The 72,089-nt window shown below is 38.2% G+C and overlaps 1 protein-coding gene across 2 annotated transcripts; it reads right to left on the bottom strand.

The window, feature by feature from the left end:
* Positions 1 to 41,009: 41,009 nt before the first annotated feature.
* On the bottom strand, positions 41,010 to 44,148 carry STRIT1 (small transmembrane regulator of ion transport 1). 2 transcript variants are annotated; one of them, XM_082655119.1, is made up of 3 exons: positions 43,738 to 43,896; positions 41,194 to 41,292; positions 41,010 to 41,094 (listed from the first exon to the last, which is right to left on the bottom strand). In XM_082655119.1, exons 1-2 carry the CDS (start codon positions 43,748 to 43,750, stop codon positions 41,198 to 41,200), a joined length of 108 nt encoding a protein of 35 aa, XP_082511245.1. In that variant the 5' UTR covers positions 43,751 to 43,896; the 3' UTR covers positions 41,010 to 41,094; positions 41,194 to 41,197. The 2 variants fall into 2 exon arrangements, with proteins under 2 accessions (XP_082511245.1, XP_082511246.1); XM_082655120.1 differs by lacking the exon at positions 41,010 to 41,094 and adding an exon at positions 44,025 to 44,148 and having other exon boundaries at positions 41,189 to 41,292; positions 43,738 to 43,937.
* Between the last annotated feature and the right edge of the window lie 27,941 nt (positions 44,149 to 72,089).

Here is a 72,089-nt window from a genome sequence, read left to right as displayed (position 1 = left end):
CAATCATCTTTATAATCATTACTCTGAACTCTTTCTCAGGTAGATTGCCTATCTTCACTGCACTTAGTTCTTCTTTTGGGGTTTTATCTTGTTCCTTCGTCTGGAACATATTTCTCTACTGCCTAGTTTTGTCTAAATTGCTATTTGTATTTTTATGTTTGTGGTAGGTTAATTATGTTTCTCCACCTTGGAGATGTGGTCTTCTATAGGAGACGTCTTATGCAGCCCAGCAGTGCACTTCCCTCTCATCACCCAACTTATATGCTCTAGGGGTTCCCCCTAAGAGGGCTGTGTGGGCCCTTCTGACTATGTGGGCAGTCAGGTAGGCTTTGTTGTCCCCTAGTCTGGTTGGTTATCAAGCCCTGCCTTGTCTGGTTGCTGCTGGCTGCTGTTTAGTGGGACCTGGTCATGAGGTGGCTAGTGCTGGCTCACTGGTGGGCAGAGTCAGGATCCTGAAGATTCTGGGGCTGTTGCCCACCCACTGGCAGGTGAAATCAGATCCTGGGGTTAGTGCTGGACTACTGGCAGGGAGAGCTGGTTCCTGGAGTCTGGCTACAGGGCCCAGGGATTCCAGAACTCATTTCAGATCATTGATTGGGGGGGGAGCCAGTTCCTTACCCAGGTGGGTATGGGGTCCAGGGTGTCCCAAAAGTTGCATTGGCCTGCTAATAGGCAGGGCCAGGGCCCAGCTGGTCCCAAGGTAGGGTCTGGCTTCTTGTTGGCAGACTCGTTGTGCAGGCTGAGGGACCATAGTTTTCTTGCTTCTGTTATCTGTCCCCTGGTGGGTGAGGCTGGTCTAGAAGCTTGCACAGGCTTCCTGGCATGAGGAGCTGATGCCTGCCCACTGGTGGGTGGGTGGATCTGGGTCCTGGCCCTCTGGTGGGCAGGGCTGTATCTAGGGGCATGTCTAAATGTGGCTGTGGGCTCAGGAAGACTTTAGGCAGTCTGTCTGTTGATGGGTGGGGCTGTGTCCCTGCCCAGTTTGTTGTTTGTCCTGAGGCATCCCAGCACTGGTGCCTATGGGCTGTTGGGTGGGGCCAGGTATTGGCACTAATGAGCCAAGATGGCATCCACCAGCAGCTGTGTTCACAGGGCTGAATATTTCCAAATATGTCTGCCACCAGTGTCTATGTCCCCAGGTGAGCTGCAGCCAGCCACCCTTCCACCCCCCCAACACCCCTGTCTCTCCAGGAGACTCTCCAAAACCAGCAGCTAGGACTGTCCACGCTCCTATCAAATTACAACTTTTGCCCTGGGTCTCAGTGCACGTGAGATTTTGTGCCCTTTAAGAATCAAATCTCTATTTTCCCCAGTCCTGTGGTGCTCTTGCAATTAAGCCCCACTGGCCTTAAAAGGCAAGTGCTTTGCAGGTTCATCTTCCCAATGCCAGACCCCCAGACTGGGGATCCTAATGTGGGGCTCAGAACTCTCCTGTAGGAGAACTTCTGCAATATAGTTCTCCAGTTTATGGGCCACCCACCTGGGTGGTATGGGATTTCATTATATTGTGAGTCCATCCCTCCTACCCGTCTTGTTGTGGTTCTTCTTTAGACTTTAATTTAGAAAATCTCTTCTGGTAGGTTCCAGTCTTTTTCATCGATGGTTGTTGTGAAGATAGTTGTGATTTTGATGTGCTTGTGAGAGGAGGTGGGCTCAAAGTCTTTCTACTCCACCATCTTGGCCACTCTCCCCTAAGTTGTAGTAGTTTTAAAACATGTCTGCAAATTCGTTGACAGTCCTCTCTTCAAGAGGTGGATTCAGTGTCCTCTTCCCTTAAAACAGGGCAGGCCTTGTGACTGCCTTGACTAAGAGAATGCAGCAGAAGTGAAACTTCTGGGATTTCCGAGTCTAAGTTAGAAAAGGCAATACAGCTTCCACTTTCCCTCCTGGAATTTAGAGCTTAATGCCCAGCTGCCATAGTGTGAGGAAGCCCAAGCCAAATGGAGAGGTGGCATGTAAGTGTTCTAGCCAACAGCCTCCACTAAGGTTCCTGCCATAGCCTCGATCAATTGTCAGACATGTAAGTGAGGAAGGCATTGAGCTGACTCCAGTCACAGTCATTGTTAAGGAAGCCTTTGAGATAACTCTAGATTCACTTACTGTCTGACTGCAACAGCAGAAAGACCTTGAACAAAAACAGCCTGACTTAGTCCCCTCATCCCAAAGAACCAAGGTAAATAATAATAAGTTATCATTGTTGTTTTATATTACTAAGTTTATACAGCAATAGATAATCAAATCAAGGGTAGAGTCTGTAGGACTGAATCCCTGGAAAGGGAAGAGGATGGAATATGTAGCTCAGAGAGCATAACCTTCATATGTCCTGGGTCCCAGATTCTACTACTTCACCTCTATTTGTACTTTCCATTATGGATTATAAAGTGTCTATTTACTTCTTCATCTCCCTTTCTGGAAGATAGTTGGGTACTTCATAAATGAATGGGGAAAAGGGAGTTGAGGGGATGGGGGAAGCTGAGAACTGAACCCAGATGATGCAAGCAACAATCTCAGGACCCCACTGAAATCTCTCAGAGGCTGAATTTGGTGAACAGCTCCAAGTAGTACAATGCTGCCTGAAGTTGCTGGTGATACCACCAACTCCATCACCTACCGAGTGACCATGGTACTTCATAGCCTAGGGTATGTTTCTCACACTGGAGGACATAATACAACAGAATCAATAGGGCATATCTTCCAGAAGTACCAATTGTACTCCAGTCATTCATTTCACAAATACTTATTGGAGACCTGTTATATGCTAGGCACAAAGGTAAGAAACTCAAAACAAAATTTTAATTAAAGTAAATACAAGTATATTATGGAGAAGAATGTTAAATTAGCATGGATTTTTAAAGAAAAAAGAAAAAACCCTCAAAGAACATTTATCCTTACAGTGCCATTATTCTTTATGCCCAGAACCTTGGAGGTAGGAGTGCAGAGTTTTAGAAACTCCCATGTAAGACATTAATGAAAATGTTTATATTGCAGCATTTCCCTGTACCATAGGTCAAAAATTGGTAGCTCATAACCTAATCTATAGACATATCTTATTTGAATCACAGAGTGATTTTTTTTTTTGGTTTGTTTTACAATTTGAATTAGTGGCTGATATTTTAAAACCAGAGTGTCATTTACTAAGTTGTATTTCTAGCTTCTCCTGAAAAAAATTGGAAGAGCTAGAAATCTTGGGCCCACCTCCTCATGTGGCCACAGTTGGCTGATGCCAAGCTTTCTTCTTTTGTTTCAACAAGACCTGGTCCCAGTACTCGCCATGGTCCTCATTACTTTCTGTCTACACAACCCACCAGGTTCGTGGCCTTCCTCTCGTGTCCATGGTACTTGTCTGGACCTGGGAAGTATTTGAATCTACATCCCCAGTTCTAGGTTGAATCGTTTGGGTCATTTTTCAATATTTAACACTGACTGTTCCAAATTTCTAAAATTTTCAGTATACTACTCTTTTTTTATAATTATATACTCATATTGTTTTTTTTCTTCCAGTTTTATTGAGATATAATTGACATACAGGACTTTGTAAGTTTAATGTGTACAGCACGATTTCACTTACATACATCATGAAATGAGTACCACAATAAGTTTAGTGAACATCCATCATCTCATAAAATACAAAATAAAAGAAATAGAAAAAAAAATTTTTCAGGTTACTAGATTTAACAGTCAGATCCAGAAATTTAACCTTATCTGCCCAAGTCCCAAATCAGAAAATTATAGAGCTGGTGTAGACCCACTTTTCTGATCATGGGCATAGGATTCTGAAGGCTGCCACATAACCACAGGGCTCAGAAACAGCCCCCAAGATTATCTGACTTACTCTCAAGGAAAGAATCAGTCTCAAAGCATGCATCTCCCCCAAACCCAGAGTCCCAGGAAAATCAGGCAAAGAGGGAATAAAAGAAGGTCAAACTAGGTTATTGTAGAGCATGCACTCTCCTTATGGGACACAAATGCCTTCCTGCAGTGTTGGGAAACAGGGAAAGGGGCTCCCCAAATGTCTTTGGATTCTGTCAAGAACAAGTTGGGGTGGGCTCCTCACCAGCACATGGATAACTAGGTAACTAAGTCCAAGTTCCTGTGGTAGTGTGTGTGTATGTATGTGTGTGTGTGTGTGTGTGTGTGTGCGCACGCGTGTGCATGTGTGACCGTATCCACCTTGGGGGCAGTGAGTGTTCACCATGAGTCATGGTTTTGTTTTCTGCACTCAGTGGCCTGTGGGCTGGCAAGGATTGAGGTCTGGAATTTTACAACAGCTGTTCCTGTCACCTGGGAAGGCAACTGAACATGCACTGGGATCTTTTTTTTTTTTTCCACTGGGATCATTTTTATCAGCTCATGAGCATAGGCTTTGCCTGCCAAAAGGCCATAATTCTCAGCTAGAAGAATAACATTCCTATCTGAAACCAATGTAGAGTCTTAAATGTCAGAGTCTAAATTCTTATCTTATGTCACCGAGTCTTAAATTGCTCACATGCTAATTCCAATTTAAGGTGACTAACTACTAAAAGGAACAGCTACAACCTCTTTTCAGATGCTACCATAATGTGGAGAGAATCCATCAGTAAACAGAGTAGAGATGAAGTCTCGTTCTACTTTAACTTATCTTAAAATGACTTTCATGTGGTTTCAGGAAATAGCCACCCTGTCCTCCATCCATGAATTTACTATACAAACTTCTCTGCCTGGCAACTGTTCCAGGCTCGTTTATATCACCTTGCAGCCCTGGTCTTTCCAGACCTAATTTTTAGCCCATCATCTATGAAAGTTACCTTAATCCCTTGATCTTACATTCACCTCTCCCTGGACCCTTTCCAGCCTGTCCGTGGAGAGAGGCACAATGTCCTTTGGACTGTAGCCATGGGAGAAATGCTGATTATGTGATAACCACAGGCACTGCCTGTTCCCTGCAAATGGCACACAGCAGTGACAGAGGGATGCCACGGGGGAATGCTGACTCCCCTCTTGCTGGGGAAACCTGTATTAACATGTTTGGGATAATGAAACCAATTAGTCTGGTCAGCAGATGTAACATAAAAACACCAAACACCAAACATATTTAGCTAGCAAGCCAAAGATCTGAGCCATGATTAAGTCTTGGAAGACAGTTAAAAGTCTAAAATTCATAACAGTTCTATCAATACCACTAATTGGGAACTCTTCAAAGCTCTCTCATCTAAATGCCTGCAAAAAAAAAAAAAGTTGCTTATTTTGAAGGCTGCCTGGTATAACAAAGAGGAGTTTCAAGGCAACAAGCATTTACATGTATGTAATATTGGAGGAGAGGAGAGTGGAAATTTTTGTTTAGGTCAGTATTTAATAAAATTACCTGCCTGCTGTTTCCAGATCCAACAATAGTATTAACAGAAAATTCTAGGTAAGATTATTGCTGCAAATATGTGCAACTGTCACTTCGACGTGCAATGGTTTACTTTTAATAGTAATTCTTGGTCTCATCAAATCTGGGCCTCTTATTACGAAGCAGTGACTCCTGCACTAATAATTCTTCTACTGTAACATTTTTTCCTCTGCTTCTGGAGTTGTTAAGGGTTTTGGTCTTCAGTCCTATCAGATGCAAATAATACTGAGAGAGAGCATATCTTTTGTTATTGTCAGTGGGTGTCACGGAGGAAAACAATAAAAACTTAGAAAGGATTGATTGTCAGAGTATAAAAAGGAGATTCAGGAGACACCTCATAGGCAAAGAGAGAGGGCAAGGAATGAAGTGTGTGTGTGTGTGTGTGTGTGTGTGTGTGTGTGTGTGTGTGTGTCCAAATTTAGAGGAAATGGCAGGAGGCAATTCTAGAAAGGAAATGAAAAACCTCTCCTCCTCCTCCTCTTTCCTCATTCAACTACTTCACAATTTTGCTACAAGTTAGCCCTGCCTCTAAGGTCTCTAGCGACTTGCTCACCTTCCATCTTATTCAACTTAAAAATGCAGAAGAAAGCCCAGGATAGCTGCTCTGTGCACAAATCAGGGAAAAGGTATTGAGAAGAGTAAACAAGGAAACTAACTCTAAGTGGCTCAACATTACATAGGGACAAAGAATAATGGACTGATTCCCACAAATGCCACACCATTCAGATGAGGCCACAGGTTGCCTGTTTCCAGGACACTCATTACTCCCTGGAAGGGACTTGTGGCATGCAAGCCTATGAGAAGCCAAGCATGCCTGCCTGATGAAACAGCAGGCCAGCATGACGGCAGATTAGGATATTGTTCTGGGACAAAGGGGAACACACATAGGCTATTCTGAGAAGGTTAGAAAGTTCTGATTACCCCACGGATTGGCCCAGACAATTAGTGTGTGGGCATTGCAGAAGAAAAGTATTTTTATTAACATAATTTTCCTTTTTATTTAATACAAGTGGTAATTCTTTTCTAATTATCATGAGTTGAACCAACAAAGAGCAGAGAAGAAATATTTGCTTTTGATTATATGCATTGTTGTTTTCCTTGGGAAAGGGGATGAGTGGGGGTGAATATTGAAATGAGGGAACCAGAAAGCATAAACGAGACCATATTCTTGGCTCCCACTTAGAAGGAAGCAGAATGTTTGGAGCAGTATCACAGACATCTGCTAAACATCCATGTTCCTTGGTCTACCACAAACTGGTTCTTTTCAAATCATAAATATATAAATGTTTTTCCAAAAGAGAAGAATCAATACTATTGTTTATTCACACTAGTTTTCTTAAAAATGTTAAGTTTCACCAGACATACAAAATTTTGCAGAATCTTTGCCAACTCTTGCCTATTTTTCCTTCTTAAAAACAGTTACGGTTCTTGGTGTGAGACTTGTGAACCTTATTTTTGAGGCAATTTCTGTAAATAAACTAAAACATTATGTTTCATGGATAATTTTCCTCTCAACTAAAACAGTTCATCCATTTCAGTTGACATTGGCAAGAAAATATCCACCTATTTCATCTTGATTGGTTATTTCCATCAACTGTAAAAAATAAATAAATAAAGGGAAGAATGCCTCAAAGATACTTATGTCCCAGAAGATGGTTAAGCAAACGGGTAAAATGTACAAAAAGAATGCCATCTTGTGAGCTGCACCACCAGAATGACAACGAAACATCACCCTAGGAAGTAATGCCATGGTTTCCAAACGTGCCCTCATGTTATAATATGAACCATTGAGATACTGGCCCACACTGAGAGGACCACATCCTTTGCCTACAGGGATCCAGATGCTATCTTGTCCTTGGGCCCCAAAGGGAATGACCTTGTTCAGTCTGTGACCTAGAACCAGATACCCTGGAAAAGCAAACGATTTGGAGAGACTTACCAAGGATTCTGATCTATTTTGGGCAATGCCACTGGGTGTGATATTGAGTGGATTAGGGAGCCAAAGAGGACTGATTACAAGATGACTAAGGAAAGGCCCAAGGGGCTTCGGGTGAATTCTGAAGAGCTGCTCTTTTTTTTCTTTTTAACAAACTGGACTTCTTGACACAAACTTACCCCAAATCCTGGAAACAACAACTAGGGAATACCAGTTAAAATGCATGAATTGTTTTGAGCCAAGTCGTGGAAGACGTAAACTCAGTAAGCATTTGTTATTTTAAAATGTTGATTCACAATTTAAAGGAAGGGTTTAGATAAATTCATGGTTTGTAGGTCCATAATGTATCATTAAGAAAAGCTGATGATGTTTAGGATACATTTTGTGGTTGATGTCTACAAGGTTAATGATATACTTTCACAAAACAAAGACTTAGTTCTTTGAGCTCAAAAGGCCTGAAAGGTCATGTAGTTCAGTCTCTTAATTTTACTAGAGAAAGAAAATAAGGTCAAGAGAGGCTAAGTGATGACAGCCAACTAATGGCTTAACTAGATGCCAGACCTGGGGTACACAACTTTATCCAGATGCTATTCCAAAAAATCTATACATCTATCTGTAGATAGATATACATATGTATACATATATAATCAATAGAGATTCAAAATGTACATTATCATATAAAAAACTCTGAGTAGTCTTTCAGTAAAGAAATCTGTTCAGCTTTACTAAACTTAGCCTTTCTAAATTCACTTGACCACAAAGCCCTTTTTGCCATGCAACAATTATTAAGATCCCATGAAACTGGATCATGAAAATGCTACATGAAAACTTCATTTGTGTCCATAATTATTCTGTTTGGTTTGCTGGCTCTTTTTTTTTTTTTGACGATATGTGGGCCTCTCACTGTTGTGGCCTCTCCCGTTGCGGAGCACAGGCTCCGGACGCGCAGGCTCAGCGGCCACGGCTTATGGGCCCAGCCGCTCCACGGCATGTGGGATCTTCCCGGACCGGGGCACAAACTCGTGTCTCCTGCATCGGCAGGCAGACTCTCAACCACTGCACCACCAGGGAAGCCCTGCTGGCTCATTTTTTAACCTACTTAATTCAAGCTAGAAGTACAGGCAACACGTAAAAATAGATTTTTAAATAAAACCCCACACAGTTTTTCACTGAGTCAGGTCATTAAAGTAATAGTGAAATTACAAGGTTACTTCGATGCAGATCTGCTGCATGGCCAGAACCAATGGTGACCTCTGTATTTTTTTTTTTTTCCTGTACGCGGGCCTCTCACTGTTGCGGCCTCTCCTGTTGCGGAGCACAAGCTCCGGTTGTGCAGGCTCACAGGCCTAGCCGCATGCGGGATGTTCCCAGACCGGGGCACGACCCCGTATGCCCTGCATCGGCAGGCGGACTCTCAACCACTGCGCCACCAGGGAAGCCTGGCTTCTGTATTTGTATACACTTGCCAACTAATACAGCATTGGCCCACTTTTTTCAAAGGCAGATAGCCATAGCATTACACATATGCAAACTGATTTGAAGAGAATTGTCTTCAAAACTTACAGATATTTTGTGGTATAAAACAGAAAGTATCCCACTCAACAGGGCAATGTCTGCAGACCTTTAATGTATCATTAAGTGTATATTTATTAGTTTGAGCTATATCCTTAACTCTAAATTAAACAAAAAGAGCTTAATGCCTTATAGAGATTTATAAAAGCTTCATTCTATTTTAAAACTTAGTTTTAAAAGTTCCTGTGGCCTTGTCCTTTCATCTTTGTGAAATGGAAATATTAGGCTGTCAGATGGTATGGAAATTCTTATATCCTTAACTGTTTGTATAATCTTCTGTCTCAGGAAAACCAACCTGGAGAGGTAGTATTCACTTCTGCCAAATGCTGCAGAACCCTCTGTTAGCTACACTGACACTACTCATTTCATCCCTCATGGCAGAATAATTTCTAGTAGAATCATGCATACACTGGCCAGTATTAATGTCATCTGTGTTCCCTCGAGATGAGCGTATTTCACACACACACTCACAAATGCCTGGAAGGTATTTGACATCCCCTTAGGCTTAAAATGTACCCAGCACCACTATCTGACTTAGTAGTTTTAGTAGTTTTAGGAGCCTTAAATGCCTAGTCTAGTCAATATTCTGCCCAAGCGTCACATGTAAGCAGTCTGTATTCATATAGATTCCCTGTAGACCGCTTCTCTTGAAATAGCTGCTAAATGAAATAGAAAAGTATCTAGATAAACTCATGTGATTATCATAGTCTAATACTGCTAAATTGCAACCCATGGGATAATTTAAGAGGAAATTACATTTACACCTCCAATCAGTGAACAAACGTTATGACTCATTTTGTAACCAGCAATTTTTTGACTTTGCTCATCTCCACCCTTGAATGGATGTTTTTAGACTGAGGCAGAAAGGATTATTTGTTGTAGTCTTGCCCTTAATACTGCTTTGTGTATGTTTCCATACACATAATTGGCTCTGTGAGAATTGGAGGATAATAAGATCATTAATAAGGGTTAATATTGCTACAGTTCCATAGGAAATGTGAGTTTCAAAGAATTTACGAAACTTGAAGTAATTGTCTTTTTTAAAAAATAATTTATTTATTTTATTTTTGGCTGTGTTGGGTCTTCGTTGCTGTATGCGGGCTTTTCTCTAGTTGTGGTGTGCGGGGGCTACTCTTTGTTGCAGTGCACAAGCTTCTCATTGTGGTGGCTTCTCTTGTTGTGGAGCACAGGCTCTAGGCGCAAGGGCTTCAGTAGTTGTGGCACGTGGGCTCAGTAGTTGTGGCTCACGGGCCCTAGAGCACAGGCTCAGTAGTTGTGCCTCACGGGCTTAGTTGCTCCGCGGCATGTGGGAATCTTCCCGGACCAAGACTTGAACCTGTGTCCCCTGCATTGGCAGGCGGATTCTTAACCACTGTGCCGGGAAGCCCGAAGTAATTGTCTTTGATGAGTGGTTTCTCTCTTACTATCTGCCTCATAGAATAGTTGAAATCAACCTTGATTTCTTTGTAGGTCTGGTAAATTGAGTAACTGGATGTCCTATATTTTAGTTCTTCTAAGAATGCTTGCAAGCCAAAGAAGTCTGAACAAAACAACAAGATGATATGTGATACTAAGGCCAGGTCAAGTTCTACAATAACTCATGCTTTTTGGCACTAATAGATTAAAATAAATCTCAGTAGAACTAGAATTTAGCTATCTGAATAAATAATGAATAAAAATTTGGTGATATTTTCAATCAGTTTTCTTCTAGAAGAGGCAGAGAAGTACTAATTTCTATTGAGACTGAAGAAGATGTTTCATTTGATGTAATAATTTTAAGATGGTATCCCTACATTTTTGAATACCCAATATCCTTCCTACCTGTATTTAGCATCCATTTTAAAATTGCATACACATAATAAAACAGTCTTTCCAAGAAAGAGCTATTCTTTTTTACCCTATTACCAAGGCAGCTAAAATCTACCTTTTTTAAAAAAACTTACCATCTCCTTCATTTTCCTCTTCTCTACAATCTCTTAATGTTGGAACATGCCAGGGCTCAGTCCTTGGGCCTCTTTTCTACACTCACTGCTTTTGGTGATTTCATCCATGCAGTAAATATCACCTATGTGCTGATAGCTCCAAAATTTATATCTCCAGCTCAGATGTCCCTCCAAAATTTCCAAACTCCTATATCCAAATTCCTAGTCAACAGTTCTACTTGTATTTCTTTTATTTTTAAATTGAAGTATAGTTGATTGACAATATTAATTTCAGGTGAATAACATAATGATTCATTTTTGTTTTTGTGGATTATATCCACAAAATTCATTTTTGTTTTGTGGATTATATCCCATTGTAGGTTATTACAAAATACTGGGTATAATTCCTTGTGCTGTACAGTAAATCATTGTTGCTTATGTAGTTGCTTATTGCCAACTACAATATATAGTATATATTGTATATACTGTATATACAGTATATTGTATATACAATGTATATATACATATATACAATATATACTATATACTGTATATACAATATATTATATATTGTATATATTATATATACAATGTATATATTGTATATACAATATATAGTATATATTGTATAGTAGTTTGTATCTGTTAATCCCATACTCCTAATTTTTCTCTCCCCCCACCTCTTCCCTCTCCCTTTTGGTAATCATAAATTTGTTTTCTATGTCTGTTAGTTTGTTTCTGTTTTGTTATAGATTCACTGTATTATTTTTCAGGTTCCACATATAAGTGATATAGTGCCTGTCTGTCTCTGTCTGACTTATTTCACTAAGCATAGTATTCTCTAGGTCCATCCACAGGCATTGCTGTCTGTGGCATTATTTCATTCTTTATTATGGCTGAGTAGTATTCCATTGTGTATTATACCACATCTTCCTAAGCCAATCATCTATTGATGGGCACTTGGGTTGTTTCCATGCCTTGGCTATTGTAAATAGTGTTGCTATGAACATTGGGGTGCATTTATCTTTTTGAATTAGAGTTTTAATTTTTTTCTGGATATATACCCAGGAGTGGATCATATGGTAATTCTATTTTTAGTCTTTTAAGGAACCTCCATTCTACTTTCCATAGCGGCTGCACCAATTTACATTCCTACCAACAGTGTAGGAGGGTTTCCTTTTCTCCATATCCCCTCCAGCATTTATTATATGTAGACTTTTTGATGATAGCCATTCCAACAGGCTTGAGGTGGTTTTGATTTTCATTACTCTAATAATTAGCAATGTCGAACATCTTTTCATATGCCTATTAGCCATCCGTATGTCTTCTTTGGAAAAATGTCTATTTAGGTCTTCTGCCCATTTTTTGATTGGGTGTTTGTTTGTTTCTTTGTTATTGAGCTGTATGAGCCATTTGTATACTTTGGAAATTAATTCCTTATTGGTCACATCATTTACAAATATTTTCTCCTATTCTGGGGGTTGTCCTTTCATTTTATTTATGGTTTCCTTTGCTGTGCAAAAGCTTTTAAGTTTGATTAGGTCTCATTTGTTTACTTTTGCTTTTATTTATTTTGCCTTGGGAGACTGATCTAAGAAAATATTGATACAATTTATGTCAAAGAGTGTTTCATCTGTGTTTTCTTCTAGGAGTTTTGTGGTGTTATGACTTACATTTAGGTATTTAATCCACTTTAAGTTTTTTTTTTTTTTTTGGTACGCGGGCCTCTCACTGTTGTGGCCTCTCCTGTTGCGGAGCACAGGCTCTGGACGCGCAGGCTCAGTGACCATGGCTCACGGGCCCCAGCTGCTCCGCGACATGTGGGATCTTCCCGGACCGGGGCACGAACCCGCGTCCCCTGCATCGGCAGGCGGACTCTCAACAACTGCACCACCAGGGAAGCCCCTGAGTTTATTTTTTATATGGTGTGAGGGAATAGTCTAATTTCATTGTTTTACCTGTAGATCTCCAGCTTTCCTAGCACAACTGTTGAAGAGACTGTCTTTACTTCATTGTATATTTTGCATCCTTTGTTGTAGATTAATTGACCATAGGTTAGTGGATTTATTTCTGGGCTCTCTATTCTGTTCCATTGATCTATGAGTCTATTTTTGTGCCAACACCTCCACTCGTATTTCTAATAAGATCTAAATCTCACCCTTCCCAAAACTAAACTGCTGATCTTTCCCACAAAAGCTACTTTGCCCATAGCTTTCCTCTTCTCAGTTGATAGAAGTTTTGTTCTTTCAGTTGCTCAGGTAAAAACCTTAAGTCATTCTGGACTTCTCTCTTTCTTTCACATCTTACAACCAATCTAATTGGAAATCAAGTTGGTTCTATCATCAAAATAGATCCAGATATCAGTATGAACTCACATTTAGTTTAGGAAATAGATAGATATATAAATAAATGTAGTATGTATATGTATGCGTATTGGTAGGTAGAAGAATGCCCCTTCCACAAAGATATCTACATTATAATCCTTGGAATCTTTTACCATACATGGTAAAAGGGACTTTGAAGATGTGATTAAGTTTTAAACCTTGAAATGGGGGGATTAATTTGGATTATCTGGGTGGGTCCAGTGTAATCACAACAATCTGTAAAAGAGAGGAGGAGATGTGATAACAGAAGCAGAGTGTCAGAGTGATGCAATGTGGACTTGAAGGTGTTATGATACTGACTTTGAAGATGGAAGATAGGGCCATGAGCCAAGGAATGCAGGAAGCCTAGAGAAGATGGGAAAGGCAAGGAAACAAATTTTCTCCTAGAACCTCCAGAAGTAACACAACCCTGCCAACACCTTGATTTTAGCCCACTGAAATCCATTTCAGATTTTGACTTTCAGTGTTGTCAGATAATGAATGGGTATTGTTTTAAGTCACTAAGTTTGTGGTAATTTATTACAGCAGCCTAGGAAAATAATACATTTGTCTTAGAAATACACATCTATTTCCTAGCTCTGTCTGCAGAGAGGGTCTAGAAGCAGTGACCTCCCAGTAGTAATGAGTCCATCTAATGTCCAGATCCTGCTTTCTGTATATTATTCTCCAACACAAGGTACCAGGGCTTTTTGGGAAAATGGCTGATTCTAGAGCTGGGGCAGAGAAAAGGCAAAATAGTTTGGAGCGTTTTATAGCACCAGAAAACAAGGAAGTGCTCTAAAACATGGGACACTTCAAAAAGGCACAGGAACAAGACTGAAAGACTTTCCAATGGCCAAAACTGGAACAGTTTGAGCAACAACATAACAATAGTATTGGATTATAACTCAAAGGGGAAAATAATCCATGAATTTATACTGATATAAATAAATGATAAGATACATAAATACATTGGTGAATAGACACAAATCCTCCTTTCAAAAAATATTCCAATTAATGAATGTGGAAGGAATGAGGGATATAGAAAATCACCATTACAACCCCACAGCAATAATTTTGCAGGCAAGATCTGCTTAGTGCAAAACTCTAAGGAGAAACAAGATATTTGCAAAGTAGTATCTCTCCCAAAATATTTACTAACTACTATAGTAATTTTATCATATGTCCACAAATTCTTTGCTATTCCTCCCTCTAGGAAGTAAAGCTTAATTCTACAACACTTGAGTGTGGGCTGGACTCAGTGACTTGCTTCTAAGGAATAGTGTATGGAAAGAGGGAAATAGTAACTACAGAGAAACCTAGAAGACACCTCTTCAACCAATTGACCACAGTTGCATTACTGGTAATAAGTCATGTTGATATCTTGTATCCTCTGGTAGGATGTGATGAGAAAGGCCCATCATCTTTGTGGTATTCATCTCCCTAATCTACAATCAATATCAAACCCAAATTGAGAGTCTATGAAATCCTGACTAGTACTCAAAAGTGGCAAGGTCAGAAAAGACAAAGCAAAACTGAGAAACTGCCACAGACTGGAGGAGTTTGCATTGTGACAACCAGGTTCAATGTGGTATCCTGGATTAGATCCTGGACCAGAAAAAGACACTAGCAGAAAAAAACTGATGAAATCCAAATAGTCTATTTCTCCACAATAGAATGTCAATTGCCCTTCATGAGAACAGGAATCTTTGTGGTTTTTTTCTTTTTTTTTTTAATCCAGTGATATATCCCAAGCACCTAGAACAGTATCCGGCACACAGTAGATACACAATAAATTGTTGTTAAATTGAATTTAACCTGACACATTCAGATCCCTAGAATATGAAACAATCTTCAAATGGTATCAGAATCCCTAGAAGCTTTTATGTAAATTCTTTCTCTTCAAGTCCATATACTTATATGCTTTGCCTTTAAATAAAAGTTTACTACTTAGGTTTAATAATGTATTCAAAATTCATGATATATTACCTTATAAAATTACCATTTTTGTAGATCAAAATAGGTGAGCATTACAACTTCATATAATTCAAGCTAATGAGATAATTTTGATCAGTTGTTTACTACTAATAATTATAACTCAATTCAGATGATTTTTAAACCACTTTATTGAGGTATGATTGACATACAAAAGTTATATACATTTATATACAACTCAATGAGTTGAATTTTAAGTATACATTTGTAAAACCTTACCATAATCTATGCCATAAACAATATCCATAACCTCCTCTACTTTATTTAGTATTATTATTTTATGTGATAAGAACATTTAACATAAGATCTACCCTCTTAGAAAAATTTTAAGTGTACAATACAGTATTGTTAACTATAGGAAGTATGATATACAGTAGATCTCTAGGACTTATTCATCTTGCATAACTGTAACTTTGTACCCTTTGACTAATTATTACATCCCTGTTTCCCCCTTCTTCCTGTCCCTGGCAACCACTATTCTATGTTCTATTTTATCTATTTTAGATCCCTCATGTATTGTCATGAAGTATTTATCCTTCTGTGTCTGACTTTTTTCACTTAACATAATGTCCTTCAGTTCATCCATGTTGTCACAAGTGACAGAATTTCTTCTTCTTTAAGACTGAATAATATTCTTTTGTATGTATATACCACATCTTCTTTATCTATTCATCTATTCACCTGTCCATGGATAAAAGTGTCTGATGTACAACAAAGTGATTCATTTATATAATATATATATTCTTTTTCAGAATCTTTTTCATTATAGTTTATTACAAGATATTGAATATAGTTCCCTGTGTTATACAGTAGGTCCTTGTTGGTTATCTATTTTATATATAGTAATGTATATCTGTTAATCCCAAACTCCTAATTTATCCCTCCATCTCTTTCCCCTTTGGTAACCATAAGTTTGTTTTCTATGTCTGTGAGTCTGTTTCTGTTTTATAAATAAGTTCATTTGTGTCATATTTTTAGATTCCACATATAAGTGATATCATATGATATTTGTCTTTGTCTGACTTACTTCACTTAGCATAATAATTTCTAGGTCCCTCCATGTTACTACAAATGGCATTATCTCATTCTTTTTTAAGGTTGAGTAATATTCCATTGTCTCTGTGTGTGTGTGTGTGTGTGTGTGTGTCTGTGTGTGTGTGTGTATGTCTATGTCTTCTTTATCCATTCATCTGTTGATAAACATTTATTGTTGTTCCCATATCTTGGCTCCTGTAAATAATGCTTCAGTGAACATTGGGGTACATGCATCTTTTTGAATTATATTTTTGTCCAGATATATGCCCAGGGGTGGATTGCTGGATCATATGGCAACTCTACTTTTAGTTTTTTGAGGAACTTCCATACTATTTTTCATAGTGGCTGCACCAATTTACTTTCCCACCAACAGTGTAGGAGGGTTCCCGTTTCTCCACACCCTCTCCAGCATTTGTTATTTATAAATTTTTAAATGATGGCCATTCTGACCAGTGTGAGGTGGTACCTCATTGTAGTTTTGATTCTAGTGTTTATCTAATAATTAGTGATGTTGTGCATCTTTTCATGTGCCTGTTGGCCATCTGTATGTCTTCTTTGGAGAAATGTCCATTTAGGTCTTCTGCCCATTTTTCTATTGGGTTGTTTGGGTTTTTTGTTGTTGAATTGTATGAGCTGTTTGTATATTTTGGAAATTAAGCCCTTGTCAGTTGTATCATTTGCAAATATTTTCTCCCATTCTGTAGGTTGCCTATTCATTTTATTTATAGTTTTCTTTGTTGTACAAAACCTTGTAAGTTCGATTAGGTCCCATTTGTTTATTTTTTCTTTTATTTCTATTGCCTTGGGAGACTGACCTAAGAAGACATCGGTATGATTTATGTCAGGGAATGTTTTCCCTATGTTCTCTTCTAGGAGTTTTATGATGTCGAGTCTTATATTTAAGTCTTTAAGCAATTTTGAGTTTATTTTTGCATATGGTGAGAGGGAGTGTTGTGACTTCATTGATTCACACGCAGCCATCCAACATTCCCAACACCGCTTGCTGAAGAGACTGTCTTTTCTCCATTGTATATTTTTGCCTCCTTTGTCGAAGATTAATTGACCATAGGTGTGTGGGGCTCTCTGTTCTGTTCCATTGATCCATATGTCTGTTTTTGTGTCAATTACCATGCAGTTTTGATTACTGTACCTTTGTAGTATTGTCTGAAGTCTGCAAGGCTTATGCCTCCAGATTTGTTTGGGGTTTTTTTTTTTACCCTCAGGATTGCCTTGGTAATTCTGGGGCTTCTGTGGGTCTATATAAATTTTAGGATTATTTGCTGTAGTTCTGTGAAAACCGTCATGGGTAATTTGATAGGGATCACACTAAATCTGTAGATTGCTTTGGGTAATATGGCCATTTTAACTATATTAATTCTTCCAGTCCAAGAGCATGGGATGTCTTCCCATTTCTTTGAATCATCTTCATTTTCCTTTATCAATGTTTGATAGTTCTCATTGTATAAGTCTTTTACCTCCTTGGTCAGGTTTGTTCCTAAATATTTTGGGTTTTTGATGTGATTTTAAAAGGAATTTTTAATTTTTTTTTGCTTTCCCTTTCTGATATTTCATTGTTAGTGTAAAGAACTGCAACAGATTTGTGTATGTTAATTTTGTATCTTTCTACCTTGCTGAATTTGCTTACCAATTTTAGTAGTTTTTGTGTGGAGTCTTTAGGGTTTTCTATATATGGTAACATTATCTGCATATAATGACAAGTCTACTTCTTCCCTTCCAGCTTGAATACATTTTTTTTTTGTCTTGTCTGATTACTGTGGCTAGGACTTCCAATACTATGTTGAATAGAAGTGGTGAGAGTGGGCATCCTTGTCTTGTTCCAAATTTTAGTGGTAAGGCTTTCAGCTTTTCACCATTGAGTGTTATGTTAGCTGTGGCTTTGTCATAAATAACTTGTATTATGTTGAGATATGTTCCCTCTACCCACTTTGGTAGGTCACTTCTCATTGCAGCAACTTCTCTTGTTGTAGAGCACGGTCTCTTAGGTGTTTGGCTTCAGTAGTTGTGGCACACAGGCTTCAGTAGTTGTGGCTTGTGGGCTCTAGAGTGCAAGCTTGGTAGTTGTGATGCATGGGATTAGTTGCTCCACAGCATGTGGGACATTCCTGGACCAGGGATTGAACCTGTGTCCCCTGAACTGGCAGGCAGATTCTTAACCACTGAGCCACCAGGGAAGTCCTTTCATTTTTATAATTTGTCTTTCTGTCTGCTGTTCTGATTGGGTGATTTCCATTATTCTATCTTCAAGATCACTTATTCATTCTTCTGCATTATTTGGTTTGCTACTTATTGCCTCTAAGTTGGCTTTCATCTCAGAAAGTGAGTTTTCTAATTTTTCTTGGCTCCTCTTTATAGTTTCTAGTTCATTGTTACAGTGATCTGCACTTCTATTGATAGCCTTTCTTAATTCCTTCAGTATTTTCATTACTTCCTTTTTGAACTCAGGGTCTAGTAGACTGGAGAGGTCTGTTTCATTGGTTTTTTTTGTTTTTTGTTTTGCTATATGCGGGCCTCTCACTGTTGTGGCCTCTCCCGTTGTGGAGCACAGGCTCTGAACACGCAGGCTCAGCGGCCATGGCTCACAGGCCCAGCTGCCCCGTGGCATGTGGGATCTTCCCGGACCAGGGCACAAACCTGCGTCCCCTGCATTGGCAGGGAGACTCTCAACCACTGCGCCACCAGGGAAGCCCTCATTGTTTGTTTTTACAGGGGAATTCTCTAGTTCTCTGAATTGGGAGTAGTTCCTCTGCTTCTTCATTTAACTTATATTTCTCTGACTCTATGTATTTAGGAGGAGCAGTTATCTACTGTGACCTTAAAGGGCTGTTTTTATGTGGGAGCATCCCTGTGTAGGCTGCATGAGTCTAATATTTTTGGTGCAAAAAAATATTTTTATTTTAGTATGGATACCTGCCACAACTTTCCTCCATGTGTGCTGGCCATTATCCCCTTGATAGAGGTTATAATTGGCATTGTGGTGACCAGACGTGTGTGTGTGTGTGTATGTGTGTGTGTGTGTGTGTGTGTGTGTGTGTGTGTGTGTGTATGTGTGTGTGTGTGTGTGTGTAATGGCCATCCTAACAGATGTGAGGTGATATCTCATTGTGGTTTTGATTTGCATTTCCCTGATGATTAGTGATGTTGAACACCTCTTCATATTCCTTTCAGCCATTTGTATATCTTCTTTGGAGAAATGTCTATTCAGTTCCTTTGTCCATTTTTTAATTGGATTATTTGGCTCTTTTGCTTGGGTTATAGAAGTTCCCTATATATTTTGGATATTGGTTTGTGAATATTTTTTCCCATTCCATACATACCCAAACTGGGATAGTTGGTCACATTTCCAATACCCATGTGGAGCTTTACCAAAGACTTTAAGCTATGTAAGCCAGTTCTGTGCAAGAGCCATCTGATAGTGGGCATCTAGACAGTAACCCCGAAAAAGATGTCTCAGGGAATTCTGTATAATGGGCCAATACTTCGGAGAAAGGTCCCATACCGTATCCATCATCCTTGTAGCCACCAGAAAAAGGCGTGATTAAGTTCTAGCTCTGAGGATGTAACCATAGAGCATTTTGTCTGACCCAGGTACTGTGTTGTTGTTGTTTTTTTATTAATAGACAGCACTTTAAATGTAAAGACTTCACATTTTTTTTAAAAGATATTTTTAGCTTCTCTTGAAAAATTGGAAGTTCTGATAACATTTGTCTTAAGCTCTTACATGCCAAAAATCTGTTTCAGCTAAGAGTAGTGACTTCCTAGTTCAGATGGGGCATTTGTTCCCAAATCATTATAGTCTCCAACCAACAAGTTTTACTCTTTCCATCACCTGAACCTTACAGGCATTTGAGTTTATAACCCGCTGATTTAGTTGAAAAGGGGAACAGAGGAAGGAAGACATGCTTCAGAAACTAATGATTCAGATTTCAGTTCTACAACTGGCCAAATTCTTAGGTAAACTTTTAGAATTTTATCTACTCCATGGTTGAAAACACCAGGGTATAGAGAATTTCACTGTCATCAGAACATAAACATATGAGTTTTAAAACATATAAATGATCTTGTTTGAAAGAAAAAAGATAAAAGAGAAACTTTGTCAATTATACTTCAAAAACAAACAAACTCATAGAAAGGGAGATCAGATTTGTGGTTAACAGGGTGGGGGATGGGGAGGGAAGAGGGGAATTGGATGAAGGTGGTCAAAATGTACAAACTTCCAGTTATGATATAAATAAATACTAGGAGTATAATGTACAAAATGATAAATATAAATAACACTGCTCTATGTTATATATGAAAGTTGTTAAGATAGTAAATCCTAAGGGTTCTCATCACAAGGAAAAATATACTTTATATATATTTTTTAAAAATTTAACTGTAGGGCTTCCCTGGTGGCGCAGTGGTTGAGAGTCCGCCTGCTGATGCAGGGGACACGGGTTCATGCCCTGGTCTGGGAAGATCCCACATGCCGCAGAGCGGCTGGGCCCATGAGCCATGGCCGCTGAGCCTGCGCGTCCGGAGCCTGTGCTCTGCAACGGGAGAGGCCACAACAGTGAGAGACCTGCGTACCGCAAAAAAAAAAAAAAAAAAAAAAATTTAAGTGTAGTTTATTTACAGTGTTGTACTAGTTTCATATGTACAGCAAAGTGATTCTGTTATATATATTTTTTGTTTTCAGATTCTTTTCCATTAGAGGTTATTACAAGATATTGAATATAATTCCCTGTGCTAGATGGTAGGTCCTTGTAGTTTATCTATTTTATATATAGTAGTGTGTATATGTTAATCTCAACCTCCTAATTTATCCCTCCCCCTTCCTTTCCCCTTTGGTAACCATAAGTTTGTTATCTATTTCTGTGAGTTTATTTCTGTTTTGTAAATAAGTTCATTTGTATCATTCTTTTAGATTCCACGTACAACTGATATCATATGAAATTTGTCTTTTTCTGTCTGACTTCACTTAGTATGGTAATCTCTAGGTCTATCCATGTTGCTGCAAATAGCATTATTTCCCTCTTTTTTATGGCTGAGAAAATATTCCATTGTGTATATACACCACATCTTCTTTATCCGCTCGTCAGTCAATAGACATTTAGGTTGCTTCCATGTCTTGGCTATTGTAAATAGTTCTGCTATGAACATTGCTGTGCATGTATCTTATCAAATTAGAGTGTTCTTCAGATATATGCCCAGGAGTGGGATTACAGGATCATATGGTAACTCTACTTTCAGTTTTTTAAGGAACCTCCATACTGTTTTCCATAGTGGCTGCCCCAGTTTACATTCCCACCAACAGTGCAGTTCCCTTTTCCCCACATCCTCTCCAGCATTTATTATTTGTAGACTTTTAAATTATGGCCATTCTGATGAGTGTGAGGTGATACCTTATTGTAGTTTTGATTTGATTTCTCTAATAATTAGCGATGTTGAGCATCTTTTCATATGCCTATTAGTCATCTGCATGTCTTCTTTGGAAAATATGTCTATTTATATCTTCTACCCATTTTTTGATTTTTTTTTTATATTGAGCTGTATGAGCTATTTGCATATTTTGGAAAATAGTCCTTTGTTGGTCGCATAATTTGCAAATGTTTTCTCCCATTCCATATGTTGTCTTTTTGTTTTGTTGATGGTTTCCTTTGCTGTGCAAAAGCTTTTGAGTTTAAGTAGATCCCATTTGTTTATTTTTATTTATTTGTTTATTTCTATTACTCTAGGAGATGGATCCAAAAAAAATATTGCTGCAATTTATGTCAAAGAGTGTTCTGCCTATGTTTTCCTCTAGGAGTTTTGTAGTATCTGGTCTTACACTTAGGTCTTTAATCCATTTTGAGATTATTTTTGTGAATGGTGTTAAAGAATGTTCTAATTTCATTCTTTTACATGTAACTGTCCAGTTTTCCCAGCACCACGTATTGAAGAGTCTCTCTTTTCTCCATTGTATATTCTTGCCTCCTTTGTTGTAGATTAATTGACCATAAGTACATGTGTTTATTTCTTGTATTTCTATCCTGTTCCATTCATCTATGTGTCTGTTTTTGTGCCAATACCATGCTGTTTTTATTTCTGTAGCTTTTTTGTATAGTCTGAAGTCAGGGAGTATGATTCCTCTAGTTGAGTTCTTCTTTCTTAGGATTGTTTTGGCTACTTGGGCTCTGTTTCCATACAAAAGTTAAAATTATTTGTTCTAGTTCTGTGAAAAAATGCCATTGGTAATTTGGTAGGGATTCTATTGAATCTGTAGATTGCCTTGGGTAGTATTGTCATTTTAACAATATTGATTCTTCCAATCCAAGAACATGGTATATCTTTCCATCTGTTTATGTCATCTTCAATTTCTTTCATCAGCATCTTATAGCTTTCAGAGTACAGGTCTTTTTTCGCCTAAGTAGATTTATTCCTAGGTATTTTATTCTTTCTGATGCAATGGTAGGTGGGATTGTTTCCTTAATTTCTCTTTCTGATATTTCATTGTTAGTGTATAGAAATGCAACAGATTTCTGTATATCAATTTTGTATGTTGAAACTTTACCAAATTCATTGATGAGCTCTAGTAGTTTTCTGGTGGTGCTTTTGGAATTTCTATGTATAGAATCATGCCATCATCAAACAGTGACAGTTTTACTTCTTTCTTTCTAATATGGATTCCTCTTATTTCTTTTTCTTCTCTAATTGCTGTGGCTAGGATTTCCAAAGCTATGTTGAATAAAAGTAACAAGAATGGGCATCCTTGTCTTGTTCCTGATCTTAGAGGAAATATTTTCAGCTTTTCACCATTGAGTATGTTAGCTGTGGGTTTGTCATACATGGCCTTTATTATGTTGAAGTATGTTTTCCTCTATACCCACTTTCTGGAGAGTTTTTTTTTTTTTTTTTTTTTTTTTTTTTTTGCGGTATGTGGGCCTCTCACTGTTGTGGCCTCTCCCGTTGTGGAGCAACAGGCTCTGGACACGCAGGCTCAGCGGCCATGGCTCACGGGCCTAGCCGCTCCGCAGCATGTGAGATCTTCCCGGACCAGGGCACAAACCCATGTCCCCTGCATCGGCAGGTGGACTCTCAACCACTGCGCCACCAGGGAAGCCCTGGAGAGTTTTTATCATAAATGGATTTTGAATTTTACCAAAAGCTTTTTCTGTATTGATTGAGATGATCACATGGTTTTGTTCTTCAGTTTGTTAATGTGGTGTTTCACATTGATTGATTTGCCGATACTGAAATATCCTTGCATCCCTGGGGTAAATTCCACTTGATCATGGTGTGTGATTCTTATAATGTATTCTTAGATTTAGTTTGCTAATATTTGTTGAGGATTTTTGCATCTATCTTCATCAGTGGTATTGGCCTATAATTTTCTTTTTCTGTGTGTGATATCTTTGTCTTGGAAATGTTCCTTCCTCTGGAATTTTTTGGAATAATTTCAGAAGGATAGGTGTTAACTCTTCTCTAAATATTTGATAGGATTTGCCTGTGAAGCCATCTGGTCTTGGAATTTTGTTTGTTGGGAGTTTTTTTTTTAATTAATTTATTTATTTTGGGGCTGTGTTGGGTCTCCGTTTCTGTGCGAGGGCTTTCTCTAGTTGTGGCAAGCAGGGACCACTCTTCATCATGGTGCGCGGGCCTCTCACTATCGTGGCCTCTCTTGTTGCGGAGCACAGGCTCCAGACACGCAGGCTCAGTAGTTGTGGCTCACGGGCCTAGTTGTTCCGTGGCATGTGGGATCTTCCCAGACCAGGGCTTGAACCTCGTGTCCCCTGCATTAGCAGGCAGATTCTCAACCACTGTGCCACCAGGGAAGCCCTGTTGGGAGTTTTAAAATTACTGATTTAATTTCACTATTGGTAATTCGTCTATTCATATTTTCTATTTCTTTCTGGTTCAATTTTGGGAGATTGCACATTTCTAGGAATTTGTCCATTTCTTCTAGGTTGTCCATTTTATTGGCATATAGTTGCCTGTACTAGTCTCTTATGGTCCTTTGTATTTCTTTGGTGTTGGTTGTAGCTTTTCCTTTTTCATTTCTACTTTTATTGATTTGGGCCCTCTCCCTTTTTTTTTTTGGATGAGTCTGGCTAAAAGTTTATCAATTTTATCTTTTCAAAGAACAGCTTTTAGTTTCATTGATCTCTCCTATTGTTTTTTAATCTCTATTTCATTTATTTCTGTTCGGACCTTTGTGATTTCTTTCCTTCTACTAATTTTGGGTTTTGTTTGTTCTTCTTTCTCTAGTTCCTTTAGAAAATTCAAGATTTTCTTGTTTCCTAAGGTAAGCTTGTATGGCTATAAGCTTCTCTCTTAGAACTGCTTTTGCTGCGTTCCATAGGTCTTGGATAGTCGTGTTTTCATTTTCATTTGTCTCTAGGTATTTTTTTATTTCCTCTTTGATTTCTTCAGTGATTCAGATGTTGTTCAGTAGCATATTGTTTAGCCTCCACATGTTTGTGTTTTTTGCATTCTTTCCTTGTGGTTGATTTCTATCTCATAGTGTTGTGATTGGAAAAGAAGATTGATATGATTTCAATTTTCTTAAATTTACTGAGCCTTGTTTTGTGGCCTAGCATGTGATCTATCCTGGAGAATGTTCCATGTGCACTTGAAAAGAATGTGTATTCTGCTGCTTTTGGATGGAATGCTATATAAATATCAGTTAAGTTCATCTGGTCTAATGTGTCATCTAAGGCCTGTGTTTCCTTATTGATTTTCTGCCTAGATGATCTGTCCATTTATGTAATTGGGGTGTAAATCTCCCACTATTATTGTGTTACTGTCGATTTCTCCCTTTATGTCTTTAATGTTTGCCTTATATATTGGGGTGCTCCTATGTTGTGTGCATATGTATTTATAATTCTTATATCTTCTTCTTGGATTGATCTCTTCATCATTAGGTAGTGTCCTTATTTGTCTTTTGTAACAGTCTTTATTTTAAAGTCTATTTTGTCTGATATAATATTGCTACTCCAGCTTTCTTTTTATTTCCACTTTCATGGAATACATTTTCTCCATCCCATCACTTTCAGTCTGTATGTGTCTCTAGATCCGAACTGGGTCTCTTGTAGACAGCATATATATTGGTCTTGTTGTTGCATCCATTCTGCCAGTCTATGACTTTCTGTTGGAGCATTAATCTATTTACGTGCAAGGTAATTATCAATGTGTATACTCTTATTGCCATTTTGTTAATTGTTTTGAATTTGTTTTTGTAGGTCTTTTTTCCCCCTTTCCTCTTTTGTCCTCTTCTCTTGTGATTTGATTACTATATTTAGTGTTGTCTTTGGATTCCTTTTTATTTTTTGTGTGTATATCTATGACAGATTTTTGGTTTGCAGTTACTGTAATGTTTTGATATAGCAGTCTATATATGTACACGATTGTTTTAAGTTGCTGATCTCTTAATTTCAAATGTGTTTTAAATATCCTTCATTTTTATTCTCCCCCTCTCATGCTTACTGGTTTTGATTTCATATTCGTGTGTGGATGACTTCCTACCTTTACTGTATGTTTGCCTTTACCAGTGAGGTTTTCATTTTGTAATTTTCTTGTTTCTAGTTGTGGCCTTTTCTTCTTCACCTAGAGAATTTCCTTTAACATTTGTTGTAAAGCTGGTTTGGTGGTGCTGAATTTCCTCAATTTTTGCTAGTCTGTAAAGCTTTTGATTTCTCCATCAAATCTAAATGAGAGCCTTGCTGGGTATGGTATTCTTGGTAGTAGTTTTTTCCCTTTCATCACTTTAAACAGTCATGCCACTCCCTTCTGACCTGCAGAGTTTCTACTGAAAAATCAGCTGATAGCCTTATGGGAGTTCCCTTGTATGTTATTTGTTGCTCTTCCCTTGCTATTTTTAGTATTCTCTCTTTATTTTTAAGTTTTGTCACTTTGATTAAATGTGTCTTGATGTGTTCCTCTTTGGGTTCATCCTGCGTTGGACTCTGTACTTCCTGGACTTGGGTGACTCTTTCTTTTCCCAGGTTAGGGAATTTTTCAGCTATTATCTCTTTTAATATTTTCTCAGGTTCTTTCTCTCTCTCTTCTCCTTCTGGGACCCCTAGAATGTGAATATTGGGTGCTTAATGTTGTCCCAGAGATCTCTTAAAATTCTTTTACTTTTTTCTGTTCAGTGGCAGTGATTTCCACAACTCTGTTTTCCAGCTCACTGATTCATTCTTCTGTATTATTTAGTCTACTCTTGATTCCTTCTAGTGTATTTTTTTTTTGTTTTGTTTAATTTATGTATTCTTCATCTCTGGTTAGTTGTTCTTTATATTTTCTTACTCTTTGTTAAAAAATTCTAACTTCTTACTCTATGCATCCATTCTCCTCCTGAATTCTTTGATCACATTTACAGTCATTACTTTGAACTCTTTCTCTGGTAGATTGCCTATCTCCATTTCACCTAGTTCTTCTTCTGGGGTTTTATCTTGTTCTTTCATCTGGAACACATTCCTGTGCCACCTCATTTTGTCTAAGTTGCTATGTGTATTTTTATGTATTTGGTAGGTTAGTTATATTTCTTGATCTTGGAGAAGTGGCTCTCTGAGGAAATGTCCTATGCATCCAAGCAGTGTCTCCCTTCTCATCACCTAAGCTATATGCTCTAGGGGTTCCCCTAGAACCCCTAGAGCATGTGTCCATCTGGTGTTGTGGGCTATGTGGGCTGTCTGGTAGGCTTGGTTGGCCCCTCGTCTGGTTGGTTGCCAGGCCCTGCCTTGTGCAGATGCTTCTGGCTGCTCTTTAGTGGGACCTGGTCACAAGATGGATGTTTGTAGAACCATGGGGGTCCCTGGGGCTAGTGGTGACTCACTGGTGGGCAGAGTCAGGGTCCACTCACTGGCAGGTAAAGATAGATCCTGGGGTTAGTGCCAGACTGCTGGCAGGCAAATCTTGTTCCTGGAGTCTGGCTGCAGGGCCCAGGGATCCCAGAGTTTGTTTCAATCATTGAAGGAGGAGGGCTGGTTGCTGATATGGTTGGGTTTGGGGTGAGTGTGTCTCAAAGGTTGTATTGGCTTGCTAGCGGGAAGGGCCAGGGCCAAGCTGGTCTCAGTGTAGGGTCTGGCTTGTTGTTGGCAGACTCATTCCACAGGCTGCAGGATCATAGTTTTCTTGCCTGTGGTGTCTTCCCCCTGGTGGGTGAGTCTGGTCTAGAGGCTTGTGCAGGTTTCCTGGCAGGAAGGGTCAGTGCCTGCCCACGGGTAGGTAGAGCTGGGTCTTGGCCTTCTGATGGGCAGGGCCATGTCTAGGCAGCTGTGGGCTCAGGAAGTCTTTAGGCAGTCTGTCTGCTGATGGGTGGGGCCGTATCCCCACCCAGTTGTTTGGTCTGAGGAGTCCCAGCACTGGTGCCTGTAGGCTGTTGGGTGTGGCCAGTCTTGGCTCTAATTAGCCAGCATGGCAGCTGCCAGGAGTGTTCATGCAGTTGAATGTTCACTAATATATCTACCACCAGTGTCTACATCCCCAGAGCCTCAGCCACCCCCTGCCTCTCCAGGAGACTCTCCAAGACCAGCAGATAGGTTTGGCCCAGGCTCCTATCAAATTACTGCTTTTGTCCAGGATCCTGGTGTACATGAGATTTTGTGTGCACCCTTTAAAAGTGAAGTCTCTATTTCCTCCAGTCCTATGGGGCTCCTGCAATTAAACCCACTGCCCTTTAATGTGAAATGCTCTGGGGGTTCATCCTCCCTGTACCATACTCCTGGGCTGGGGAGACTGACATGGGGGCTCAGAACTCTCACTCCTGTGGGACAACCTCTGTGAAATAATTATTCTCCACTTTGTGGGTCACCTACCCAGCAGGTGTGGGATTTGATTACATCACAAGTCTGCCCCTCCTCCCCATCTTGTTGTGGTTCCATCTTTATGTTTTTAGTTGTAGAAGATCTTTTCTGGTGGGTTCTAGTGTTCTTCCTCGATGGTTGTTCTGAAGATGATTGTGATCTTGGTGTGCTTCTGAGAGGAGGTGAGCTCAGGGTCTTTCTACTCTGCCTCTCGGCTGCTCCTCCCGGCCCCCATCCCAATTTTTGCTCTTAAAATCTGCCTCCCCTCCTGTGTTTGTGGAGATCTCTCCTCCAATGCCTTACCTTAGTAAACTTTTCACTAGTTTGTGGTTTTCCTAGGTGGAACTTGTTTTTCCTTTGTGCTTCACCTAGTTTCACTTGCTCATTGTGTACCACAGGCAGAAGCCTTGTACCTGGCCCTTCAGATTAGAGTTCTTCCTGTGAAAATCTATATTTCTTTAATTTTGTATCTGTATGAGATGATGAATGTTCACTAAACTTATTGTGATAATCATTTCATGATATATGTAAGTCAAATCATTATGCTGTACACCTAAAACAAACAGTGCCATATGTCAATTATATCTCAATAAAACTGGAAGAGAAAAAGAGACCCTTCCTCTAAATTTTATTTAAATGTATAATATAGTTTCCAGAAGCCCAGTGAAAACAAATATAATCTTTAAGCTAAAAAAAAGTCTCTTTTTCAAATTTTGAGGTGAAGGAGAGGGGGGGAGTATTTGTTAACTGGAAAGCCAATATCATCTCTTCAAAGGGAAAAAAAAAAACCCAGAAATGTCATTTTCTTTTATAAACCTTCATTAGATGAAAGGAAATCAGTAACACTTGCTTTACTTATATTAACTTTTTATCCAAAAGCCCAAGAGTCCTGTATAGTAGTGATCTTAGATCAAAAAAGTAGATCTTACATTAATTTTTCTGCCTCCCCACACTTTGATTTCTTTACAAGTTACAGCTGTCTTGCATTTGCTCTTGCATATATTTCTTAACTTAATGCTAAGTGAAATCAGACGAGGAAATAAAATCAAGTCATTGTAAAAAGATCTCAAAGCCTGCACAAGTCTTTAAACTTAGTTATAAACCCTACTTTGGTTTCCTAAAGTGTAACTCAAAGCAAAGAATTTTACTGCACTATACATTTTTATTTTATTTACATATATATGTAATTCCAACAGCAATCAGAATTAAAATCACTATTTACAAGTTCTTCCCTTGAGAGTAGACTTTAAATAGATCTTTTTGTTTGTTTTATTGGCTGCAGTGTAAACCAAAGGTTGTAGGAAGATATGTTCTAACAGACAATATTCTTTGAGATATGTATTTCAATGAATTTGAGCAGGAAGGAGTGAACTCTCCATTTGTTCACAAAGTTGTCAGTATTCCCTGTTTTTCTTATATTGGTTTTCCATCTCTCTCACTTCTGCTACCTTGCTGTTCCCAAAGGCATGTGAATCTGGGACCCCTAAATTATCAACATGTATATTAATGTAGAATTCACCATGACTAAATTAGTGCCAGATTCAGAAAGAGAGCAAAAACCATTTTGTAATCTTTAATTTAAAAAGAAATTCATGGATTTCAAAGAAATAGACTGTGTCAGTATTTTTATTGATACATGCCCAAGCTGAGATGATATTTTAGGAAAGTTAGAGAGATGGCTTGGAGACATGTGTGCATCAGATTCTCAAACTTGAGCATGTGTGCCTCGGATTCACTGGGAAAACTTGTAAAAACACCAATTGCTTGGCCCTACCCTCAAAGTTTCTGATTCAAAGTATTTGCCTTTCAAGCAGGTTTGCAGATGATGCTGATACTACTAGGTCAGGGACCAAATTTTGAGAACTACCGGAGTAAGAAATACCCAAAGACTTGATATAGTTTTAAAAGGAAGGAAACGTCTTTGTCAAATTTCTCTTTCAGGAGACACACACATAGCCACACAGACTTTATTTTCTTTACTAAGTGATTAAAATTCCTTTAGATAGAACCCAATGGGAGCAAAAATGATAGTAGTGAATTACTGAAAAGCAATAAGTAAGATTTAGAGGGATGTAGAGGGATGGGTTAGAAAGGTGGTTTGAGGGGTAGGCTTTATAAATACAGAGTGCACTGACTTGAGAGAAACCAATCCTTACCCACGCAACACCAAACAACAATATAGCTTTGGATGCTTATTTGCAAAGATAATTCATACTACACAGATCCCTGGTCTGGTTGTAAAACACATTTTCATCAACTTGCTAGGGAAAAATCTCCCTTATACTCCTTTATCAAACTATGGGCCAGACGTGAAAAAAAAAAAAAAGACAATACATCGAGTAGTTTTGTCAGAAATCAGTCTAACTACAACATGATTGATCATTACTGAGCCTTTAGGTTTCCATCATTCTTCAAGTTCTTCTTCTATAGGCAGTCACCAACTCATACTTCACGTATCTCAAGGGCAGAACAATTCCAACAGTTTTTCCAGAGCTGAGTATTGAGTCGGATTTTTCCTTTACTGTTTCTTAGACTAAGATGATTAATCAGAAGGGCACTAATGCTTTCACTCCCTGGGCTATGGCCTTCCCCTAAAAGAAGAAATTCCAGCTGATAACTGTTAAGCAAAATTATCATAGGCAATGAGTTTCAAATGCTTCTCGGTAGCTAAATTTCTTATATTGACATCAGTGAAAACTGGGATATGGTTTGAAAATGTAACAAGGAGCTCTGCCCTACACTTGACCCTGCATCTGCTTTCCTCCAGACGATGCATCACAAAACCTTGCTGTCTGCTTTGACTCCACTCTGTTCCTATGACCTGACATGTTTACACATCACACCACTTTTCTTCTCAAAAGTTTTCCTTGTCACTAACTGTGTCCATAAAGTTACAATGATTAATGAGTTGTTGCTGCTGTTGTTATTGTTTTAAAACCTCTTTGGATTCCTGTATTAGAGTTACTACTGAAATGCCCACTGATTTATTTTTTTCACTTTTCTCTAAAGTGAATATATGTAGAGGTAGATTTTTTTAAGGTCTTCTAAAGGATTATTTTTGTGAGTATTTTTGTATCACTTGTAAGTCCCAAGACTGTGAAGCAAAGTCCCTAAACTTGAAAGTTTTAAAATCATCACTTTCTAGAGACATATTCCAGGCAACCCCCAGGGAGAATTTCAGAGCTCCCACATCATCGTCACTGTACACCGCCTTTAGTGGATATACAATCAAGAATGGTGGGAAAGTGAATACATCAGCCTCTGCCTTAGAAGAAGAAGAAAAAGAAGAGGGGGAGGGGAGGAAAGAAGGTAGACTATTGAGCACCTCACCAAGGAGAGCTGTTTAGAGTGCTTTAACTACATGACGAGACAATCTAATGGGATACAGAAATATAAGCAATATAGATACGTGCAGCAGCATAAATAAGATCTAAATCATTTGCTGTAAGAGTACAATGCTCTCTGAAGCTCTACCAGGCTTAAATGCACAGGCTTTGAGACAGAATTTACTATAGCAGAAAGAATATACAACATAACATAGCGATCTCCAGGCTCAAAAGGTTACTGCCTGGGTTCAAGTTCTGATAGTGACAAACTGTGTGACTGGAGCTTGTTACTTAACCTCTCTGAATCTGTTTCTTCATCTTTAAATGAACATAAAAATCATACCTAGTTAAGAAAGCCATCATAAAGATTAGATGAGCTAACACAGGCAAAATGCTTAGAACAGTACTTGGCATGTGATTCAGAGCCCTAGGTCAAGAATTTAAGTTCAGCTGAGCTGGTGACCAGCTGTGAGATTTTGGGCAAGTCTACCTTCATAAGTCTCATTACACACATCTAGATACACTGAGCTTTCATGAGAATCAAGCAAAGTAATGTATAAGAAAGCATTTTTACAATTATAACATGCAAACTATTTTGTAAATGCATTGAAATGATTTTTGGATTGATACCCACTAAATTGCTAATTGTGGTTATCTCTGACCAGCGAGTAGAATTAAAGATAGGTGAAGGGAATCTAAGCTTTTTACTTTCTTCTATAGTGTTTGAAATATGTTTAGAGAGAAGTCATTTATTGCATATGTACCTTTTGATTACAGCCTTCTGCATATGTTATTCTTATTAGAACTATGCAAGCATCTAAAAACTCTTGACATCTAGGGATTATAGTTTTACTTCCAAACGCCTGTGTAAATATCTCTGTACCGTACTGACAACATGAAAACTCTCAACTACTCTCCGTATCTGCAGATATAGAGAAAGGTTTAAAGTTCTATGGAGGAGATTCATGTTGAGCCAAAATTTAAAGGGTGGAAGGAAGTATCGACAGTTGTATAAATGTAGGTGTTGGGAAGAGAGGTGGAGTATGTTAGGGCCAATAGTGGTTCTTTTTGGAACAGAATGTGCAAAAGTGGCCTAGAGCTATAAGAGAGAGCAGGCAGCCCAGATATAGAGCTGGTCAAGAACCTTAAGTTCTATGGTACAAGTTGCCTTTATATCAAGGGACTGTAAGAAATCTAAGAACTTGAAAACATTGCACAGAAATAACAGAAAATTATAGAAAACCAAAAGGAGTTTAAAAGAGGTAAGGGAGATCTTGCTAAAGGATTTAACTGTGGAGACCAAGAAGCATGAAAATGAAGTATTGCCCAGAAGAAACAGGTAGCTGTCAATCCCTTATTTAGGTCAATGATTTCCTTCCCCTGAAATCTGGTGCATCACACAGTATAATTGGGGGGGAAAATCTGGTAATTTGGTGATCATATAGTATAGTTGAAAAACAATTTGTAATTCAAAATCAGAAGATGTGTGTTCAAGTCCTGGTTGTAATAATATTAACTATAATAATCATGAATAAGTCTCAACATCTCTGCACTCCAGTTCCCTTATCTCCACAGCATGGAGATGATGATAACATCTACTTCACAGAGTTGTTGAGTGCAATAAATAAGAATGTATGTAAGAAGTAATGAGGAAGTTTATGATACTAATAATGACTAAAACAATCTCATACAAATTGAACATTCAATAAGTGACAGACATTGTGCTAAGAGCTTCACAAACTTGATATGTCACATGAGGCTGTTTCGTTAAAGGCAATGTTCAGGCATTCATTCATTCACTTGACATATATCTGTTGGACATTTCCCTGTTATTTCCAGTGAATCCTACTTTGTCACATGTCCTACACTGAAGAAGTTTACCATCTAGTGGTGGATGCAAAAGGGAAATTGTCTCACTTAGGAAGAATAAAGACCCTAGATGGGTGTGTGTGTGTATGTTTGGAGATATGGGTGGTCAGAGAAAGCTCTTACCAAGATGGTAATGTCTAAAGACACTGAATTCTAAGTAGTGCTTTTCAAATTGTTGGTCAAGTCACTGATTTTAAAATCAGTTTGGTGGGTTGAGACTTGTATTTTGTTTTAAATGATAACTGACCCTGCTTGTTTGTATCAGAGGACTCTGAGAATCCAGATATGTTACTAGGGTGGCAGTGAGATCCAAATAGTTCTCAGCCTGTTTGGCATCCTAATGGGGCCACTGAACTAAAGGCTTTTTGCAGAAACCTGAGCAGCCCCTGGAAGAACTCATCTCTGTCAGAGAAGGAGCGAGGTTTGAGGAGCTTGGTGCAGCAATTGTGAATTCAGTGTGGTGGGTGAGTCCGTCTAGGCCTGCCCTGGATGTATGTCTGGGTTCTAGGGAGAGAGAGGAGAGGCTGAGGATAAAAATGGAAAGAACTATTTAATTAAGCTCTGAGGCACATTGTGGCCTAGGCAGTACTGCTTTAGAACTCCACGAACAGCAACTTGACGGTAGACCACCACACAAATCCAATGAGAGCTCTGATGGGAGAGGTAGGGAGAAGCGGGAAAGCATCCATGGTGCCTGGGAGAAACTGTGGGGCTCTGCAGAGGAGAAGTGGTGACTAGAAGAAACAGACATTTATTTATATGCCCCCGTGAGACCCTCCTGGGTTCCTCATCAGGAGGGAAGCAACAACTAGGGAAGTTTGAATTACTGGTATTAAAGGTGATCCCATTACTCTGCACAGGCTACTGAAAGTGGAAAAGTGTGTTGGTTAAATATGAGAATAGGAAAAGTGAGAGAATATTAAATAAAAGAACAGGAGCAGAAAGGGGAAAACAAAATTGGATGGATCTGGCCACTTGCTTGAAGAGGTGATCGTACTCTGACTCCAAAGCAATCTGTCAACAGGCTCAAAAGCAAGTTTCTACCTTTAGCAACATAAATGAGGAATATGCCCAATGTCTACAACATGCTGATGAGATTACGAGGTTTATTAGACTAAGGGACTGCATTTTCTAAATCAAAATGCATCCTATCCTGAGTATACCTTCACATGATGCAGATGAGAGAAAATGTGGCTTTGAGCACATCAGTATGCAAACCACTAAGAAGCTTATTTCCATTTACTCTTCACTTCTGGACCAATTTTACAGAGCGAGTAACCTATAACAACTCAAAACAGTTTCTCCATGACCCTGTTTCATTCAGCATCAAGATTGCAATCAATATCTAATTTCCTTTAATATTCATAGACATAAGCTCCAAAAAGAACTTTGACAGATATATATTTGTGTCATTTGGAATTTTGAATTTATAACGGCATGTATGTCCAGCCCAAGAAAATGACTGAAAATGGACTTAAATCTAGGATAATGATGAAAGTCTTAAACTCTTGACTATTTCTGACCTTCTGAAAAAAAAAAGACCCAGCTCTGTGCCCACCCAGGATTCATTCAGATGATTTATAAGAAATTGCATACCCATCTCACTTTTGCAAACCAAGAAATCACTTTCAAAAGAGAGTGGAATAAAAGTAAAACATTCATCCATCTCATTCTCTGGGAAATTACCAACTCAAAATATTATTCTTCAGCTTTCGGTATTCTTTCCTATAAAGGAATCTTAGGCCGATGTATATTTATGTTTTAAGTGGAATTCCTCTGCTTGTCCAAAAAAAAAGAAACAAAGAAAAAGGGGGAGGCAATGTCTGAGAAACGGCAATAAGCAATAATAAGGGATAATAAAATAAATAGTAAAAATGGGAAATAATTTCCTCAGAAGATAAAAAGAGAAGATTTATTTAACTACAAGATCTACAGATAGACATTACAGTCTTCCCTGGGTATCTGCATGGGACTGATTCCAGGACCCCTGCAGATACCAAAATCCACAGATCCTCAAGTCCCTTACACAAAATGGCATAGTATTTGCATATAACTTATGCATATCTTCCTGTGTACTTTATTTTTTTATGTATCCAATTTTATCTTTTTAATTTAATCTTTATCTTATATTGAGGTATACTTGATTTACAATGTTGTGTTAGTTTCAGGTGTACAGCAATGTGATTTAGTTATATATATAAATATATCCACTCTTTTTTAGAGTCTTTTCCCATATAGGCCATTACAGAGTATTGAGTAGAGTTCCCCGTGCTATGCAGTTGGTCCTTGTTGACTATCTAACACACACACACACATATATATATATATATATATATATATATATATATATACACATACATATAGTAGTGTCTCTCTCTATATAGTAGTGTCTATATGTTAATCCCGAACTCCTAATTTATCCCTTTCTCCCATCTTTCCCCTTTGGTAACCATAAGTTTGTTTTCAAAGTCTGTGAGTCTATTTCTGTTTTGTGAATAAGTTCATTTGTATCATCTTTTTAGATTCCACATATGAGTGATATCTTATTATCTTTGTCTTTCTCCATCTGACTTACTTCACTTAGTATGATAATCTCCAGGTCCATCCATGTTGCTGCAGATGGCATTATTTCATTCTTTTTTATGGCTGAGTAATATTCCATTGTATATGTGTACCACAGCTTCTTTATCCATTCCTCTGTTGATGGACATTTAGGTTGCTTCCATGTTTTGGCTATTGTAAATAGTGCTGCAGTGAACACTGCAGTGCATATATCTTTTGAATTATGGTTTTCTCTGGGTAGCTGCTCAGGAGTAGAATTGCTGAGTCATATGATAGTTCTATTTTTAGTTTTTTAAGGAACCTCCATACTGTTCTCCATAGTGCCTGTACCAATTTACGTTTCCACCAACAGAGTAGGAGGGTTCCTTTTTCTCTACACCCTTTCCAGCATTTATTGTTTATAGATTTTTTGATGATGGTCATTCTGACCAGTGTGAGGTGATACCCCATTGTAGTTTTGATTTGCATTTCTCTAATAATTCGTGATGTTGAGCATCTTTTCATGTGCCTCTTGGCCATCTGTATGTCTTCTCTGGAGAAATGTCTATTTAGATATTCTGCCCATTTTTTGATTAGGTTATCTCTTTTTCGATATTGAATTGCATGAGCTGTTTGTATATTTTGGAGATTAATCCCTTGTTGGTCACATAGTTTGTAAATATTTTCTCCCATTCTGTAGGTTGTCTTTTCATTTTGTTTATGGTTTCCTTTGCTGTGTAAAAGCTTTTAAGTTCAATTAGGTCCCATTTGTTTATTTTTGTATTTATTTCTATTACTCTAGGAGACAGATCCAAAAAGATATTGCTGCAATTTATGCCAAAGAGTGTCCTGCCTATGTTTTCCTCTAAGAGTTTTATAGTATCTAGTCTTACATTTAGGTTTTTAATCCACTTTAAATCATTTCTATGTTCCTTATAATACCTAATACAGTATAAATGCAATGCAAATAGTTGTAAATACAATGTAAATCTATGTAAATAGTTGCTGGCATGTAGCAAATTCAATTTTTGCTTTTTGGAACTTTCTGGAATTTTTTCAAATATTTTAGATTTGCAGTGTGTTGTATCCACAATGCAGAACTCGTGGTCACAGAGGGCCAACCGTAGATGGAAACACTACTGTGGGTTGTGCATAGGGATCTCACCTCTAACCTTCTATTCTCTAGTAAATTTCCTCAGCTCTACCAGGCTTGGTTGCTCATGAGGAGTTTCCTTAGATATTTCAAAACTCATTGGAATTTACCTCTTATTCCAGACATGGCTAGTAATAAAAATGCTTTCTTTGAGAGGTTTTTATGTCCTAATTACAGTATAGAGAAAGTAGTATTCTCAGCTCTGACATCAATACATGCCTTGAGGGGGAGGGGCACAGAGTGAGGGTTGGTGATGATGTAAGGCCGAGCATTATGCAATCAGAAAATTTTAAGAAACAGTTAACTCATTATTAAACTCTTCTTCTCAAATAATTATAGCTGCAGTTTGATAGAATGTAAGCTGAAGATTTTGGAAATTTAAAAGCATATAAGATTCTATGCCTTGTGAAATCTGTATGTCATCACCTACCTAATCCTATTGTTCACAGATCAGTAGTCACTTCTTTGAGAATTCCAATCCAGCTTACATTGCTCCAACGACATTTTGAAAGTTCAAAGTTAGAACATCAACATTGTGCATTCAAGAATATTGTAAGGGGGAAATAATTACCCATTTGCTACATATTTGTTAGTTGTCTGTTTTGTACTATGAGTTGGAGAGATGAGAAATAGATTCAGTCATAAAGGGCTTCAATTTAACAGAGGAAAAAACTCACATATATGAAAATATTAGTGGACAAATAATATGTATCATTATACTTCATTTAATTAAAAAGTATAATGTAATGTAAGCTAATATAATAAAGTGCTAACTTTTTGTTGCAGCTATAAACAGAAAAGTGGTTTGGATTTACTGATATAAGCTGTCATTGATCAGGGTCTCATGTACCAGGGAGTAATGCCTACATACACACACACATATATGATAGGTGTGTTTCCAAACTTCTGTGATACTAAAAATCACCTGGGGAATTGATTTCATAATAGGCCTTCTCTAGACCTAATGAAATGAACTCTCCAGAGCAGGAGCTTGAGAATCTGTCTTTTTAACAAATGACTCAATTGTTTCAGTTCAGGCAGGTTTAGAAAACACTGCAGTCCTCACAACAATCCCATGAAAATATTCTTCTTCTTTTATAGTTGAGAAACTAAGGTTAGAGAGATTAATTAACTCCTCAAAGGACTCCCAAGTTAGAATACAACAATCTGACTTCCAAAACTTTTGGTCTTTTCACTGCACTAAGCTTTCTTTGTTCTCTGAGAAAATGATCAGGTTGGATGTGTAAACATGGAATTAAAATACTTATTATAGGGAAATTCATTTCTACTGCTGCTTAAAAACAACATTACAGTCTGCTTTAAAGTGCTAAGGAAAAGAATATTGAGCCCTTGAAATAAGAAAGTCTTTGTCAAAGATAGATAGAAAATTAAGATTTATGGGAATGTTGAAGCTTTTTGTGTTCCAGGGAAAAGTTGTGCACACATTTGAACAAGAAATGAGATAACCTATAGCTTCGAAGGGCTAAAGAAAAGGACGAGTACGTGTGGAGAAAAAGACTCCAGACTAAAGAAAGTAAAGTTGTTCTGACGTAAAACATAGGTTGCCACAACTTTGTTTTATAACTTTCTAACCAAATGGCAGGACTCTGTGGTATACAAATGCAAGAAAGATGACAGGTGATGCAGGAATGGTGTCGGCAGAAATATGTACAGAAAAACCCAGTCTCTAGCCAGGAAGAAAGCTAAAATATGAGTTGATGTCCTTAACCCCAAGGGAAACCAGAGCCCAGCTGTAAAGTAGCCTAAAACCTTTAGAAAGTTGGTGACAGCCCAGGGGCTACTCTACCTAGGGAGTCTTTTAATGGATTTCAGGAAATCCATTGAAATAGCATCTTGAAATAACATCTACAGTTTTGTCTGAATGTATGTATTCTGAGAAAGTCTACTGCTTTCATGGGTTTCTCATTAAAGTCTATAGCACAGAAAGAGGTCAAGTGAATAGAAAGACCATATTTTTAATTAACTCAAACAGAATGTAAAGAAGGGAAAAAAAAATAACAGATGGTCTTGAAGCCCTCGCAAACCATATAAGCATCAGGGAAGTCTAGGGGATTCAGGTCAGGGGTGTACTTAAGAACTGGCTGTCCACTGGGAGGAAGCCCTGATTTATAGTACTTGTTGATTGCTGTGATGTAAATACTCCCATGTGGCCAGTTTCCAGCTGCCAATGAGATGGAACCTAACTTTCAAAATTCCTGAAAAGTTAACAATCAGCTTTCACAACACTGCAGGAGCCGTATCCAGTAGCCCTCTGATTCAAGGTGAGTTCATTCTTCTCAAGTCTGGAGAAAACTAAAACTCGGTCAAGTTGTTAATGAAAATAGTCGAGCCTAATTTTATACACATTTTATGTTAGCATTTTATAAATATTTCTTTAAACAGAAGTTTTTAAAAAGCTTTTTTGAAATGTTTAACCAAGTTTAAAAGATAAGAATCAGTGAATAAAGCCAAAGTTTTCTCTAATTGTTTTGATGAGATTAATTTCAGTAGGAAAATTAATTGAATAAAAAAGGATGCTATAATTACCAGGAAGAAACTGGGTCCCTTCTTGTCTTGGTCCACTTGGGCTGCTATTTCAAAACAACACTGACGGGTGGGTAGCTTATAAACAGCAAATGTTTTTTGCTCACAGTCTGGAGGCTGGACGTCCAAGATCAGGGTGCCAGCAAGGCCAGGTTCAAGTGAGGCCCTCTTCTAAGGTTGCAAACTTCTCATTGTGTCCTCACAAGGTGAAAGGGCTAGAGAGCTCTCTGGGCCTCTTTTATAAGGGTGTTAATCCCATTCATGAGGACTCCATACTCATGACCTAATCACCTCCCAATCCCCACCCTAACACCAAATACCATCGAAGTTGGGGGGTTAGGATTTCAATGTATGAATTTTGAGAGGACACAAACATTCAGACCATAGCACTTCTAGAGCAGTAGTTCTCAAATTATGGATTCTGGACAAGCAGCATCAACATTACCTGAAAACTTGTTAGAAATGAAATTCTCAGGCCCCCCACACCAGATCGCTGAATCAGAAACTCTGAGAGTGGGACCCAGCAACCTGTGTTTTAACAGGTCCTCCACCAATTTGATGTACTATTAGATTTGTTTCAATTTGCTTTAAATTTGGGGATTATGTTTTTCTTTTTCTTTGTTCTTTTAATTTATAAGATATTTACTTGATTCGAAAACAAGGGACACTCAGAGATATCTAGCCATTTGTGGCTCCTCTGTTCCAGTATTTTAGTATAAGCAGGTATGTGTGCATATTGGTATAACCCCTCATTTTTTACACAAAAGGTAGCATACATTGTTCTGTACCTGTTTTTTTCACCAAATACTTTGCCCTGGAGATAACATCACATCAGCATATAGAGAACCCCCTTCATTCATTCCTTTCTACAGCTGCTTAAGTGCCACATTATGTAGATAGACTACAGTTTGTTAGTCTTCTATTAATAGATATTTGACTTTTTCCAGGGTTTCATTCTAACAGATGATGCCATAATGAATAGACTTGTGCATATACCATTTTGTATTTTTAGCAGTGTACCTGTGGAAATGTCAATATTCTTAGAAGAAGGATAGCTGGGTCAAAAGTTAAATACATATGTAATTTTGGTATTTTGATTGCTGAACACCCCTAAAAATGTTGTACCATTTTGAATTTCTAAAGACAGTATATGAGAGTGCTTATTTCCCCACAGCCTTACCAAGACATATATTGGTATATCTTCATTTTTTCCCATCTGACAGGTGAGTAATGGTTCTTCAATGTGGTGTGATTTACAGTTCTCTTATTGTAAGAGGTTAAGGGTCAAGTTTACATTCCCATTTTCGTTTTCTATGAACTGTCTCTTCTTATCTCTAGCTCATTTTTTCTGTTTTTCTGTTTTTTGAGGGGTGGCCAAAAAATTTAATGTAATTTAATTTACCAAACTTTTTCCTATTGCTTATACATATTAAGTAGGAATATTTTTCCTACTCCCAGGTTGTAGAGAAATTCATCTATATTTTCTTATAGTTATTATTTGTACCCAGAATTTTAAACATGTTTCTGAAGAGATTCTTATGTCCACTGAAGTACCAGTTTACAAATGCAAGTTTTATAAACTGATGTCAAACATTGCAGTTATTTACATGAGAAATGTTTAATAATCTGTCATTTCGTGCTTTTTTAAATTCTTCTAAATGATGTCAACCTGAAGTCTTCTTGCCTGCACGATAAAATGTTCCATTAGTAAAACAGAAAAGATTATTTCTGGAGTAATGTGTATTCTTTGTGAAGAAACATATTTAATTATTGAAAACTTTACCTTTCTAAGAGAAGACAACATAAACCATTACGATGCAGCCCACAATCCAGCCAATCAAGAGAAGAATAGGGACCAGAAGGTGTGAAAATGTAGTCGTTGCTGGAAAAAATAAGAGGAAGCAGATCAGGTAGGTCATGTTGGTATTAAATCTTCTGAATCAAAAGGATAAGAGGAAGTCTGATATAATATCAAGGGAAAAATACACTCTCTAATCACATCCATACAAGATTATTATTTTCTTTTCTACAAAGGGACTTGTGACTCAGCTGGGTATTTGGAATAGAAGACCTGTGTTCAAACCATAGGCCTTCCTTTTACAGTTATGTGACCTTGGACAATCCTGAGCTTGAACTTCCCTATTTGTAAGATACAGAGAATGAAACTTGTGATATACACCTCCTGGAGTTGTTGTGAGGATCAAATGGCATCACGTGTTTACAAAGGCTTTGTAAACTCTAATTACTGTGTGGGTGTGGGTGTAGTATATACAGAACAGATTCATGCATTTGTTCAATAACACAAAGACCAGCTGTTTACATAGAAACACTGGAAAGTGACTGAGGTAATTCTTACTAAACTAGTCATAACATAGGGAAAGGTGTTGAAAATCATTCTTAGACTTGATAGCTGCCTTTATCATAGGAAAAGGAAAGCATTATACCTTATGTAATCATTGAGAAAAGATATTCTATTTTTTTAACTGGCTCAATACGGCAACCTACACTGATCCAACACACGCGTAAAAGACAAAAGTATAATAATTCCTCTTGTGTCTCCTATTTGTACCCTTACCTGTAAAACAGCAACTTATAAAAGTATCTTTTTTTAATATTCACCCCATCTCAATCTTGTTACAACCAACACACCACACAAAATGATTCAAAACAGCACAGAAACACATAGTATAGAATTAATGTCCCTGTGTTAAAGCCTCAGATATGTTCCTAATTGAAAAACACAGATTTTATGCCATTAGCTAACAAAGAAAATGCATATTCTTAGCAATTGCATTCCTATTACAATTTCCATCACTCTAAAAGTGAAGTTTTTTAAGTGCTATTAAAATCATCAGGAAATGAGACACTTCTAAAATTAGAAGACACTCATAACAGCAAATATTCTGAAATTAAAATGGATTTTTATAGTTTAAATCTATTTTTCCAAAAGTTTTGGAGTCTCTCAACTCTCACAAGTTCAGCAGCTTTCCTTGCTTGTCCATCTCACTGTGACCTTGAACAAAGCGTTAACCTCTAAATGAAAAAAACCCTTTCTTTCTCGTTACCTGCCATGTGGTATTGCTTTAAGGATAAAGGAAACTTTATGATATGTTCTTTACTCTCATTTGGATGAAAGCCTTTTTATGAATTAAGGTAGCATTACAGTGGAAGTACGTAGTAATTTCTTGAACTCCTATATTGATTTAGTATTTTTCCCAATTTCAAAGAACTTATAAATGCTCAATTAAAATATTGGAATTAACTTTTAAGTATTTTATACAAGCATATTTTAATACAGTTCTGAAATTTACACATAATAAAGCACTAAAAGTGTATCTCATTACTTATTATTCTTTGTAAAACAATACAATTGACTGTGCATTTAAATACTCAAAGTATACCTGCATTTGTGTTCTGTTAACAGTAGTGTTTTAAGTTTTATTATAATCTGTAGCATTGGTTTGAAATAGGAATATTTAGGAACACAACATACTCTGCATACGTCACACTAGTAACACAAATAAGCACAAAACCTCTTTTTAAATATGAACAGTAATTCCAAAATTCTTCTCTCCGGGTTTAAAACCTGGTGCCACCACGCTCTTATATGTGACCTCAAGCAAGTTACTAAACTTTGCTGTGCCTCAGTTTCCTTATCTATAAAACGGGAATGATGATAACACTTCATATCTCATGAGATTGTTGTCAGGATTAAAAGCATCAATTCCCATAGGCATTTGAAAACTTACTTGGACACTATATATATATATATATATATTCAGCCCATTTTATCATTTATTGCAGTCAATCATTTTTCTTAAAAATAAAAAACATTTAAAAAACAGAAAAAAAGAAATTCAGATGTGAAGCATACTAAGCCTATTTTATTTATTTTTGTTTCAGAGTCAGAAAACACACTCAGAAAGTTAGAGGGATTTCCCCCAAACTCACATGGCCATTTAGTAGCAGATCTGACACAATTCAAATGTCCTTAATGCTAGCCCAGCACACCACAACGCCTCAAATCCAGTACAACACTGGAGAATAACTGGCCTCTAACTCATCTTTCAAAACAAGCATGAACAAATTAAGCTCTTTTGTTTATCTGATCCTTTCGAAATTATTCACGTAACGTATAGACATGGTCCATAAATTGCGTATCTAATGCATTTTTTTCAGCCACACTAACATATACGGTTAATGATCCTTTAGCAGAGATACCACACTCTTCAGAATAGCTAAGGAACAGAAAATATTGTGAAACAGAAAATAAATCAGGGAGCCTGGAGCCTTTTTTGCCAAGAGAGTTGGATGTCTTAAATCTTACCTTTTTCAGCCATTCTTCCTGTTGTGGGGTGGGCTGGTCAGGGCCACGCTTACCTCTTTGTTATTGTTATCCAGCATCTCTTTGAACTTTAAATAGACATCTGAAGAGTGTGACAGCTGCCTGACTCCTGGCTGCCAATTGTCTGGGTGATGTAAGACAGTGGAAAGCAGAACTCCTCTGTCGCTTTCTTTATCCCGTTACTGTGGAGGAAACAAGGGGCTACATGACCTAAACAATTAAGTTGAATTATCCTAACACAGTGATAGGCAGATTTTTTTTTAACTCACCCAGTGCCTCAGACAACATGAAGGAAATGTTGGGAAGGGGGTGTACAGAGGAAAGATGGCATTGCGATTAGAGAAGTCCTATTAAAGAGGAAGGGTGGTATATTGGAAAGAAAGGACTTTGGAGTTGGAGAGACCTGGCTTCAAATTCCAATTCTGCTATTTCTGTAATAGAGGCCAGTTGCTTAACTGAGCATCAGCTTCTTTGATTTTAAAATAAAGATAGTAATAGCTACCCAAGGAAGAAGTGTCATAAAGATGAAATGAAAAACTTATATCAAATAGAGACAGTTCTTTATTATATTACAGAATACAAAAGATAAAATAGTGCCCCTTCCTATGAACCATTCTAAAAACAGAAAATTGTAGTATAAATGTCCTAGAAACTAAAACAATAAAACGCTGTGGTATTGCCTAGACTTTTCAGAGAGCAGTCATAGCTTGTTGTTTTTATTAGCAATGTATAAAAATAGGACATTCCATTTTTCAAAGTCCAACCTGGCTTATGTAACATGACCTAGATTATGCTCTAGATTCTCATTGGAATAACTTTTGGGTCTGGATGGAAAGCTTTTGCAAAATGACCTTGTAACAGACTTTGAAAAAATCTAACACAAGACTGAGTGTCCTCCTCTGAAAACAAGATTTACCTGATCAGATCTACCTCCACACAGTTCCAAGAGTAATGTTTCCTGCAGATGACCACATGTCTCATCACTGGTCAAAACCCACCAATGGGGCTTCCCTGGTGGCGCAGTGGTTGAGAGTCCGCCTGCCGATGCAGCAGGGGACACGGGTTCGTGCCCCGGTCCGGGAAGATCCCACATGCCGCAGAGCGGCTGGGCCCGTGAGCCATGGCCGCTGAGCCTGCGCGTCCGGAGCCTGTGCTCCGCAACAGGAGAGGCCACAACAGTGAGAGGCCCGCGTACAGCAAAAAAAAAACAACAAAAAAAACAAACCACCAATAGTTCTCCATCTCCTAGAGAATAAAAATCAGAACTCCTTGTCAAGATACCTAAAAAGCCCCACCTCTTTACTTTCCCATTTGCAATGATGCTTCGACCACACTGAACTTGCTATTATATGAATGCAGAATGCTACAACCCACACAGGCAAGAATAACATATGAATTTCTACCTCAAGTCATATACCTATAGATTAGAGTGTGCAGCCAAAAATCTGGTAAATTTGTTGCTTGTTTAATGTCATTTAAGCCAAGGTATCATCTCTCTCTCCCTCTCTCCAATTTAATGTTGAAAAAATGCCTGTCTATACCAGATAAGAAAAGAGATTATGTAAAAAAATCCCTGATAAAGTCAGGAGGTTTTTCCAATATTAAATAATTACATATTGAACAAAAGTCAATCGAGGGCAATTTCACTTAAATGCTGAAATTTTTAACTAAATAGGCTCAAATGAACACCCTTTCTTAAAGCCAAAAAACAAGAAAAAAGGTACTTTAAAAAAACAGTAAGGTACACTCCAAAGAACAAAGATACATATACTCGGGTAAAATAATCTGCCTGAAGTGGATAAAGATAGAATGTATGAAAATATTTCTACATTAAAAATATTTATTTCCATGTCAGTTGTCTTAAACTTTTTTTTGATATGAACTATTAACATTACTGCTACAAATTTGGATTCTGAGGAGGGATTACTTTATAACTCATTTATTTTTCTTTTCTATAGAAAGAGACAGGAAAAAAAAAATTACTTCAATGAAAATGAATTGCCCCGATCTCAGAGAAAGTTTCAATCTAGAATCTCATTTCCTTGGTATTCCTTCAGTTAAAAAAAAAAGTTTTATAGTATTTATTTAGGAAAAAAATGTTTTATTCATTATTGGACTAGTTTTGCTTTGAACTCATAAACCCGATATTTTACCATTTTCTAATCTTCCTCTTAGGGCATACCATTTAGGTACGTAAGTACATTGTCTAATTTGCATTTTCTTGAAGATTTAGCTCTCAAATCCTTTATTATCAAGGTGACATTAGATTGTTCTAGGGTATTTAAGCTAAAAAAGTCAAATACTTGGCTCCTTATTCAAGATAAATCAGAATTTATTCACTTTTCAAACATTTTTAACTATCAGTGTCGAATTATAGTAGAAAGATCTACACATGGTAGATTAAATGGACAAATTCCTATAAAGATATAAACTACCAAAACTGACTCAAAAAGGAATAGAATATTTGAATAGACTTATAAAAAATAGAGATTGAAGTCATAATCAAAAAATTGTCCCACAAGGAAAAGCCCTGGAACAGATGGCTTCACTGGTGAATCCTACCAAACATGTAGAGTTAACACTAACACTTAAAAACTCTTCCAAACGTAGAAGAAGAGGGAAGACTTCCCAACTCATCCTATGATGTCACTGTTACCCTAAAACCAAAGCCAAAGATATCATAAGAAAGCTGCAGACCAATCTCGCTAATGAAGATAGGTGCAAAAATTCTCAACAGTAAACTAACCAACCACATCCATCAACATCATATAAAAGCATTATACACCACAACCAATGGAATTAATCCCAGGAATGTATAGTCCGTACAACATTCCAATTCCAGTTAATGTTACACACCATATTAATAGAATAAGAAACAAAAACCACATGATCATCTCAGTAGATGCAGAAAAAACATTTGACAAAATCCAACACCATTTCAAGATAAAAACAATAAGTTAGGAATAAGTGGGAACTTCCTCAACCTCACAAAGGGAATATACAAAAAACCCACCGCTGGCAACACATCTAATGGAGGAAGACTAGGTGCTTCCTCCACAACATGATGAATAAGACAAGGATGGTTGCTCTCATACTTTGAGTCAATATTTTACTGGAGGGTGGAGCCAGGAGAATTAGGCAGGAAAATGAAGTAAAAGGCATCCAAATTGGAAAAGAAGAAATTAAACTATCACTGTTTGCAGATGACATGATCTTATAATAGAGAAAATCCTAAAGAATCCACACACACAATCTTTTTAAAAAAATAAATAAATTTATTTATTTATTTTTGGCCGTGTTGGGTCTTCGTTGCTGCATGTGGGCTTTCTCTAGTTGCGGCGAGCGGGGGCTACTCTTCATTGCGGTGTGCGGGCCTCTCATTGCGGTGGCTTCTCTTGCTGCGAGCACGGGCTCTAGGGGCACAGGCTTCAGTAGCTGTGGCTCGCGGGCTCTAGATCGCAGGCTCAGTAGTTGTGGCGCACAGGCTTAGTTGCTCCTTGGCATGTGGGATATTCCCGGACTAGGGCTTGAACCCGTGTCCCCTGCATTGGCAGGTGGATTCTTAACCACTGTGCCACCAGGGAAGTCCAGGGAAGTCCCCTCCACACACAATCTTTGAGAGCTAATAATCAAATTCAGCAAGGTTACAAGATACAAGATCAACACACAGTTGTATTTCTACTTGCTAGCAATGAACAGTTTGAAAATTAAGAAAAAAATGACAATTACAATAACATCAAAAAAATAAAATACTTAGAATTAAATTTAACCAAAGATATACAAGACTTGTAAATGAAGACTGACCAAACATTGCTGAGGGAAATTAAAAATCTAAATAAAGACATTCCATTTTCACAGATTGAAATGCTTAATATTGTTAAAGATGGCAATACTACCCCAAGCAATCTACAGATTCAGTATATTCCTATCAAAATACCAATGGCCTTTTTTTTTTTTTCAGAAATGGAAAACCTAACCTTAACATTCATATCGGGGACTTCCCTGGTGGTGCAGTGGTTAAGAATACGCCTGCCAATGCAGGGGACACGGTTTGAGCCCTGGTCCGGGAAGATCCCACATGCTGCAGAGCAACTAAGAATGCGCTCCACAACTACTGAGCCTGCGCTCTAGAGCCCGCGAGCCACAGCTACTGAAGCCTGTGCCACTAGAGCCCGTGCTCCGCAGCAAGAGAAGCCAATGCAATGAAAAGCCCGTGCACCGCAATGAAGAGTAGCCCCTGCTCGCCGCAACTAGAGAAAGCCCGCGTGCAGCAAAGAAGACCCAACGCAACCAAAAATAAATAAATAAATTTCTATTAAAAAAATTCATATGGAATTACAAGGGAGCCTGAATAATCAAAACAATCTTGAAGAGGAAAGAAAAGTTGGAGAACTTAATGCTTATTGATCTCAAAACTTACTACAAAGCTACAGTAATCAAGAATATATGGGACAGGCATAAGGACAGACATATAGATCAATGGAATAGGATTGAGAGTCCAGAAATAAACCCAAACACTTACAGTCAATTGATTTTCAGTTGACTATCAAGAGCTACCAAGACAAAATATTAGGGAAAGAATAGTCTTTGCAACAAATGGTGCTGGGACAACTAGTTTTTCACATGCAAAAGAATGAAGGTGGATCCCCTACCTCATAACATATTGAAAACTTTACTCAAAATGTACCAAGACCTAAATGTAAGAGCTAAAACTATAAAATCAGAAGAAAACATAGGAGTGAATCAGGCAATGATTTCCTAGCTATAACACCCAAGCAGAAGCAATCAAAGAATAAGTAGGTAAATTGGCTTTCATCAACATTTAAAAGTGTTGTACATCAAAGAACACCACCAAGAAAGTAAAGAGGCAATCTATGGAATGGAAACAAATATTTGCAAATCATACATCTGATAATGGTTTAGTATCCAGAATATATATATTTTAAAACTCTTATAATTCAACAATAAAAAAACCCAAGTAATCATTTTTAATATGAGCAAAGAATTTGAATTGACATTTATCCAAAGAAGATATACAAGTAGCCAATAATCACATGAAAATATATTTAAATCATTAGGGAAATGCAAATCAAGACCACCATGAGCTACCACTTCACCTCCACGAAGATAATTATAATAAAAAAGACAGACGATGACAAGTATTGACAAATATGTGGAGAAACTAGAACCCTCTAGTGCTGATGGGAATGTAAAATGGTACAGCCACCTTGAAAAAGTTTTGCAGTTCTTCAAAATGTTAAATATGGAATTACCTTATGACCCGGCAATTTTATTCTTACATGTATACCCAAGAGAACTAAAAACAGGTGTTCAAACATACTGTACACAAATGTTTATAGCAGCATTATTTATAATAGTCAAAAAGTAGAAACAACCCAAATGTCCATAAATTGATGAATGAATAAACTAAATGTATAGCCATACAATGTGATGTGTTCAGCCATAAAAAGGAATGAAGTTTTGGAACATGCTAAACATGGCTGAACCTTGAAAATATTATCTTAAATGAAAGAAGCCATATTGTATTATATGATTCCATTTTACAAAATGTCCAGAACAGGCAAATCTATAGAGACAGAAAGTGGGTCAGTGGTTGCTTGGGGATGAGGGAGATGAGAATGGAGAGTGATTGCTAAGAGCTATGAAGTTTCTTTGGGGAATGATGAAAATATTCTGAAATGAGACAGTGGTGATGGTTGCACAACCTTATGAATATACTACAACCAGTGAATTGCACACTTTGAAAGAATTAATTTTATGGTACTTGAATTATATCTCAATTTTTAAAAGTTCAAATTGGTTCTTGAAACAAAGTTTCAGAGAAGAACCCCCAGACCCTCCAGGTGAAAATGGGGGAGGGAGGCAGAACAGGATTGGGAGAAATGCCAGGCAAAATAGTAACAAAGTTGAAATTTTTGCTTTTAAAAGAAGTGTTTACTGAGCACCTACTATGTACTAGATGCCACTCTAGGCACTTGGGATACATCAATAAAAAAATATCCCTGCCCTCCCAGAGTTACATTCAGAAAGGTGATAAGTGCTTTGAAAAAAGAAAAAGCAGGGCTGACAAAGGTTAATAATTAGGTTGATCTGGGTTTTCCTAGCAGGACTGAAGAACAGCAAGGAGTTAGCATGGCTCCAGCAGGGTGAGGAAGGGGTGAGCTATAAGAGAAGGGGTCAGAGAGGTGAGTAAGGAGGGCTTTATTAGCCATTGTTAGAATGTCGGATTCTTCTCTGAGTGAAACAAGCAGCCAAAGGAAAGTTTTAAAGAGAGAACTAACATAATCTGTTTTAAAGAGAGAACTAACGTTTTTAAAGTATCATTCTGGCTGCTGTGATTGGGAGCAAAGATATAAGCAGGGAGACTTGTTGTAGGCTACTGTACTAATCCAGACAAGGGTGGTATTTGATTACTCATCAAGGAGGGGCACTATTGATGAGGCCAAAGTATGGTGGGCATTTGTGATGGATCTGACTTGACTAATACAGTTTTGATGGGTTGGGTGTGACTTTCCCCTATTATCAACTTTTGTTGACTGAGTTGCTAGGTGGAGAAATTTGTGTTCAAAGTCTAATCAAAGGGTCTGCAAACTGCAGTAGAATGTAATGAGCAAGGTTTATCCAATCTGAGATGTCCAAAATGTGAAATGTATCAAGACTAATGAATAAGAGGCAACAAAGTATTACAGCCTACCTGATCCCCTTCCCTGGGACCCCTTCTTGCATGTCACAGAAAGGGAAGGGTGGCTCAAAGCAGAAGGCAACACTATGGTGGTGGAGAAGCAGCCACCTGGGATCATGTCAAGTCGAGGGACCATACCTACAGACCCTCAGGCCTCAGCAGAAAAGGGGTTGCTGGAGTCCATTTTTCAGCCTCTACTCATTCCTCCATGTACTTCCGATTTCGCTTCAGCCTGCATTTCACCACTGAAACAACTTATTTTTATGATCACTAAGATCTAAGATCATGTGACTTCTGTGTTGCTAAAGTCATGCAAATTTTCAGTCCTGATCTTACTGATGACCTCTTGGTGTCACTTGACACCACTGTTTACTTTATCCTTCTTGAAATCATTTCTCTTGGCTTCTGTGGCATCAGACTCTTCCCACTTTTGACTATGCATTCTTAGTCTTGTGAGTTCATTCTCATCCACCCAAACACTAAATAATGGCTCCTTGATGAAAATATCAGAGCTGAGCTTCCATGATACGGAAAGATGAATTGGAGAGACCTGGTAAGTGAAATCTCTGTCATGTATATTTACAGAGCCCTGAGAGTTCCTCTCATGCGTGCAACCAATACAGTCATTTAGGACTCCATGCTGAGAAGGACCCCATGCTTGTTTTAATGCTCTGCTCTGAGTGTCCTGAAATTCTTAATAACTTTTTTCTTTTGGCCACGTCGCGTGGCATGTGGGACCTTAGCTCCCTGACCAGGGATCAAACCCACACCCCCTGCAGTGGAAGCACGGAGTCTTAACCACTGGACTGCCAGGGAAGTCTGAAATTCTTAATAATCTTTTATCTTTGAACTTGCATTTTGTCAGAGGCTATGGGACAATGGAGCATGCACACGAGCAGAGGTGGTCCAGGGGAGGTGGCGCATTTGAGCTGTAGTGGTCCTCAGGCTCTAGGCACTGCAAACTGCGTCCACAGAGCAGTCAGCCCTGAGTGTATGTCAGGGCCTGGGACAGTCCAGAGCTGCAGGGAGTGAGGGAGTGGAACCAGGCCGGGACCTGGACACAGAATGGCAGTAGGGACAGCAGCAAGCATGCCTGGATGCAACTGCTGGTGGATAAGCAGTGAATTTCAGCAGTAGATTGTCGAATCTTCTATTTTAAAAACTGCGGCAACCTGTACCACAAAATATCCACAGGTTTCAAAATAGAAACTAAATGTAAAGATTGCTATGTTCGATGGCAAATAACACTATTTTCATATGAAGCTTTGGATGAACCAGATATTAAGAAGTAGACAATTTTAAAATTATTTTTTCCTTGTAATTGAAGATAAGACGATAGGATGCATAGCAGATGTTTTGAAATACATACAAATCATAAAGCTACTTTACGTTTCTTGCACAACTTCCATAAGTTACCAAAAATGTCAGAAGAAATGTCAAAATGCCATTGTATAAATTTACATTTAAAATTAAATTCAGACCTACACAAAACTGATTTGTATGGAGAGTTAAATCTTTTTCTAGAAAAATTGTTCCACAAGAATCATCAGCTCTAGAGGTACTAAAATTTATGTTTTGATGGATTTTGATATAAATTTATCAGAAATTTATCCTAATATTGTCACAGCCTGTAAAATACTCTTAACAGCTCTCCAGTAACAGTTACATCAGCAGAAAAATCTTCTTAAAATTAAAACTTATCAAAAATTATTTGCAGTCTTGCATTTGTAAAGAGTGACTAATGTTGCTGTCAATCATATAGAAAATGGAGTTGCTTAAAATGTAAATTCTGAGGACCTAATATATAATTTGCAGAAAAGTGAGCCAGAAAAAAAATCTTATGGTCAATAAGCATATGAAATTATTAAAGTATTATTATATATTGTATTTCATAAAGTTATAACACCCAAAATATAATTTTTTTGCAGTTTGTGAGTGTCATTACTCATGTATCACAAATACACCTTTACATTTAATGTCATCAAATACTTTTAAAAGAAAACACTTTATAGCATATTTAATGCTATATATATATATTTTTTGAACAGCATTTCTGAATTTTCATCTTGCCTTGGGCCCTGCAAACTTTGTCATCAGCCCTGATTCTTTCCCTACGGAAAGGAGGCAATGGGGTAGCAAGAAGGCAGGGCCTTCCACATCTGTTTCTTCCTCACTTCCTTTAACCATAGTGTTTCTCTTTCATCTGCATCGTGTATTAAGGTTGTGGTGCTTAAAAAGTTTAGAAACCTCCCATCTTATGCAACCACACATACAGGAAAAAGCACAAAACTAAAGTACAGAAAAGTGAAGTGACTTTTCTACTTTTCTAACTTTAGGGTCAGCCTCCTGAATCCCAACCTCTAGCCTTTGTGCTGTTTTCCTGGTATTCATGACCCCATCCTGGTGACATGACATGTCCAGTGATTACATATGAGAGCCCCTTTTCTGGAACCCAGTTTGGAGACCCCTATTACTAGCCTACTTTAAAATGTAAAACAAGTTGAGAAAGAAGGTTGGCAGCGTGATGCCCAAATGTGAGCATCTATTCATCTGTTTCTTACTCCAAGAGATAGTCCCTAAACTTCAAGTCATTGATACCAAGATCCCCTACCTTGCAAAGCAGTTTATAGGATATGCTCCCAGCCTAAACCTTTCTATTTCTCAAATGTTTTAATATAGATACAGACAGAAGTAAAAAAATAAAGTGCTGTCAGTATCATTTTTCAATTGAAGTATAGTTGTTACTTAAAATAATAGCTTCAGGTATACAACAGAGTGATTTGATATTTTCATAGATTATACTCCATATAAAGTTATTATAACACATTGACTATATTCCCTGTGCTGTTCATTGCTTCCTTGTAACCAAAATATATAAAGAACTCATACAACTCAATATCAAGAAAAACAAACCACCTGACTAAAAAAATGGGGAAAGGAAGTGAGTAGGCATTTCTCCAGAGAAGATATACAGATGACCAACAGGTACATGAAAAGATGCTCAATGTCATTCTTTTTTTTTTGGTGTGGGGGGGTTCACGGGCCTCTCACTGTTGTGGCCTCTCCCGCTGCGGAGCACAGGCTCCGGACGCGCAGGCTCAGCGGCCATGGCTCACGGGCCCAGCCGCTCCGCGGCATGTGGGATCTTCCCGGACCGGGGCACGAACCCGCGTCCCCTGCATCGGCAGGCAGACTCTCAACCACTGCGCCACCAGGGAAGTCCCTCAGTGTCATTCTTAATGTCATGCTCATGTTCCTGGACTCTGTGGCCTCAGCAATCTCCACTAACGCAGAAACAAAAGTGCTCTTACTTCAGATTGATGTTTATTGACTGATTTGGATGGTTTTGCCATCCAGATAGCCCTTGTGCTTCAGAGATGCCTTGGCTGTGAGGGAGAATTATCTGCACAGACCTGATAGACTCCAACATTCTTTAAAAAATAAAAAACAAGTTAACGTTGCTAAGTCATAACAAAGGGTTGACTACCAGGGCTGTGCAATCACCGTGACAAGGGTTCAAATCTCTACTCTTCTAATATTTGTGGGACCTGGGGGCAGGCTACTGTCAGAGAAATTCTCCAAACTTAGAAATAAGGCAAAAAAGTGGAGGCAGATTCTTTCAGCATCATAGGGGGACAAAGTCACCCAAGGATTGTCAAAACCTGTACTTAGTTCATCTCACTTATACTGTTGATTAACGTTTCCATACTTAAAGAATTTACTTGCTAACTTGTAATTTTTTGTCCAGTAGAGATGCAAATAATTTCCATGCAATGGAACAGATAACCCCAAACATCAAGGACCAGCTGAACATTAAACATTTCTATGTCTAGCTCAGCAATCTCATCCTAAGAAATACACTAGCTTCTTAGAAGCTCTTTGAACTGAACGCATACTTTTCCCTCCTTAATTAATGAATTCAATAAAATATTTGATACATTGTCCTTTTTATATTTGCCCAAGAGTCCTGATTTTATCTTTCTGAAAATTACACTTTAACATGATTAACTCTTGGACCCACTCTCTTATCTGTAAAATGGATATAATAAGACCTACATTATAGGGTTGCTGTGAGAACTGAGTGGCAAGGTAAGTAAGGCACTTAGCACAGAACCTGTTGCCAAGCAAATGCACATGAGACCTTGAGCTTTAGAGCTTGGAAGCTGAGTTTCTAAAGAAGGTATTAAAGCAGCTGGAATCAGGGATATGAGCCAGGTCCTCACTGGTTGGCCTCTGCTCCTTTTCTGAAACACTCACATATTACAAACTTGCCTGAAATGACTTTTCTGCTTCTATAATCACATTCTTTAAAACCTTATTTGCTGACCCTCTGCTAATTATATACCTCACACCTCATGGAAATAATGTCCAGTGGGAACTATGTGTAACAGCTGGGTGACCTTCATCACTGAAAGCTTTCCGTTCCTTGTTTCCAGTAGGGCTCAGGCAGGCGAAAAGTTTGAAAAGCCCATGATATTGTCAATGAAGTACATTTACTTTTTTTTTAATTAATTTTTTTTATTGGAGTACAGTTGCTTTACAATGTTGCTTTACTTTCTGCTATACAGCATAGTGAATCAGCTATACGTATACATACATCCCCTCTTTTTCAGATTTCCTTCCCATTTAGGTCACCGCAGAGCACTGAGTAGAGTTCTTGTGCTATACAGTTGGTTCTTATTCGTCATCTATTTGACATATAGTAGTGTATATATGTGAATCCCAATCTCCCAATCCATCCCACCCCCCTCAATGAAGTACATTTAAACCAAAAGACAAAAAAGGTTTTTCTCAGAAACTTTGCATTAGCGTTGCCGTATTCCAAATGGTAATTTTTCAAGACACAAAAGGGTGACATCAAATATGATATTTTCAATGAGGGATATGCTGAGGAAATATATTCAGTTGTAAACATATTCTGTAAACTGATTTCTTTGACACTTTCCCCTCCCTGAGAGCTCTCCACCCCGACCTTTCCCCTTTGGTAAACATAAGTTTGTTCTTGAAGTCTGTGAGTCTGTTTCTGTTCTGTAAATAAGTTCATTTGAATCATTTTTTTCAGATTCCACATATAAGTGATATCATATGATATTTGTCTTTCTCTGTCCATCTTACTTCACTTAGTATTATAATCTCCAGGTCCATCCACATTGCTGTGAATGGCATTATTTCATTCTTTTTTATGGCTGAATAATATTCCATTGTATATATGTACCTCATCTTCTCTCTCCATTCCTGTTGATGGACATTTAGGTTGCTTCCATGTCTTGGTTATTGTAAATAGTGTAGCAATGAACACTGGGGTGTGTGCATCTTTTCAAATTATGGTTTTCTCCAGATAGATGCCCAGGAGTAAGATTGCTGGGTCATATGGTAGTTCTATTTTTAGTTTTTTAAGGAATCTCCATACTGTTCTCCATAGTGGTTTTACCATTTACATTCCCACCAACAGTGTAGGAGGGTTCCCTTTTCTCCACACCCTCTCCAGCATTTATTGTTTGTAGACTTTTTGTTGATGGGCATTCTGACTGGTTTAAAGGGCCTACAAAATCACACAGTACCTCAATTTTTACGTTGAAACACACATCCATTCTGTTCTCCTGGCTGTTACCAGTTTACACCCCCCCAGCAGCTAGAGGGTACACAGGTTCTCTGTATCCCCTTCAGCATTTATTCTTTGTAAACTTTTTGCTGATGATCATTCTGATGGCTGTGAGGTGAACGTTTCTGTAGATTGGATTTGCATGGCTTTATTAAATTCCTGATGTTGAGCATTTTTCCATTCCACTTTTTAAGAAAAAAAGAGAAAACACAAAATGTGCGTAAAATATGCCTCTTGACACTGTCTTCTTGAAATGTTGGCGTCTTTTGAATTTTCTGGTCGATTTACGACCCAAGGATTTTTTTTGACGGTAGCTGTCATTTACAGGCCTGCAATTATTTTGAATATCTAGTGAACATTCGCGCTGCGTTTAAAGCTGCTGTTGTGGGAAACAGCCAGAAGGCGGCAGCATTTCTCCATTCCCAAATCGGGTTGCTAGGGCAACAGAGCCATAATGGAAGTTGTGTTGTAGGTTGTAAATTAGAATGGAATGTGCCAGGGAAAAGCCCCTTAAGTTTATGTCTCATTACTTCTTGTTCATTTTTTTAATTTTTATTTTTCATCACAGCCAATTTGGTTACAATATTTTGTTTGTTCTACGTGTGCAAGATGTGGTTCTTTTACACGTATACATATATCTATTCTTCTTCAGATCCTTTTCCCATGTAGGTTATGATGCAATGTTGAGTAGTCTCTTGGTATTCCATAGGTCTTTGGTGACTATATATTTCACATGTGTTTCTATATCTCTGTTAACCCCAATATCCTAATGTATGCAATCCTCATACCTTTCCATTTGGTGAACCATAAGTTTGTTTAATGAATCTGTGATTACCTTTCTCTGTGCAAATATCTTCATTGGTATCAATTTTTAGGTAACACTTATAAGTGATATCATAGGATATGTGTCTTTCACTTTCTGACTTACTACAAGTTGTGTGATTACTTCTAGACTCATCTATGGTGCTGCAAATGGCATTGTTTCATTTTTTCCTTGGCTAATATTCCATCTGTAAATGTACCAGTTCTTCTTTGTCCACTCATCTCTTGATGGACTTTTTGGTTGCTTCCATGTCTTGGCTATTGTAATACGGCTGCATTGCAGATTTGCCTGCCTGTGTCTTTCCAGTTCTGTCTTCTTAGGTTATAGGCCCAGGAGTGGGCCTGCTGGATCACATTGTAGCTCAATGTTTACCTTTTAAAGGCATCTCCATTCTGTTCCCATTAGCGGCTCTTACCAGGTTATGTCCCACTTCAAATTGAAGGTATGCATTTCTCCACAACCCCTTCAGGATTGATCGTTGTGGTTTTTTGCTGATGGATATTCTGAGTGGTGTGAGCTGATACCACTTTGTGGTTGGATTTGCATATGTCTCATAATCCCTTGAAATTGAGCTTTCAGGCATGTCCTTTTATTTTTCAAACTGTGAGTACAGCTTAATTCTTCAAATTGTTTTCTTGAAGTATGTGCCACATTGTGAAATTTTTTGGCCATTACATGTATCAGGACATTTTGAGGGCAGGTTTCATTTAGAGCCCTGCAGTACTTGTGCATATGAAGTGACCATTAGCACAGATTTTAAAGCTGCTGTTGCAGGTAACAGCCAGAGGGTGACAGCATTTCTATCTTCCCTTTTCTGGTACCTAGGGAAATGGACCTTCCTGCCAGTGGTGTTCCACTGTTATAAATTAGACTGCAATGTGCTCTGATAAACCCCCAAAAGCTTATGTCTCCTTACTTATATTTGTTTTTTAAATTTAATTTACATTTTTTAGTGGAGTAATATTCCATTGTGTACATGGACCACTTCTTTGTACATTCCTCTGTTTATGGACATGTTCGTTGCTTCCAAGTGTTGGCTATGGTACATATTGCTGGAGTGCAGTATTGCCAGCCTGTGACTTTTGATTCTCATTTTCTCAGGTGATAGGCGCAGTAGTGGGTATGCTTGTTGACTAGTAGCTCAATGTTTACCTTTTCAAAGCACCTCCATTGTGTTTTCATTAGTGGCTCTTACCACGTCCTACTTAGCACCGAGGGTACGCATTTCTCCACAACCCCTTCAACATTTATCGTTTGCAGATTTTTTGCTTATCGCCATTCTGACTGGTGTGAGCTGATAGGTTTTTGTAATTTGGATTTGCATGTCTTTAATAATTCCTAATGTTTGGCATTTTTCCACGCCTTTCTCTTTTCTTTAAAAAAAAAAGGTGAGTACAATATACCTCTTTACATTGTCTTCTTGGAAGGTTGCCCTCTTTTGAATTTTGCGGTCGATTTTCAACCCCAGGATTTTTTTTGAGAGCAGGTGTCATTTACATGCCTGCAATGAGTGTGAATATTTAGTGACCATTACCACTGGGTTTAAAGCTGCTGTTGTGGGAAACGGCCACAAGGCGGCAGCATTTCTCCATTCCCAAAACTGTTTACTAGGGCGGCAGAGCCTTTCTGGAAGTCGTGTCCCTAGGTTGTGAATTAGAATGGAATGTGCCAGGAAAAAGCCCCTGAAGTTTATGTCTCATTACTTCTTGTTCATTATTTTAATTAAATTTTTTAAATTGGGGTAATGATTAGAATATTGTTTTTTCTAGGTGTACATATTCCGTTTCATTTGTACATTATATATATATATATATATATTCATGTACAGATCAACTTGATATGTAAATTATTATAGAGTCTTCCATAGACCTCCATTTCTATACGGTTGGTCTTTTTGATATATGATATAAGTTTATGTCTCATTACTCTTGTTCATTGTTTTAATTGTTTTAATCAGGGCGATGATAAGAATATACTTTGTCCTAGGTGTACACAATCTGGTTCATTTTTACATTATATATATCTATTCATGTACAGATCCTTTTCCCATGTAAAGGATTACAGAGTGTTCCGTAGACCTCCCTTGCTATATGCTCGGTCTTTTTGATATATGTACTTAATCTGTATTTGTATATGTATAGTAAACGTAATCTTAATTTATCCATTCCCACCACCTTTCCTTTTAGATTCGCATAGTTGGTTTTTTAAGTCTGTGAGTGTCTTTCTCAGTGGAAATATGTTCATTTGTGTCAGTTGTTAGATAACACCAATAAGTGGTATCATAGTATATTTGTCTTTTGCTTTCCGACTTACCTCATGTTCTGTGATTATATCTTGGCTCATCTACGGTGCTGCAAAGAGCAGTGTTTCACTGTTTTCCATGGCTGAGGTTCCATTGTGTACCCCGACCACTTCTTCTTTGTCCATTCATGTTGATGAACATTTTGGTTGCTTTCTTATCTTGCCTATTGTGAATATGGCTGCAGTGCAGATTTGCCAGCTTGTGTCTTCTCGATTCTGGTCTTCTCAGGTAATAGGCCCAGCTGTGGGCCTGCTGGATCAAATGGTAGCTCAATTTTTACTTTTAAACGCAGCTTCTTTCTTCTCATTATTGGCTGTTACCATTTTACATCTCACCAGCCACTACAGGGCACACAGTTCTCAAAAACCCCTTCAGCATTTATTGTTTTTAGACATTTTGCTGATGGTCATTCGACTGGTGTGAGTTGAAACCTTTGGTAGATCAGATTTGCATTAGTCTAATAATTCTTAATGTTGAGCTTATATCCATTTTCCTTTTTTTTTAAAAAAAAAAAGAGTAAAACTTACCCCCTTGTTTTAAAAAAAAAAGTGAGTAAAACTTACCCCTGATCTTCTTGAAAAATGTGCTGTGTGTTGAGTTTTTTGCCCATTCCCTACCTCAGGACATTTTTTGAGGGCAAGTGTCCTTTACAGCCCTGAGTCCTTCTGAATATTATGTGACCATTAGCTGTGGGGTTAAAGCTGCTCTTGCGTTAAACGGCCACAAGGTGGCAGCATTTCTACATTTCCAGCTCTTGGTACTTGGGCAACAGAGCCTTCCTTGAAATCGCGTTAGTAGGCTGAAAATTAGAGTGGAATGTGCCAAGGCAAAACCCAACAGCTTATATCTCCTTACTTCTTGTTTGTTTTCTAAATTTATTTTTTATTAGAGCAAATTTGATAAAAATGTTGTGTTTGTTCTAGGGGTACAAAATCTCGTTCATTATATATATATGTATCTACTGATCTTTGGATCCTTTCCCACTTAGGTTATTACAGAGTGTTGAGTAGACCTCTGTTGGTATTCCCTAGGTTTTGGTGATTTATATTATTCATGTGTATTAGTATAGGTCTGTTAACCCACATATCCTAATTTATACATTCCTCACACCTTTCAACTTGGTTAAAAATACTTTTGTTTTCTCCATCCATGAGGGTCCTTCTGTTGGAAATAAGTTCATGTGTACGAATTTTTTTTTTTTTCCAGTACGCGGGCCTCTCACTGTTGCGGCCTCTCCCGTTGCGGAGCAGGGGCTCCGGACGCGCAGGCTCAGCGGCCATGGCTCAAGGGGCCAGCCGCTCTGCGGCATGTGGGATCTTCCCGGACCGGGGCACGAACCCATGTCCCCTGCATCGGCAGGTGGACTCTCAACCACTGTGCCACCAGGGAAGCCCCATCTGTATCAATTTTTAGGTAAAACCTATAAGTGATATCATAGGATATCTGTCTTTTGGTTTCGTTGTTACATCAAGTTGTGTGATTATCTCTAGCTCCTTCTATGGTGTTGCAAATGGCACTGTTTCATTCTTTTCCATGGCTAATATTTCATTGTGTACAAGGAACACTTCTTTCTGCATTCATCTGTTGATGGACATTTTGGTTGCTTCCAACTCTTGGCTATGATAAATAATGCTGCAGTGCAGGATTGCCAGCCTCTTTCTTTTTGATTCTGGTCTTCTCAAGTGATAGTCCCAGCAGTGGGCCTTCCAGGTCATGTGGTAGCTCAATTTTTACCTTTAAACTCAGCTCCATTATGTTCTCACGACTGGCTGTTACCAGTTTACATCCCACCAGCAGGTAGAGGATACACAGTTCTCTAATACCCGTTCAGCATTTATCGTTTGTAGATGTTTTTGTGATGATCATTCTGACTTTTATAAAATGAACGTTTTTGTAGATTGGATTTGCATGTCTTTATTAATTCATGATGTTGAGTATTTTTCATGCCCACTGCTGGGGCTCTCACCTGAGAAGATGAGGATCAAAAAGTCACAGAATGTCAATCCTTCATTCCAGCAATATTTACCATAGTCAACACTTGGAAGCAACGAAAATTCTGTCAACAGAGGAATGCACAAAGAAGTGGTCCATGTACACAATGGAATATTACTGCAATAAAAAATGTAAATTAAATTTAAAAAACAAACATAAGAAATGAGACATAAGCTTTTGGGGGTTTATCAGGGCACATTCCACTCTGTTTTATAACTGAGGAACACCACTGGCAGGAAGGTCTGTTTCCCTAGGTACAGAGTGGGGAACGCAGAAATGCTGCCGCTCTCTGGCCGTTACCTGCAATAGCAGCTTTAAAATCTGTGGCAATGGTCACTTTATATGAACAAGTACTGCAGTGCTATAATCACAGTTTGAAAAACAAAAAGAAGGACATGCCTTAAAGCTCAATTTCAACAGATTATTAGATGCATGCAAATCCAACCACAAAGAGGTATCAGCTCACATCAGTCACAATAACCATCAGCAAGAAAACTACAAACACTGAATGCTGATGGTGTTGTAGAGAAATGCATACCCTCAACTTTAAGTGGGATGTAACCTGGAAAGAGCCCCTAATGAGAAAAGAATGGAGGTGCCTTTAAAAGGTAGACACTGAGCTACCATATGATCCAGCAGGCCCATGCCTGGACCTATAAACTAAGAAGACAGAATTGGAAAGGCACAGGCAGGCAAATCTGCATTGCACAGTATTACAATAGCCAAGATAGGGAAACAACCAAAAAGTCCATTAACAGATGGGTGAACAAAGAAGAACTGGTACATGTACAAATGGAATATTTGCCAAGGAAAAAAAATGACACAATGCCATTTGCAGCACCACAGATGAGTCTAGAAGTAATCACACAACTTGTATTAAGTCGGAAAGTGAAAGACACATATCCTATGGTACCACTTATAGTTGTTACATAAAAATGATACTAATGAAGATACTTCCACAGAGGAAAGCAATCACAGATTCATTAACAAACTTATGGTACACCAAGTGTAAATGTGTGAGGATTGGATACATTAGGATATTGGAATTAACAGAGATATACAAACACATGTGAGATATATAACACCAAAGACCTATGGAATACCAAGAGAAGAATACTCAACACTGTGTCATAACCTAAATGGGAAAAGGACCCGAATAATAGATATATGTATATGTGTAAAAGAACAAAATCTTGCACACTTAGAAGAAACAAAACATTGTAATCAAATTTGCTGTGATAAAAAAAAATTGAATAAAAAAAAAATGAACAAGAACTAATGAGACATAAAATTAAGGGGCTTTTTCCTGGCACATTCCATTCTAATTTACAACCTAGGAAAACGACTTCCAGAACGGCTCTGCTGCCCTAGTAACCAGATTTGGTAATGGAGAAATGTTGCCGCCTTGTGGCCGTTTCCCACAACACCAGCTTTAAACCCAGTGCTAATGGTCGCAAAACATTCACAATCATTGCAGCCTGTAAATGTCACCTGCCCTGAAAAAAAGACATGGGGTCGAAAATCGACGAAAAAATTCAAACGAGGGCAACCTTCCAGGAAAACAATTTCAGGAGGTATACTGTACTCACACTTTCTTCTTTTTTTTTAACACAAAAGAAAAAGGCATGGAAAAATGTGAACATTAGGAATTATTAAAGACATGCAAATCCAAATTAAAAAAACCTGAGCTCACACCAGTCAGAATAGCCATTAGCAAATATTCTGCAAACAATAAATGCTGAAGGGGTTGTGGAGCAATGCTTACACTCAGTGCTAAGTGGGACGAGGTAAGAGCCAATAATGAAAGCACAATGGAGGTGCTTGAAAAGGTAAACATTGAGCTACCAGTCAATCAAACATACCCACTGCTTTGCCTATCACCTGAGAAAATGAGAGTCAAAAACTCACAGGCTGGCAAACCTGCACTCCAGCAAATATTTACCATAGCCAACACTTGGAAGCAACGAAAATGTCCATCTACAGAGGAATGCACTAAAAAGAAGTAACCCATGTACACAATGGAACAGTACTCCACTAAAAAATATAAATTAATTTTAAAAAACAAACATAAGGACACATCAGGTTTTGTGGGATCATCCGGGCACATTTCATTCTAATTTATAACCGAGGAACACCACTGGCAGGAAGGTCTGTTTCCCTAGTACCCGCATGGGGAACGTAGAAATTCTGCAACCCTCTGGTCGTTACCTGCAACAGCAGCATTAAAACCTGTTCTAATAGTCATTTCATATGAAAAAGTACTGCAGGGCTGTAGATGAAACCTGCCGTCAAAAAGTCTTGTGGGAGGTAATGGCCAAAAAATTTCAAAATCTGGCACATACTTTAAGAAAACAATTTGAAGAAGTAAGATGTAATCACAGTTTGAAAAAAATAAAAAGGACACACCTTAAGGCTCAATTTCAAAGGATTATTAGACGCATGCAAATCCAACCACAAAGAGGTATCAGCTCACACCAGTCAGAATAACAATCAGCAAGGAAACTACAAACACGGAATGCTGAAGGTGTTGTGGAGACACGCATACCCCCAACTTTAAGTGGGATGTAACCTGGAAAGAGCCCCTAATGAGAACAGAATGGAGGTGCCTTTAAAAGGTAAACATTGAGCTCCTGTATGATCCAGCATGCCCATTCCTGGACCTATAACCTAAGAAGACAGAATTGGAAAGACACAGGCAGGCAAATCTGCATTGCAGCAGTATTACAATAGCCAAGATAGGGAAACAACCAAAAAGTCCATCAACAGATGGGTGGACAAAGAAGAACTGGTACATGTACAGATGGAATATTTGCCAAGGAAAAAAATGACACAATGCCATTTGCAGCACCACAGATGACTCTAGAAGTAATCACGCAACTTGTAGTAAGTCAGAAAGTGAAAGACACCTAACCTATGATATCACTTATACGTGTTACCTAAAAATTGATACCAGTGAAGTTATTTCCACAGAGAAAGGCCATCACAGATTCATTAAACAAACTTATGGTCCACCAATGGAAAAGTGTGAGGATTGGATACATTAAGATATTGGAATTAACAGAGATATACAAACACATGTGAAATATATAATCACCAAAGACCTATGAAACACCAAGAGAAGACTACTCAACATTGGGTCATAACCTATATGGGAAAAGGACCCGAAGAAGAATAGATATATGTATATGTGTAAAAGAACCACATCTTGCACACCTAGAAAAAAAAAGCACTGTAATCAAATTTGCTGTGATAAAAAATTAAAATTAAATTAAAATAAGGAACAGGAACTAATGAGACATAAAATTAAGGGGCTTTTTCCTGGTACATTCCATTCTAACTTACAACCTAGGAACAAGACTTCCACAAACGCTCTACTGACCTAGCACGCAGATTTGGGAATAGAGAAATGCTTCCGCCGTGTGGCCGTTACCCACAACAGCAGCTTTAAGCCCGCTAATAACTGCAGGCCTGTAAATGACACTTGCCGACAAAAAAATCCTGCCGTCATAAGTCGACCAGAAAATTCAAACGACGACAACATTACAAGAAGACAATTTCAACAGGCATATTTCACGCACACTTTGTCTTTCTTTTTCTTCTTGTGGTTTAAAAAAAAACAGGCATGGAAAAATGCTCAACATCAGGAATTAATAACGCCATGAATCGAGAAGACACAAGCTGCAACAGCTGCACTGCAGCCATATTCACAATAGTGAAGACATGGAAGCAACCAAAATGTCCATCAACAGATGAATGGATAAAGAAGTGGTCCACGTACACAATGGAATGTTAGCCATGGAGACCAGTGAAACACTGCTCTTTCAGGCACCATAGATGAGCCTAGAGATAATCACGGAACATGAGGTAAGTCGGAAAGCAAAAGACCTATATCCTATGATATCAGTTATAGATGTTATCTGACAACTGACACAAATGAACATATTTCCACAGAGAAAGACATTCACAGTCTTAGAAAAAGGTATGCTTATCTAAAAGGAAAGGTGGTGGGAATTGAAAAATTAATAGTAGCGTTATCATATGTATACAAAACCATATTTTATATATATATATATATATAAAAAGACTGACCATATAGCAAAGGAGGTCTACGGAACACTCTGTAATATTTTACATGGGAAGAGGATCTGTACATGAATAGACATACATAATGTACATATTAACCCGATTGTATACACCTAGGATAAACAATATTCTAATCATTACCCCGATTAAAAAATTTTTTTAAACCAAGCAGAAGTAATGAGACAGAAACTTATGGGCGTTTCTCCTGGCACATTCCATTCTAATTTACAACCTAGGAAAACGACTTTCAAAAAGGCTGTGCAGTCCTAGTGCCCAGATTTGGGAATGGAGAAATGCTGCCCCCTTGTGGCCGTTACCCACAACAGCAGCTTTAAACCCAGTGCTAATGGTCACTATTCACCAAACTTTCAGGCCTGTAAATGACACCTGCCCTCCAAAAAAATCCTGGGGTCGAAAATCGACCAAAAATTCAAAAGTGGGCAACCTTCCAAGAAGCCAATTTCAAGAGGTATATTTTACTCACATTTTTTCTTGTTTTTTTTTAACAGAAAAGAAAAAGGCATGGAAAATGTTGAATTTTAGGAATTTTTAAAAACATGCAAACCCAAATTACAAAAACCTACCAGCTCACAGCAGTCAGAATGGCCATTAGCAAAAATATTGCAAACAATAAATGCTGAAGGGATTGTGGAGAAATGTGTAAATTCGGTTCTGAGGGGGACGTGGTAAGAGCCACTAATGAAAACACAATGGAGGTGCTTTGAAAAGGGCAACATTGAGCTAGTAGTCAATCAGTCTCACCCACTGCTTGGTCTATCACCTGAGAAAATGAGAATCAAAAAGTCACAGGCTGGCAATCTTGCACTCCAGTAATATTTAACATAGCCAACAGTTGGAAGCAACGAAAATGTCCATCAACAGAGGAATGCACAAAGAAGAAGTGGTCCATGTACACAATGGAATATTACTCTAATAAAAATTATAAATTAAATTTAAAACCAAACAAAAGTAAGGAGACATAAGCTTTTGGGGGTTTATCTGGGCACATTCCACTCTAATTTATAGCAGAGGAACACCACTGTGGGTTGGAAGGTCTATTTCCGTAGTACCAGTGTGTGGAATGAAGAAAGGCTGCAGCACTCTGGCCCTTACCTGCAAAAGCAGCTTTAAAGCCTGTGCTAATGGTCACTTCATGTGAACAAGCACTGCAGGGCTGTAACTGAAACCTGCCCTCAAAATGTCTTGTAGTAGCTAACCAAAATTTTCAAAATGTGACACATACTTTAAGAAAACACTTTGAAGAACTAACCTGTAACCACAGTTTGAAAAATAAAAAGGACATGCAATAAAGCTCAATTTCAACGGATTATGAGTCACATGCAAATTCAACCACAAAGAGGTATCAGCTCACACCAGTAAGAATATCCATCAGAAAGAAAACTACAGACCATAAATGCTGAAGGTGCTGTGGAGAAACGCATACCCTCAAGTTTACGTGGGATATAACCTGGAAAGAGCCACTAAGGAGAACAGAGTGGAGGTGCCTTTAAAAGGTAAACACTGAGCTACTATATGATACAGGAGGCTCACTCCTGGGCCTATAATATAAGAAGACAGAATTGGAAAGACACAGGCAAGGAAATGTGCATTGCGGCAGTATTACAATACCTAAGACATGGAGGCAACCAAAAAGTCCTTCAAGTGGTGAGTGGACAAAGAAGAACTGGTACATGTACAGATGGAATATTAGCTAGGGAAAAAAAATGAAACAATGCCATTTGCAGCACCATAGATGATTTTAGAGGTAATCGGCAAATTGTACTAAGTCACATAGCAAAAGACACATATCCTATAATATCACTTATAGATGTTACCTAAAAATTGATACCAATGAAGATATTTCCACAGAGAAATGCAATCACAGATTCATTAAACAAACTTATGATTCACCAAATGGAAAGCTGTGAGGATTGGATGCATTAGGATATTGGAGTTAACATAGATATAGAAACACATGTGAAGTATATAATCACCAAAGGCCTACGGAATACCAAGAGAAGACTACTCAACATTGTGTCATAACCTACATTAGAAAATGATCCGAAGAAATATAGATGCATGTATATGTGTAAAAGAACCACATCTTGCACACCTAGAACAAGCAAAACATTTTAATCAAGTTTGCTCTGATAAAAAATAAAAATTAAATTAACAAAACAAGAAGTAATGAGACATAAAATTAAGGGGCTTTTTGCTAGCACATTGCATTCTAATTTACAACCAGAACACGACTTCCATTAAAGTTCTGTCATCACTAATAAGGCTGCTTTATAAGCAATGTTGAAGGTAGCTTAAAAGAAGTCTCACTAATTACTGATAGTAAGAAAAATACAAACAAAAGTAAAAATCTCACAGCAAAAAGTATACATAGAGTAAGGGTAGTAGACCAAACACTTATCAAACTTTTGTAAAGAATAAAAGACAACAGTACTATGATTTTTTTAAAAAACAGAGGGCTTAGATAAATCAGAAATGAAAGAGATGATGTTACAACAGACACCACAGAAATACAAAGTATCCTACGATACACACAGGGTAACTCAGGGCTCAGACTGGACAGAGCCCACTCTCCATTCCCCTGTACATGACTTACAGGAGCCTCAGGAACTGAGGAGGGGGTCCTTGAGGGGAGGCACAAGATAGAAGATGTTAGGCATTAACATGACTGTGTTTATGTTAAACATGCTTGAACTACATTCACATGAGATGGTTTTGTCCTGTATGTACATCAGCACCTTTAGTCTGAACTGCAGATCTTTAGCTTCACCACCTCTGCTGACAGCATTAGCTTCACCTGCTGTGGACCGTCTCCTATAGGGTTTCTAGAACCACAAAGCATTGAAGCTTCACAGGACCCAGAGTCTGTGCCACTCCACTCAGAGTCTCAACTGCTCTCAGAGACTCAGAGTCTCAACAGAGACTCCACTCTTGGAGGGCACACACAAAGTAGTGTGCACATCAGGACCCAGGGGAAGGAGCAGTCACCCCATAGGCAAATGACCAGACTTACCTGCTAGTTTTAGAGGGTCTCCTGCAGAGGCAGAGAGTGGCTGTGGCTCACCACGGGGACAATGACACTGGCAGCAGAAGTTCTGGGAAATACTCCTTGGCGTGAGCCCTCCCAGAGTCCACCATTAGCCCCACCAAGAGCAAGGTAGGCTCCAGTGCTGGGTCGCCTCAGGCCAAACAACCAACAGGGAGGGAACCCAGCCCCATGCATCAGGAGAAAAATGGATTAAACTTTTTATTAAAGTTTTATATAATCCACAGACAAGCAGATTAAAGCTCTACCCACCAGAGCAACACCCAGCTCTACCCACCACCCGTCCCTCCCATCAGGAAGCTTGCACAGCCTCTAAGATAGACTCATCCACTGGAGAGAAGAGAGCAGAAGCAAGAAGAACTACAATCTTGCAGGCTGTGAAGGAAAACCACATTCACAGAAAGACAGACAAAATGAAAAGGCAGAGGACTTTATACCAGATCAAGGAAGAAGATAAAACCCCAGAAAAACGACGAAATGAGGTGGGGATAGGCAACCTTCCAGAAAAAGAATTTGGAATAATGATAGTGAAGATGAAATATACTATTAATCATTGTGGTATTATAAATCATAGCTGGAGGCTGAGGCAGGCTTATCCATACTCACCTGGAAAAAATTACACCCTCATCGTCAATTGCCCATATAGGATGAATGACAGCTATTATAAAGTATATTCCAATTATAACAATCCTAAACATATTAATTTATATGATAACAACACTCTCTTCTTATTATTTATGCCCAGATCATGTACTACAAGAGTATCATTATCGCACACATTAGATAAAACACCTCCTATCACAATCCTTTTCCTCACCATTATAGTATCATTAGGACATCGCCCATCACTATCAGGGTTTTTACGCAAATGAATAATTATCCAAGAGATAACAAAAATGACAACATCATTCTACCAACACTAATAGCCATCATAGCATCCTCAGCAAATATTTTTACTTGCAACTAACATACTCCACATCACTAACTATATTCTCTTCTTTAAAAAACACAAAAACAAAACAATTTGAACATACAAAGAAATAACCTTCCTATCATTACCAATCATAATACCCACACGATTACTACACATAACACCAATTCTGTGGGTGCTGCACTAGGAATTTAGGTTAGTTCAGACCAAGTGCTTTCAAAACCCTAAACAAGTAAAATTTACTTAATTCCTAAAAATAAGGATTGCAAGACTTTATCCTATGTCAATTGAATGTAAAGCAAACATTGTAATTAAAGCCAAATCTTTCCGAGATTGATGAGTTTTAACCCCAGGAAACTTTAGTTAACAGGCAAATCCTCTAGTCAACTGGCTTCAGTCTACTTCTCCTTCATTTGAGCAAGAAAAAATAAACAGGAAAATCACCGGCAGAATTGAAGCTGCTTCTCTGAAGTTACAATTCAATTTGTTGATTCCCCACAGGGTTTCCCAGAAAGGGCTCAATCTCTGTCTTTAGATTTACAGTCGAATGCTAGCTCAGTCTTTTTACCTCTGTCCATACACTGCTGATTACTTTCAACAAACCACAAAGATATCGGCATTTTATATTTACTATTTGGTGCTTGAGTTGGAGTAGCAGGCAGCACCTTAAGTATATTAATCCAGGCTGAGCTATGCTAACCTGGAGTGGTACTTGGAGATGTCCAAATCTGTAAGGTAGTCATAACAGTCCCTGTACTTGTAATAATTTTCTTTATAGTTGTATCCATTATGATTGCACGGTTGGAAAACTGACTTGGACCACTAATAACTCGGACACCTGAGGTAGCATTTCCCCAAATAAATCACGTAAACTTTTGACTACTTCCCCCATCATTCTTACTCCTACTCATATCACCAATAGTAGAAGCTGGTTCTGGTATCAGTGGGACCGTATATTCAGCTCTAGCCTGCAATCTGGCCCACACAGGAGACTCTGTCGACCTAACCATTTTCTCCTTACATTTAGCAGGTGTCCCTTCAATTCTTGGTGTTATTACTTTTATTACTATAGTCTTTCATACAAAACCAGCAGTCATACCCCAATACCAAACACCATTATTTGTTTAATCTTCCCCAACTATAGCCATATTACTATAATTACCAATGTCAGTCCGAGCAGCCAGAATTGCCATACTGTTAAGAGACAGAAATCTAAACACTACTTTCTTTGACCCTTCAGGAGGAGACCGAATCCTATACCAGCACCTGTTTTGATTCTTTGGTCACCCTGAAGACTGTATTCATGGCCTACCAGGGTTTGTTATAAACTCACATATCATTACATACTATTTAGGACAAAAAGTGCCTTTCAGCTATTTGGGACTAGTGAGTCACGTCTACTGGCTTTTTAGGATTTCTCTTGTGGGCCCATCATATGTTTACCATGGGGATAGCTGTCAACTCAGGAGCATACTTTGCATCAGCTACCGTAATTACTTCCATCCCTACAGGAGTCAAAGTATCTAGTTGATTAGCAACTCTTTCTTTAATTTTTCTTTTTCTTTTTTTCTTTTGTCTGTGTTGGCTCTTGGTTGCTGCACGTGGGCTTTCTCTGCTTGCTGTGAGCGGCAGCTACTGTTCGTTGTGGTGCTCGGCCTTTTCATTGCAGTGGCTTCTCTTGTTGCAGAGCGCAGCTTCTAGGCACGTGGGCTTCAGTAGTTGTGGCTTGCGGGCTCTAGAGGGCAGGCTCAGTAGTTGTGGTGCACTGGCTTTTTGCTCCGTGGCATGTGGAATCTTCCCAGATGAGGGCTCGAACCCGTGTCCCCTGCATTTGCAGGCGAATTCTTAACCACTGCTTCATCAGGGAAGTCCCAGAATCGCAGACTCCCTTTTAATATACCTTAAGCCCAAAGAATCCATTGAAAATTGCTATAGAAAATAAGACAATAAAATATTGTAAGGACTATAACAGAAGCATATAGTACGCAGTTCATATAGACATATTCCAAGCAGTTACAAAGTATATTAAAAGGGGGGCTGCAATTTCAAAAAATAACATAAATTATACCCACAAACTCCTAATCTTTCCTGAAATGTTGCAATCTGAAACCCTATTGTAGGAAGCAGAAGATTCCAGGAGACATTCTACAAATGAAGGACTCTAAACCCTGTGGTTGGATAAGGAATTCTGGAAGGAAGGTATCCTCACCCAAGGAGAGAAGGTTCCTATACTTCTCTAACATCACATCCCTGTACAATTCCCACTGATCTTGGTCCAGGCATTCTCACTCCTCTTGAGAGAAATCTATGGCCATATCCTGGAATGTCAGCAGTCCCTGAAATTAAAAGTGCACATGCCATGTGGCCACGGAAAGAGTTCATACTGTGCCCCAAGAAGCAAACAGCAAGAGAACTGGTTTTAATTTAGAAGAGTGTCTTCAATTATCCACTAATATATATGTGTGTGTATATATATATATATATATATATATATATATATATATATATATATATATATATATATACTTTACAAAGTAACTTTCTCTACCTTATTTCTAACTCCAGGAAAAGAGTATGGCATGTGATCCACAAAACCGGTATAGAGACTATACTTATCTGGAAAAGAAATGATAAAATGATGGTTTCAACAAAGGCATATGCATTTTTGAGTGTTTTATTTATATCAAACTGGATAAAATGTGTGTATTTCTCAGACAGAAAAGACATGTCGAGGTAGAAATGTACCTTTCAACTATTCGTGGGTACACAGGTACACTCGGGAGATTGTAAAAGTGCAGACTGTGATTCAGTAGGTCCGGTGGGCCTGAGTTCTA

The sequence above is a fragment of the Grampus griseus genome, assembly GCF_964374135.1.
Source record: "Grampus griseus genome assembly, chromosome: 5".
Lineage (NCBI taxonomy): Eukaryota > Metazoa > Chordata > Mammalia > Artiodactyla > Delphinidae > Grampus > Grampus griseus.
This window is presented reverse-complemented; position numbering and strand designations above follow the sequence as displayed.